Raw genomic sequence first — 72,089 nt, 5'->3', positions numbered from 1 at the left:
ATTTTCATGACTCTTGTAGCAATTTTATACACATGTATCTTCTCAGAAATAAACATGCTGTGACAGCCACATATAGCACAGGATCTCTACTTAAAATAAAATTCACTGTACAAGTAAATGAACAGACACCCAATTGAAAAAATGTGCTTTCAAAATAAACATTTGGGTATTTTCTAATCATAGAATTGAGATTGTAAAAAGAGTAGAGAAAGAAGTGTAGTGATGATAAGTGCATAAAAATATGACAAAATTTGACATGCCAAGATGTGCCAAATATACCGCAAAATGTCACTTTGGTGAAAGTACTTGTGACTTCACTTGTGTATTTTTGATGCCTTTTATGTTCGGATATGATTCGAGTATATTCCCCTATTGTTGTATTAAAATTTACTCCTCATTGTGAGGTATTAGAAGAATGAAAATGATGAAAGCTTATGTAGATGATAGTGTTTAGAAGTGGAATGGATATGAGGTAATTAGATTAGATAAAGTCAGGAAGGTGGATCCCCCATGATTGAATTCTGGTGACTTTACAAGAAGAGGGAAATGGTCCAGAAGGGACACACAGACACAGAGATGTTGCCTGTTTCTTGCCAGGTGATGGTCTGCATGGTCCAGGAGTCTGCCAGCAAAAGGAAAATCAACAGAGGCATCTCATCAGCCTTGGATTTCCAGAATGGTGAGCAAAGGGAACTGCTTCTTTTTGTAACTTACCCAGTCCGTGGTACTGGGTTACTAACAAGAAATGGAATAACACAGTGATCATTTGTATAGCTATATTTAACATAGACAGAAAAAAAATATATTTGGGTTTGTCTTTCTCTCTAGACATACCACAAAAGCTCATACAACTAAATGGATGGCGTTTAAGAAGATAATGCTAAGTGAAGCCCCCCAAAACAAATGCCAAATGTTTTCTCTGATATAAGAAGGCTGACTCACAGTATGGTAGGGATAGTAGGGATGGGGGAGCATGGGAGGATTAGACAAATTCTAGATAGGTAAGAGGAATGGAGGGAAAAGGAGGGGGCAGGGGATTAGCAAACATGGTGGAATGTGATGGACATCACTATCCAAAGTACATGTATGAAGACTTAAATTGGGTGTCAACATACTTTATATACAAACAGAGATATGAAAAATTGTGCTCTATATGTGTAATAAGAATTGTAATGCAAAAAAGTACATGTATAAAGACATGAATTGGTGTGAACTTACTTTATATACAAAGATATGAAAAATTGTGCTTTATACGTGTAATAAGAATTGTAATGCATTCTGCTGTCGTGTATTTAAAAAATAAAATCAATAATAAAAAAAACAAAAAGAAAATAAAACTTAAAAATAAACACAGTCCAAGTTTAAAAAAAAAAAGCTTATATAACTAACACTGAAAATTTCATGTGAGAAAAATTACTTAAGTAACTGCTTTTATATGTCATTTGGAAGTAGCAATGCATGATTATTTGAGATCCTCAGATAAATTACTAAAACACTATAATAAAAGCAAAAATAATTTTTTAAAAATATACTTATGATAATTCCTGGATTTTTACATTTTCTACCATTTTTTGTTGTTGTTGCTTTCAAATTGTATTTGAAAACACATTTCAAAGCCAGTTAAATGGGTTTTAAATATTATACAATGAAAAACAGAAAAAAATAGGGTTCCGGTATAGCTCAGTATTGGACTGTTTTCTTAGCATGCATGCAATAAGGCCCTGGATTTGGTAGACAGCAATTAAAAAATATATGACAAATTCATTTTCTATAAGGAAAAATGAAATATAATTATCACCTTGTTTATTTAAGAAATCAGTAAATAAATTACATCAATTTGGGGAAGGTTCATTAATGATTTAATATAAAGGAAGAAACTGTTATTTTTTAAAAAAATTGAGACACTGATAACATAATAAACCTACCTCAACCAAAAAATGTTTTAGGTCATAGGGAATAAGAAGTGGTATATAGATCAAATATAATTTGGGCGAATTTACACTCTAACACAATTTGTGCAAAATTTTTCAATTTCTTAAAACTTTTTGAACACCATTATCCCAAATTATAGTTATAAATAATTGCATTTGTGTCTTGGTTCCTTTAACAAATTAACACAGACTGGGTGGCTTGGGGTCCTAAGACTTCACTCACTCACACTTTAGGAGAGTAGAAGCCCAGAAACACCATGTCGGCAGAGCCACACTATTTCTAAAAGCCCAGGAGATACCATATTCCTTGTCTTTCTCTTACCTTCTAGTATTGCTGAAATCCTTGGAGTTCTTTGATCTGAACACACATCATTCCTATCTCTCTCTGCTTTCATGCTCCTTTGTGTATGTCTCTGTTTTCTTTCTATAAGAATGCCTGTCACAGTGGACTATGGGCCAATTCTATTCAATATGACATCATCTTAGAAACAAAAAGAAGGAAACTAGCAATGAGCAGAGCAATACTTAACATTTATTTGTTTTCCTTAAAAAAGCAAGGCAATACCAAAAAAAGTTAATACAGATGACATTGATTTTATTGAATTGTCACCATTATTCATTTCGTAAGCAGACAAAAAGACAAAAGAAACCAACACTGAGTAGCCACTGAGTATAGACTCTTTGCTAAACCTGTTTAAATATTCTATTTTACTATTTAATTTTAAATCTTAATTACATCTTTAAATATCCTTTTTACTAAATAAGATTGAACTTAGAGGTACAAGGAGTTACAGTTTTAATATATCTTATTTTCATGGGAGGGATTCTAGTTCCTACTACAAAAACATACCTAACTAAAATGTTGTGAAGTAAATAGTAAAACAATATTCAAACAGATTAGCAAAGCATCTACCCATATTAGGTACTTAATGTATTTCATCTCCTCTCCGATGCTTCTGTGTATCAAGTGAATAATGATGACAATTCAAAAATCAATGTAATGTACTTTAACTTTTTTATATAACCTTGTTTCTAAATTATTTCAGGAGAAATTTATAAATGACTTTGAAATTGAATGCTACACATCCTTTGGTGCATACTTCCTTCTTATCTGACTCTATAGGGATTCGAAAGTTTCATTGTCTTTGAGCTATTCTGAAACACTTCAAATCAGACAAATGGCTGGGGCTGGTTATATAAATAATTATCCATGATGATACTGATGAATTTTGTTAGATGAAGATATAAAATATATCACCAATAGAAAGCTATTTTCTCTTAAATTCTTTCCAGTATTTTAAAATTTCTATATTATGCATCTGCTTTTTGGACTCTCATTTAAAACGGTTCTTTTACATCTAACTGGTTGCCCCATTAAATAAAATCTTTGTGCTCATTTTACATTTTTTTGACAGACATGGTTTCACCTTTAAAAAAAACTTTAATATTCCATGTAGTTCTGAAAATGCTTTGATGAATAGAGATGAAAGGGAGGAAGTCTTTTAATTTCTCACTATCTTTCACATGATATGTGGCACCTCGTATGTGGAAATTAACTGAACCCAAATGCCTTTATAACTTTTGAATTAAAGGGCAATTCATAGAGAAAATTTCTTGGCAAAAAACAATGTTAGGTAATTAAGCACTCCTTTAAGTAACAAGGTTAGAGATTGCCTTACAGAGAAACTTAATGCCTTAGAATTTATCAACCAAATTTATGATCATATCCATTTGTTAGCAAGTGCAGCTTTAGTACCAAGAGGGCTTTGCTTTAGGTAAAGTCCACTTAAGGGGATTTAGTCAACATACAAATGGATAGAGGCAATCCATTACAGGAAAAATTGCACAAGGATATCTGAAGGCATTTAAAGGGACATTTTTTTTCAAACACCATTTTAAGGTATAATAGATAGTAGACAGTAAATAGTTAATTAGTCATAGTTCAGTAGCATTGAGAATAAAAATGAAGAAGAAGAATCTGGAACATCAATTTGTTATATCAGCAACTTGGTAGATTCAGAGGTTGCTGACTCTTCCCTCACGGATATACTGAATTATCATCTAAACACATATCTGTGAGCAAAGAGGTTAGACACACCCAATCTCCCTAGCATTCTCCCTAGACCACAGATGGCAGTGGCTTTGTATGGATGCAGAGACCCCTTCCTGGGCTCCATTACCTTGATAAAGGAATTATTTCCCTGGAAGGCTTTTGCCAGTGTACTTTTGTCAAGTGTCACTAACAGTTGGACTTCTGAGAGCCTGTATCAGACAGTTAACTGGGCCAACAGACAATAGATTTCTGGAAGCCTGAATGAGAGTTCAACACTTTTAAAGAGCTTTGTTCTTCATCTGGTATCACTTCATTTTATTTTGACCATCTTCCCTTCTTCTACTTTTTTTCACTAACTCACTCCTTTGGTTAACTCGAGATTTTCAACTATTACAGCGCCGCCTCAGGGACTGTATCCTAAACATACTATTTCTGACAGTAAATCAGATTGGGTATGTTTTAAACCTTCCATATGTCAGAAGAAAGAGTGGTTTTAAAGGATGTTCAAGCACTTTCACAGGCTGTCCTCCCAGAAAGCAGACATTATGGTTTGGATGTGAGGTGTCTCCCAAAGGCTTCTGTGTGACACCATGTGAAAAGGTTCAGAGGAGAAATAATTGGTTTATAAGAGTCTTAACCCATTCAGTGATTAATCCCCTGATAGAGATTAACTGAGTTGTAACTGAAGTAGTAGGGTGTGGCTCGAGCAGGTGGAAATTGGGATCCTGGCTTTGGGGTTTATATTTGTATCTGGCAAGTAGAGACCTCTCTCTCTGCTTCCTGGTCACCATGTGAGCTGTTTCCCTCTCCATACTCTTCCTCATGATATTCAACCTCACCTTGAGCCCCAAAGAATGGGGCCTGCTGTCTGTGGATTGAGATGTCTGAAATGGTGAGCTCCCAAATAAACTTTTCCTCCTCTACAGTTATACTGATCAGATCCTTTAGTCATAGCATTGAAAAAGCAGACTAAAACAGTAGGACAGGAAAGGGTGTGGCTTTTATTTGTCCTTGAAAGGGGTTTCCTGCATATTCTTTTAGTGGATAATAAATTAACTGTGTTCTAAGTATGTTTATTCAGATAGTTAATGGGTCAGACGAACAGAACAATCAAACTCTGCAGTCTGAATAGCATTTGGGTACTTCCTGAACCTTCTCACCCAGCTCACCCCCAGTGATAATTCTAGGTTAGTAATAAATTTTACTGGAAGGAATTTATCCATGCATGCCTCCTCTTCTTCAGCTCCTAATCAAGGGACTGTGTCCTAAACCACCTAGCTCTAGGAGTTGATTACTAGCTAGTCCTAGCTAGGTCACAGAAAACAAAAAAAGGTAGACAGACACAGTTCACTTCCAACAACTATACACCCAGAATCAGAGGATGCAATCTAAATGGCAGTATAGGCACTTGCCGTAGATCCTCTCCCCAGTGTGAAGAAGACAGAAGGTGAAATGATTTAGATATGATATATGTCCCCAAAGCTCCCATGTGAGACATGCAAGAACATTCACAGGTGAAATGATTAGGCTATGATAGCCTTAACTAGGTGAATCAATCCCCTTATAGGGATTAACTGAGTGGTAACTGACAGCAAGTAGGGTGTGGCTAGAGGAAGTGGATCATTGGGGGTGTGCTTTTAGGGTATATATTTTGTAACTGGAGAGTGAATTCTCTCTCCTCTTCCTGACCATCTTGTAAGCTGCTTCCCTCTCCCATATACATCTGCCATGATGTTCTGCCTTACCTTGAGCCCTGAGAAATGGAACCAGCTGTCTATGGACTGAGAGCTCTACAACTGAGAGCTCCCAAATAACTTTTCCTCCTCTAAAATTGTTCTTATTAGGTCTTTTAGTCACAGCAGCAAAAAACCTGACCAGAACAGTGGGAGATGAATGTCTTCCCTAGCTTCAACCTGGGGATGGGACTATTCATGTAACACTTCAACATGTCCGGTTGCATCTAGAGAGGCTAGCTTCTATTTTACCTGTGTGAGGTTACTGAAAGAACTTAATTCCTCCTAATCTTTTAGCAGATAATAAAAATGAAGATAATACTGAGAAACTGATGTAACTCCATTTTTTAAAACAGCTTCTACCTCAAAGCCTGTCCAAGGAAGGGGGCGTGACCCTTGTCCTTGGAAAAACCCACAGAGCACTCCTAGGTACATACCCACCCTGCTGAGTTGTTTATCTACAAATAACAGGAGAGATCTGTGGTGCCAGGTATCCTTGACTGAGTTAGGCTAGGTGAGCACCCATAGCAACCCCCTAGCAACCACCAATCAGCATGAGACAGGGAAAATACCTGGGATGCCAGATGACCTCCCAGTAGTTTATAGTGGTTGATAACATGTTGGGAAACCATGTAGTTTAGCTTGTACACCCCTCGTGGTTTAAACCATTCAGTTCAAAGGGATCCTCCTCTTGTACTAATCAATCACCCCTACCCAACTTGTTCCCACCAGTGAATGTGATAATCAATGTTAAGACTTGTTGTTGGATTTTCCTTGGTATGGAATGATTTGCTGTGTGATGTTGTGATGCATAGAGTATCCCCCAAAAAACCTATAAAATCTCACTGAACAAAGAACCAAGACTCACTCCCTGAGACTGCTGCATTGGAAACAGTTGTGAGTCCAGGCTCGAGCTTGCAGTAAAGACTCTTGTGTGATTGCATTGGATTTGGCTCCTAGAGGTCTACTGGGGTCCCACGAATCTGGCATTACAATACAAAGATTTGAGAGGACTCTTAAGAATCCTTGGGTAGATTGACTGTTTAGAGAGATGCCTCTTTTACATGAGGAAAGTCTGAAAAGACTGAGAAGGACTATCATTTTCTATAATGCATATAAACTAACACAGAAAGCCAAGAAAAATGGAAGGATCAGGGGGAGAATTTTTCCAAATAAGAGAAAGCAATAAATTTCTAAAACTTGAAACTACTAAAATGGGAATGTATGAAAATAATCGTCATGAAGACTCTCACCAAGATTAGGAAATTAAGACATGAACAAACTCAGACATTTGACAGATTTAGAAAACATGTACCTGTTATTTTTCAGATAGATGTAAAATATAATAATTGAATTGAAAAAGTTCAATGAAAGGAGTCAACAGCAGGATCTTTCAACAAAAAACTTGTAGGTAAGCAGAGAATGGGATGACATTCAAAATCTTAGAAAAAGAAAAGAACCTTCCAACCCTTAATAATATAACCAGGAATCCGGGGGTAATGGAGGAGTAAAATCAGAAGGGGAGGTAAAGACTTTCTCAGAAAAACAAAATCTGAGGGAATTTATCACTACCAGACCTCCTGCAAAAGATATGCCAAATGGGAGTTCCTGCTAAGGAAAAGTGTCACAGAAGAATGAGAAGCTTAAGCTCCAAACCTTGGTTTTTGTGTTACAATAAAAGAAAATTTAGATGAACAGGAAAAGCCAAGCAAGAGAATTTTATTATGAGTGAAAGTGAAGTAATGCTCAACCAAGGAGACTCTCAAGAGAGAGTGTGTGTTCTTTCCAAACAGAGAAAGACAAAACAATACTGCTTCTAGATTTATTATTGTTTGATGTTTACCAGAACTTATTTTCACCTTCTGAAGACTTTACAATCAGATGTTTAGCTCCTCCACCACCAGTGGGGGACATTTTGACCCTAGTTGGTCTTCTCCCTTATTGTCATGATGCCCATTCAATTCGGGGAAGATTCCTATACAAGTCAATCCTATGTTAATGTGGGTATTAAGGTCTGTGGCCAGACAAATTTAACTTTGTATTCCTGTATACCTGAACTATTAAAGAAATTTTTCTCTCTCTTTTTTTTTTGTACCAGATATTGAGCTCAGGGGCACTCAACCACTCAGCCACATCCCCAGCCTTGTTTTATATTTTATTTAAAGATAGAGTCTCACTGACTTGCTTTGCTGAGGCTGGCTTTGAATTCTCAAACCTCTTGTCTCAGCCTCCCAAACTGCTGGGATTACAGGCGTGCACCAAAATATATGACCATAAATCCTGACTTTAAAATTATGCCTAATAGACTCTATAATAAGTTAGCCTCATTGTTCTTTCTTCCTGAGGCATTTCTTAATTGACTCTCTTTGTTTCCATCTGTTTATTCTCAAGATTTATGCACCTGTTATTTTTCTATAAGTTACTCCATTATCCCATTGCCTTAAGAGTAATTTTAATAAAACATGTGACCCTACCCTCTTATTGGTTTGTATTCCACTGCTCATTTCTAACTACCATTTAACAAAAGGACCCTAATCATTATCATGAGAATAAATAAAATATAAAACCCACTGAGGAAAGTAAGTAACTTTTCAAATTCAAAATAAGATTTGGATAAGTGCTTAAATCAGTTATATACCTAGAATAAAGGTAAAAGTACAAACCTGAAAACAAAACTAAAATTATAAAAATTTATTCAGGAAAGCAATTAATAAAAATATGTAATCTGTAATAGCAAAGACAAAAAAAAAAGATTGGGATGAGAGAGACAGCAAAACTGTAGAATATGTGTAGTCATCAAAATTAGATAATTAAGTTGTTACTAGCTCTTTTAGTCAGCTTTTTTGCTGCTGTGATCAAAGGACCTGATAGGAACAGTTTTAGAGGAGGAATAGTTTATTTCAGGGCTCACAGTTTCAGAGTTCTCAGTGTATAAATGACCTACTCCATTCCTCAGGGCCTAAGGCAAGGAAGGCAGAACATCTTGGGGGGGGGTTGGGGGAGGTGTGGAAGATAAAAGCAGTTAAAGACAAGGCTCCAGGAAGCAGAAAGAGCTCCACTCAACAATGACAAAATGTATACTCCAAATGCATACCTCTAGGGTCTACCTCCTCCAGCCACACTCTGCCTATCTACAGTTACTGTCCAGTTAATACCTATCAGAGAATTAATGCACTGGTGAGGTTAAAAATCTCACGACCCAATCATTTTACATTTTCTTGCATTGTTTCACACATAAGTGTTTGGGGCACAATTAATATCTAAACCATAACTAACTTTAAATAGTTGGGGGCTGAGAGTATAGTGCAGAGGTAAAGACTTGTCTAACATTTAGATAAGTTAGTGTGAAGCCCTAGATTCAACTCCAGCTCCATAAAATAAATAAAACAAGCAAAACAACGCAAACAAAGAAACAAACAATAACCACAAAAAAACCACTTTAGTCTCTTGTAAGCATAAGATGCTTTATGGTACCAAAAACAAAAACCTACACTAGATACATAAAATATAACAAAATGTTCAAAGCATACCACTGATTTAAAAAAAATCATTCAACAAGCAAGAAAGGAAGAAATGAACAAAAGATCTACCAAAAAAAAAAAAAAGTGACAAAATGACATGAGAAAGGCTTTCTATAAATAATTGCTCTGAATACAAATGAACTAACTTCTCCAATTAAAAGGCACAGTGTGAAAATGATTTTTTAACATATATCCAACTGCATGCTTGCATAAAAATTTCACCTTAAACAACAATTATAGACTGGAATTGAAGGAATCAACAAGGATATTTTTATGCAATGGAAATTGAGAGAGCAATATTCATATAAAAATGGGGGAGTAAGTATTAAGTTAAAAAAAAAAGGTTTGCAGTGAGACAAAGAAGGTGACTTATACGATGACAAAGAAAACAATCAAAAAAGAACAACAGTTATAAATTCATATACACTCAACATGGGTGCACCTAAATATATAAAACCAGTCTCATGAGACTTAAAGTAAGACACTAATTGCAAGGTAAGGATAACGAAGGGTTTCAACATTTCATTTTCAAAGTGTACACATTTTCAAGACACAAAATCAACAAGGAAACATTGGATTGGAATTGTACAACAAATGGACCTAACAAATATACAGTACATTCTGCCCTATGCAACAAAATACACATTTTTCTCATGTGCACACAGAACATTCTCCAGGAAAGATCATACATTAGGCCACAAAATAAAACTTGAAAAAAATTAAGCATACTATTATCACATTAAGTGATAATAGTATGCTTAATTTTATTATCTTTTATTATTTTTTATTATTATCTTTTATTATCTTAATTTTATTATTATCTTTACTTACTAAAATAGAATGAAAAGAGAATTCCATTGCAGGAAGAATCATGGAAAATTTTAAAACACAAGGAAACAACATTTTTCCAAACAATTACTACATCAAAGAAAGCATTAAAGGGATATTTAAAAACATCTTGAGACAACCAAAATGGAAACACAACCTGCAGAAACTTCTCTGATGCAACAAAAGCCGTTCTTAGGGGGAAGTTTATAGCATTAGATTCTTAAATCAAAAAAGAGAAAAGTAGTCTGGAAATGTAGATTTTTGATGGAGCATGTGCTTTAGCATATGTGAGACCCTAGGTTTAATCCTTAGCCCCAAAGAAGAAGAAGAGAAAGGTTCTCAAAGACAAATAACACCCACAACAAAACATGGGAACTAAAACTCCTCAAGGAACTACAACAAAAGTTATCACAAGAAAGGATATAACAAAGACCAGAACAAAAATAAATGAAATAAAAACCATGAAAACACTAGAAAATATCAATGAAAAAATTGTTTTTTAAAACTTATACAAAATTGACAAGTTTAAGAAAATTAAATTATAATTAATAAGGTTAAGAAAAATCAAAGGGAAGACAAATAAATAAAACAATTAAAGGGGAAAGAGTAAAACTGAAAACACAGAAGTACAAAAGATTGCAAAATAATACTATGAACAATTATACACCAATAAATTGTTTAAGTAGAGGAAATGAATAAATTTCTCGACACATACCAAGACTGAGTCATGAAGGAATTGAAAATTTGAACACACCAGTAATGAATAAGAATATTGAATCAATAATAACACATTTGCCATCAAAGAAAAGCCCAAGACCAGATGGCTTCTTGGCTGAATAATTCAAAAATTTTAACAACTAATATCAATCTTTCTCAAACTCTTCCAAAATCTTAAAGAGATGGGAGTACTCCCAGACTCATCTTACAAAACCATAATTTCCATGATACTAAAGCCAGAAAAAGATTCTAAAAGAAAAGAAAATTACAAGCTTGTCCCTGATGAATGTAGAAAGAAAAAAAAAATTATTAAAATAGATGCAGAGAAAACATTTGACAAAATTCAACATCTTTTTGTGATAAACACTCTCAACAAATTAGATGGAAAATGAATTGTCTCAACACAATATGGTCCATACTTGAGAAGCCCACAGGTAATATAGGTAACATAACAAAGAGTGAAAAGTAAATCTGACAGAATGGATCAAATTGATAAGACTAAGGTTGATCTAGGTAGTTTCACAGGAAGCTAGGTTTAAAATTCTTTTGACTCTAGATTTTTGTGTCAGACTACAAACCTTAAGAAAGAAATATATTGAGAGTTAGAGAAACTACTTTTGGTTTCTGTTGCCTCTTGACCCCTCAAATATCTTCTAACCTCAGTTTTCATTATATAAAACTTTTCTAAATAACTTTTTTGCAATCAAAGAAATTTAATTCCAAATACATGGATGTTTATTAAGCATTTACTAATTGCCAATCACTGTCTTAGGTTGTAGGGAATACCTAATTTAATATTCATTATATTTACAATATCCTTTTAAAGTTGGTAATACTATCACTATTATATGTTGATATACATGAATGTTTGATTCCAGAACCAGGATACTCAACTTCCTTAAACAAAATGACGTAGTATCTGCATGTTACCTATACCCTCTACAGGCTTTAAACCATTTCTAGATAATTCATAATAGAAAATAAAACGTAAACATTATATAAATATTTGAATTGCTTAGGGAATAAAATGTATAAAAATTTTAAAAGTACAAAAAAAGAATAAAAAAGTCTACATATACTCTGTATCGATATGATTTTTAACATTTTCATACCATGGTTGGTTGAATCCATAGAGATTGAGATCCTGAATACAGAGGGCTTAAGGTATCCACACTTATAAAATGAGAAAAATGAGTCTCAGAACATAAATTCCCAGAAAATTCAAAATCAATACTTGCCTATACCTTGTAAAGCTTGAGACAGGATTAAAATAAGTTTTTGTGTGACCCTATGGCTTCTATTTTCTTAACTACCCTTAGCATAATACATGATGTTTCATAATCAGAATGAAGATATTTCATATTTTATTAATTACAAGAGCAAACTAGTTTCTAGGATGATTGCCCAACTCCTTAGAGTTTTACATGCCTATTACACATACAGGTAATTAATTTTCCTCTTGTATATTTCACATAAAATAGGCAAATCACCCTGTTTGCCTCTGAGAAACTGGTATATAATGTTACAGGAAAATATTTCTACATTTTATAGGGACTAAAAAATGTTATTTAGTTCATTCAATTGTTCATTCACTTGTGGCATGGTTTTAAAATATAAATAATAGAGTCCATAGCAAAGCACTATTTCCAGATTAAACTAGTTCTGCTCCAGATACAGAAGCCTGGCACATGCTTCCCCTTTGTAATTAAAGCTCTAGTCTGTGGGGAGCCACTTTGACTGATTGTGTCTTCAGTCCAGGAATGGAGAGGCTTTGACCATCACTATGTCACATTGCCTAGGTATCAGAAGTTTGAGGACATGTCTTGGGACATAGGCCTGCCCTACAGCACTTGTGTGGAATTACACTCACGTGTCCCTTGTAACTCTGCCCCTTCTTACCCTTTTCGAATGGAACTTTCTAAGAATGAGAAAGCTTCCAATAAAAGCCCACTTCTGAATGTGCGTTCTCATTCTCTCTCCCTCTCTCCTCTCTCTCTCTCTCTCTCTCTCTCTCTCTCTCTCTCTCTCTCTCTCTCTCTCCTCTCATGACTATCCCTCATGAGAGGAGCTTGAGGCTGAGATTGGAGGAGTTGTCCTGAAGCTTGTTTGAAGGTGAAGTGTGTGTGTCTGTGTTTTATCTGGTGTCCCTGGAAATTCACAGAGTGACTTTAAGTTCAGCTGCCCCCACAGGCCTGGGGTGACACTAGCCCATATTCTTACCTAAAGTATTCTTTATGCTTTTATTGAATGAGTACTTTGTTTTTATCAGACACAATTGGCTAGAGTCAATCTTCTTTAGGAATTTTTGGGGTAAAAAGTGCACCATATTTTCTGACCACATATATGGTGCAATGAAGCTAGTAAATATTCATAGGTGAAGAAATCTTTGGACTTTCTCTATTTAGATAATACTTTTATTGCATTAGCATCTTGCTTAGAAGGGTAAAATAATTACATAAATTAAAACTGTAACAAGGGCTAAAATGATTCCAATTCTCTAAAATTCTATTTATTAAAAGGAATAATGTTTTCATTCCTAAAATAAAAACTGCCAATCATACTTTAGTAGTAGAAAGGGTTGGTAATATTTTTTATATGACTGCCTTGTGATACATGTCCAAAATATTCTTTTGATTTTGAGAAAAGAAAAATGAAATAGTGAGAATATGTCTAGAATGATTTCATTTATATATTTCTACCTGGTTGAATAACAATTCAGACAATATTCATTTACTCAAAGGAAAAGGATATACAAAGTCATCTGATTTGAAGTGGCACGTTTACAATGTTGATCTCTCAAATATTCTTAGATTACTTTCTTGAAAAAATAATTTAGTCACCAGTCTGAGACACATTGTGATCTCTGGCGTAAAAAAGGAACTTTTCCATACAAATCGATATCTAATTTATTTGGACATTAGGCAACATTTGGATTTGACTTATATGGGAAAAAAAGGAGAGGATTGATTATTATGTAGAATGTTTAAAACAGAAAATACATTACAGCCATTTGATATTACAACTTTTCAAAAACATAAGTATAAAAACTGGAGAAACTTCATGGAAAAACTGCAGCAGTAGCTTATTTTAATAATAATTTTATATTGATTTGCAATACAGCTAAGAATTATCACTACTTACCATTAAATAGTTATGCCATTAATTGTGGTAAATATACATAAGTGTTTGCATTTCATTTACTACCTTTTAATGATGTTATACCTTTTAAGAAAAATTTAATTCCTTTGCATTTTTCTATCTACAGCAAAATTTAGTGGAGAGAACAGAAAGTTTCCATATATGCCTAATCCCACACATTCATACCAATATGACCCACTATTAACACACATCACAAGTGGTATATTAATTACACTTCATGAACATGTTGACACATAATTATCATATGAAGGTCATGGATTACATTAGAAGTCACCCTTTGATGTGGTGCATTAAAGGAGTCTGCAAAAACATGACATGTATCTAATGTTATGTTGTATGGAACAATTTTATTTCCATAAAAATCTTACATGATCTGCCTATTCATACCTCTTTCCTCCTAATTCCTGGGAAATACCCCTTTATTGTTTTTTTTACATTTTTATTGATGTATTATAATTATACTAAATAGTGGGATTCATATGCCGTGTTTGTACATGAATATAACATAATTTGATCAATGTCATCCCCAAGTATCTTTTCTTACTTCCCCTGGTTCTTCCCCCTCATCTCAATTAATTTGCTCTACTTTATTGATCTCTCTCCTATTAATAATATTATTTTTAATCAGTGCATTATCATTATATATGTAACTGGGATTCATTGTGGTATCTTTACACAGACATATCATAATTTGGTAGATTTTGTTTCTCAGTGCTTCCCCATCCCTTCCCCCTTACCACTTGATCCCTTTCCTTGACTCTATTAGATTCATTCCCCTTTGATTTACATCAGATTCCATTGTTTTTCTCCCTCTCTATCTTCCACATGTGAAAGAAAAATTCAATGCCTGACTTTATGATTTTGGATTTTTAAACTTCATATAATATTCTCCAGTTCTATCCATTTACCAGCAAATGCAAAATTCCATTGACCCCCATTGGGCCCCATTTTCTTTGTCCATTTGTGTGTTGACTGGTACCTGGGCTGGCTGGTTCTATAAGTTTAAATTTTTGTAAAGGTTTTAGAGAGTTTGAATTTGTCTTAAGCAATTTTTGGAAATTTGACTGCATAAAAGTGCTTTATCATAATGCTGACTTATTTTGTAAGCATTCTGTATGTACAGAAAAACACTGAAACTTCCTTTATTTACAAATGCCCGTTTTGTAGATCTATATCTGTGAATTATAAAATTTCTTGAGAGGTTATCTCCTTGGGCGACTGCTATTACAGTACTCCAGATGACTGCAGTTATAAAGCTGCATGCAAAAATTTCAGACTACAATATAATACATTTTTCTATTTGTACTATTTCTGTTTTCATCTGCTCATACCTGTTATGTTCATGTGACAATCATTTGTGTAATGGAGCACATATAGTGCTTCAAAAGATGTTTTTATTGCATGAAGTAGATGTGATGGTTTAGATCTGGAATGCACCTAAAAGCTCTTGTGCTGAAAGCTTGGTCTCTAGATAATGGCAACATTGAGAGAGGGATAGAAACTTCAGGCAGTTGGGCGTAATTGAAGGAAGGAAGTCACAAAAGTATGTGTTCTTGAAGAATACATCTTGTCCCCAGTCTTGTTCCTTCTCTTGGTGCTTCTTGTCTGGTGAGAGGTGATCAACCTCCTTAACCACATGCTCCGGTTACCATGCTGTTCTGTCTTGCCCCAGGTCCATAGACAACTAAGGAATGAGTTGTTTTTCTCAGGTATTTTGTCATAGTAATGGAAAATTTATTAACACAGTGGACTAAGAAGTTCTGTTTTATGTTTCTCAAATAAATCCCCTTTCAAAACTGTAAATAAATATCTTTTAAAGAATCTCTTTATTATTTTTCTTCCATTATTGTATTTTCAGATTTCGATCCCTGGAGATTTTATAATTTGGGAATTTTAGAATTTTGACTTTAAAAAAAATTTATATTTAGGTTTACAGTATTTAGGATTGTTCCACTCAGGATTATAGGTCAAGTTTGATGTGATGTTTTGATCTCTGAATTCACTGTAGATTTAACCCAGTTATTACATATCCATAATCTCATAAACTTATCTTATGTATGTGTAGTAATTGGCCCTTGTCAGAAATTAGCTATTTTTGTATGAGTCTATTTCAGGTCTCTCAATTCTATTCCAATGATATAGTTTCCATTCTTTGTCCAATATCATACTGTCTTAATTATTACATATTTATATTAACTCTTGAAGTCAAGTAATATCAGTCCTTTAACTTTGTTATTTTTCTTCAATATTCAGGTTATCTATTCTAGTGTGATTTTTGGTAGAAGTGTCTTTGAAGGAATTGGTCCATTTCACCAAGTTTCCACACTAATGGTGATAGGCTTGTTCATAGTATCCTCTTACTTGGCTCCTGATATTCATAAAATCTGTTTGGTATATGCCCTGTTTTACATGATTCTTTAAGTTAGCCTAGCCAAAGGCTTCTCAATTTTATTGATCTTTACTTATTTTCTCTATTAATTTCCTGTTTTCAATTTCACCTCTAAACATTATTCTTTTTCTCCTTATTTTAGATAAAATTTATGCTTTTTTCCTTCTTTCTTAAAACTCACATTATTGGTATTAATGTATTTTTCTTTATGTTATATATTTCAAATGTTATAATTTTTCCCCTAAGCAACCTGTTTACTTATCAACACATTTGGATAAGATGGATTTTAATTTTTATTTACTTCAAAATAATTTTTAATTTCTCTTGAGATTTCTTCTTTGACTTACCTGTTATTGGAAATGTGCTATTTATCTTCATGTATTTGGGTATGTTATATGTATTTTCTGCTATTTATTAGTAGCTTAATTCCATTAAGATATGATAGTATATATTGTCTGATATTTATTCTTTTAAATCTATTATGTTTCCCACCCCCCAGAATATAGTACATAGTAGTGAACACTCCATATAAATTAGATAATATTTTGTATTCTGATGTGTTGGTATGAGATGTTCTATAAAAAAATATCAAATTCAGTTGATTAATATTTTTTAGTTCAATTCAATCTGTATTAACCTTCTCTCTGTTGCATCTGTTTTAATTAATATTTATAACTGTAACAGTAAATTTTTCTATTTTTCTTTGAAATTTTATTAGGTTTGGCCTCAACTATTTTGATGCTCTGTTGTTAGGAACATACACACTAAGAATTGTTATGTCTTGAAGAGTTAACCTTTTTGTCACTATTTAACATCCTTCTTTATCCCCAATAATTGTCTTTACTTTGGACCTTGTTATGTCTGAAATTAAAACAATTACTCCATTTTCCCTTTTGATTTCATTAACATGCTCTATCTTTTCTCATTGTTTTCTACCCTTTATTTGTATATGTGACTTTATAGCTAAAAGGGATTTATAGTGTACAACATATAATTGAGTCTTTTTCTTTCTTTCTGGGGATTGTACCCAGATGTTCATATACTAGAGAAGTAGCAATCTATCATTGAGGTATATCCCCAGCCAGAGTCTTCTTTATTGATCAACTCAGATATCCTCAGTTTTTAATTGGTATATGTAGACTGTTTACACTTTATAGTGATTATTGATAATACTTTCTTGTAAAAAGCAATGTATAAACAGCTTTATAAAATTATGGTCATTTAATATATGAAGATAACTAGTGATAAACATAAATCACTTTAATTTTTAGTTTAAAAACAATAAGATATGGGGCTGGGGATGTGGCTCAAGTGGTAGCATGCTTGCCTGGCATGTGCAGGGCGCTGGATTCGATCCTCAGCACCACATACAAATAAAATAAAGGATGTTATGTTCACCGAAAACTAAAAAATAAATATTAAAAATCTCTCTCTCTCTCTCTCTCTCTCTCTCTCTCTCTCTCTCTCTCTTTAAACAAATAAGATATTACCTATGAGAAACTGGATACTTCAATAAGTTGCTTACTGGAATTCAAATGTCTAAAGTAATTTGTTTTTAAATAGTAATGTCTTAAAAATGTGGCAAGCAAGGTAGGACAGAAAGGTGGCCATTAGTAACCTTGCTGAAGAAAAGATTTCTGTCATGTCTCAGACCAAGTAGTATTTGCAAAAGAAAATAAGCAATATATATTTATGGTGTTAAAATTAATACAACATGGTTTTATAAAGCTGGAGATGATAATGAAGAATAAGCCTGAACATTTTCCAAAATCAAAGCCCTGATAGAATTTTGAAAGGACAAGTCTATGTTGAATGTGGACACAGGAACAGAAGAAATATTTCTGGTACATCATTATGATAGTGCCCCTGAAACTCTGCCAGATGAACATCCCTGGAACCTTAGAGGAGCACCCAATGTAGCTCTCAATTTCCCATGATTATTTTCAAAATACCCCTGGCTATGAACATTCAGGAAAATCAACTGTTTGTTTTAATGAACATCAATTCTAAAAAATAACAGATGTCACATGTCTTGAGGAAGCTTGATGACTGTGGCTAAGCAACACTCTGCTAAAGTTCATGGAAAGAAGCCATGATCTGTCATCCAATTAGCCCATGATCCTGGAACTAGCTCCCCCACCCTCACACCATAACCAAAATAAACAACAGAAGACAATCAAATATCTGGCCTCATATATCTCTGCTGATGGCATTGTTAAAATTTTGGATTCATATTGAAAACAGAAGTAAAAGAAATTTTTTCAATGACAAAAAGAAATATCATGCTAGAATTTATTTCATTTTTTAAAAAAATTTATTGATTTTTTAAAAATAAATGACAGCAGAATGCAGTACATTTCTTACTACACATATATAGCACAGTTTTTCATATCTCTGGTTGTATATGAAGTATGTTCTCACCAATTCATGTCTTCATACATGCACTCTGGATAATGATATCCATCATATTTCACCATCTTTGCTAACCCCCTGCTCCCTTCCTTCCCCTCCCACCGCTCTATCCTATCTAGAGTTCATCTTTTCCTCCAGTTTTTCCCCTCCATGCCCTACTACGAGTGAGTCACTTTATATCAGAGAAAACATTTGGCATTTGTTTTTTTGGGATTGGCTAACTTCACTTAGCATTATCTTCTCCAACGCCATCCATTTACCCACAAATGCCATAATTTTATTCTCTTTAATTACTGAGTAATATTCCATTGTGTATATATGCCACTATTTTTTAATCTATTTATCTACTGAAGGTTGGTTCCACAGTTTAGCTATTGGGAATCATGCTGCTATAAACATCGATGTGGCCATGTCCCTATAGTATGCTGTTTTTTAAATTTATTTGTGTATAGACAGAGGAGAGGGATAGCTGGAAATCCATATACAACAAAATGAAATTAAACCTCTATCTCTTGCCATGCACAAAACTCAACAAGGAACTAGGAATTAAACCTGAGACCCTGTGCCTAATAGAAGAAAAAGTATACCCTAATCTTCATCATGTGGGATTAGGCCCCAACTTCCTTAATAAGATTCCTGAAGCGCAAGAATTAAAACCAAGAATCAATAAATGGGATGGATTCAAACTAAAAAGTATCTTCTCAGCAAAAGAAATAATCTGTGAGGTGAATAGAGAGCCTACATCTTGGGAGAAAATTTTTACCCCTCACACATCAGATAGAGCAATAATCTCTAGGGTATATAAAGAACTTAAAAAGCTAAACACCCCCTGCCACAAAAAAAAAAAAAAAAAAGCAATCAATAAATGGGCCAAGGACCTGAACAGACACATCTCAGAAGAGGATATATAATCAATCAATAAATTTATGACAAAGTGTTCATCAACTCTAGCAATTAGAGAAATGCAAATCAAAACTATTCTAAGATATCATCTCACTCTAGTCAGAATGGCAGTTATTATGATGTCAAACAACAATAAGTGTTGGCGAGGATATGGGGGGAAAAAGCACACTCATGCATTGCTGGTGGGACTGCAAATTGGTGCAGCCAATGAGGAAAGCAGTATGGAGATTCCTTGGAAAACTGGGAATGGAACCACCATTTGACCCAGCTATCCCTCTCCATTTATTTCATTTTTATGAACAAGTTCTTAATCAGGGGTATCTTGATAATGCTCACTGGCATATCACTTCATTGGGTGTTCTTCTGAGGTTTCAGGGATATTCCTGTGGCAAAATCTTAGAGGAACATATATGGATATATATATATATATATATATATATATATATATATATATATTTACATACACAATATTTATAAATAATAATAAATGAATGCATTATATTTTACTTGTATATAAGGTACATTTTTATTACAAATTGTGATGTACACTGAAATCTGGATTCTTGATAGCCTTTTCAATTTCTGTAATTCTAAATGAAGGATGCTAGATGTTTTCAAAATTGCCTACAGACATATAAATACATAAAATTTTATTCATTCTAGTACCCTACTCTTTATTATTGTTTTTGTTTTATGAATATATGTTACTAGGGAATTTGAAAACACAAATTTTATTATGTAAAAATATTCTGCATATTTTTGGGATTTAGAAAAGAATTAACATGAGTAAATATTTATTTTCTTATGCAACATAATCATATTTCATCATAAAGATTTTAACAGCTATTTATATATAATTCACAGTTAACATCACTTTATTGAAATATAATTAAACTGCCAAATGAAAGACTAAAATATCATGAACAAATGTGGCTTATGGAAAGAATTTGAGGATGGTTTCATATGAATTATTTCACTAATATTATTTTTTGTATACATTTATATTGTGAGATTGTATGCAAAGAACTCTGTTTCTCAACTCCCTCTTGAGAAGCATTCTTCTCACATAGTTTCTGTAATCATACGTTCTTCTGGTTTATTTTCTACATCAAGCAAGTCGTTCTTGGTGTTCTTGAAGATTACTCTCTGTCTTCAGCTTTGGAAAGCTAGAATTTTTCACTGCTAGATCTTAGGCTTTTTTTTCTGCATTCATTCTATATACTATATCTAAGTTGTCCAATTTTTATTATTTCTTTCTTGAAATGTTGAAATTAATCATATGCCTCACCTTGTACTTCATGCTGTTCTGAATGCTGTTCTTAGTGGTTTCACAAATCTGTATTGACATCTTAAAGGAAATTCCAGTTCACCAAGGCTGACAATTAAATCACCACCTTTCCTCTAGGGTTCTCTGTTTCTTGATGCAGGTGTTTTTCTTTTGTAAGTCCTTGAATGAGTCTTATATATTTTATAACTTGAATCTGTTGAGGTTTATTTCTCCGTTAATCTCATTCAAATTCATGTAATTGTTTTTCTCCAAATGTAATGCAAAATTGATGCATTCAACAGCATCTTCATTTTACCCTCAGCCCACACATCTCCCTCTTTATGGTCTTATTCTACAAATCTTTGTAGCCTCATCATAATCATGTTTAAAGCCCTCCAGTCACTATCTTTCTTTCACATTATACTTGTGTTAATCTTCTCTAGTCAGAAGGCTATATAACTATTAGACAGTCTGTGTGAACTATTGGGGTTAATTCTCAAGACTAAGTTTTACCTTTCTAGAAATCATTTTTTTTGAAGAGAATGGCCACATATTGATCAATTGGAAAGAATTTCCTGAATAACTATTTGTATTCTAACTCAACCCATTATTTCAGGTTCTTGTTTATATTTACAAAGTCATCTTTATGTTCAGTTATAATTACACATTTGTTTCTGAGTTTAACTTTTTAAAGAGTTTCTCTGATTTGAGTTTAAGTTCCATAAAGGTAGAAACATCATCTGTTACAACTCCTCATTATATTCTTACTGCCAGCAATAGTGTTTTGCATGTACTAAAAATATTTAATGAATTAATAGATGTTGAAAAGCATTTTGAATTAATATATATTACACATTATAAAATAGGACTTGAGAAATATGTTCCTATCCTCGTAAAATTTTGTGTCATGGTGCTAAAGTGTTTATATGAAGATTATTTATTTATATTAAAACAGGAATATGACAGATGTTAATATCATCATAATTATTAATCATATTCCACTACTACTAGACTATCAATTTATAAAAAAATAATAGTCCTAAGTAATAAAAGTAGTAGATGAAAAATGTTAAAAATCACTGTTCCACTACTACTAGATTATGTATTTTTTTTTTTGGGGGGGGGGGGGGAATGAAGATGTTGAGAGCCACGGCCAGATCAAGATGGTGCTTGGCATTTTGCCAGAAGGAGCGGTTTCTGCTGCCTAGGGTGCCCGCAATTTTTGAGCTCTCCCGGAGTTCCTAGAGAGTTCGCGTGGGTTGGTTGAGTTCCTAGAGAGTTTGCGTGGGTGGAGTTTGCGGGTTGAGTTCAGGTTGAGTGCTTGCAAAGTTCCAAGTTCAGGTGGAGCTCTTGGGGAGTTCCTGGAGAGTTCGCGTGGGCCTCCTGCCTAAAAATAAAGTTTGTTCCTGCTTGAATCTTCAAGTGGCTCCTGATTTGTGCCCAGCCAGACTGTGGCATGAAGTAATTGAGCTCAATATTAAAACTAATGGGGAATATATCAATTAATTATATTAGTGTAAAATATGATTGATACAATAATATATAATAGAATAAATTGAAAATTATTGGGAATAAAATATTTTTATGTTGCATGGATAAATACTCATGTACAAATATCAATACCTACAATGTAATTGGGGAGATTTGAAAATAAATATACTTTTAAAATAACTGTAATCTTAAAAGAGAAGGCTTTTTTTTTTTTTTTTTTTTTTAGTACTGAGGATTGAACTCAGGGGCACTCAGCCACTGAGTTGCATCCTCAACCCTATTTTGTATTTTATTAGATACAGGGTCACACTTAAGTGCTTAGCACCTCACTTTTGCTGAAGCTGGCTTTGAATTCATAATCCTCCTGCCTCAGCCTCCCGAGCTGCTGGGATTACATGCATGGGCCACCATGCCTGGCTAAAAGGGAAGGAATTTTAATAAGAGAACTCTAAAAGTTCATTGAACTATAGAAAAAAATTTTAATTTAATAAAAAAGTAATTCATTCTTGAGCAACAAATCCTACTGTAAAAAATTTTTCCTTAAAAAATATAAATCAAAAACAATTAAGTTGAGCATTGAGAAATCAGTCTAAGCAGATGTAGAAATATAATGGAAAATTTTAGTAAGTAAAAATTAATTGATAAAATAATGGCCAAATATAACCTGGAAATAATTGGGAAAGTAATTAAAAAATATCTGAAGACTACTTGATTGTGAATAAGAGAGAAAGGTTTGCTGAATAAAATAATTTAATCAAAGTACAAATGACTTGAAAGGAAAACAAAAAAATTAATTAGGAAAGATCCATAAAAGAAATGAGATAATAAAAAAAGTGAAAAACCTACAAAGAGACATTAGACCCCGTAAATATTCATGCAAATGCAAATAAAAGATTAATTAGGTACAGTTGCTTTAAATATGTCATAGTTTGAAAATTCTGAAGAATGAATGAATTCTATATGGACTAATATACAGAAAAGGGGCATCCTCATGATTGTATGAGTAGAAACTGCCTTTTGGGCATGTAGCTTTAAAGCATGTGTCAAAATGTAAATTGTGCACATTCCTTGACAGATCTTCCATTTCTAGAAATAGGATTGGGGAGATAATTGGACAAGGGCATGAAAATATGTCTATGAGAACAAAATATTGCAGGATTATTTAAAACAGAAGAAAAATATTAATATCAGGAAGGCCTAATTCCTAATAATGAAATCAGGAATAATAGGAAATGCTTGAATCCACTATTAGGGTACCTAGATATTTGGATTGTCATGAATTCCTTAAAGATGAGCTGAGTAAGGTTCCATTGTGTATATGTATCACATTTTCTTTATCAATAATTCATCTATAGAAAGGCATCTATATAGGTTGGTTCCATAGCTTAGCTACTGTGAATTGAGCTGTTATGAACATTGATGTGGCTGTTTCACTATAGTATACTGAGTTTAAATCCTTTGGGTATATGCCAAGGAGTGAGATAACTGGGTCAAATGGTGGTTTTATTTCAAGTTTTCTGAAGAATCTCCATACTGTTTTCCAGAGTGGTTGCGCCAATTTGCAGTCCTAACAGTAATGTATGATTGTATCTTTTACCCCACAGAGGATATGAGTATGCTTGGCCTGATTTAAACATTGCACAATGTTTGCATGTATCAAAACATTATATGATACCTCATTAATCTGTAGGATTTCTATGCTTTCTGTGTCAGTTAGAGATAAATTTTACTTCAAATAAACATTTCTAAAAATCAAGTCAGTATTTCCACATCTCAGTCTCCAAATCACTAAGGTAGTATAAAATGTAAGCATTGACTTACAATTACACCCCTGCACACATTCTCATATTGTGAGGAGGACTCCATGGAGGATGCCTGCAAGTTTCTGTATTTAAAGATGGTAATGGTTTTTCAATGAGCTAGAGAATTTGTTCAAGATGTTCTATTTGCATTGTGTTATTTTTCATGTTATAAATTTTCTTTGTATTTCAGTTTACACTTTTGAATCTCATAAAAGAACACATATCATTTTTAGTAGCACATGAAAACCATTTTTATTTTAATATCTTTTTAATGAAGATGATGTTCAATATAAAGCCTAAAAATAGAAGGGAAAAGTTATATTTAATGGGGTTCACAGTCCATAATATTCTTAAGTTTCATAGTTTTCTATAGATGAATATATGGAAAAGATATGACACCACATTTTAACTAATAAAATATACTATTCACTGTCTTAAAAGTAGTCTGTGAGACATTATAAAAGAAATATGCAGTACAGCATATTAACTTAAGAGGGTGTTCCTAAGGAGATCAAAGACCTATGGAAGTGAACTGACAGATATGTGCCTTTTTTCAAAAAATGTTGTGTCTAACTCAATAGCTAACCCATAGTCTTGGGATTCAGAATTCATTATAATTATCAATATGAATGAGAAACTTATCCATAAGTATTAGAAATTGGAAACACTGAAATTTTAGATAAATGCTCATTAATGAATTTAGCATAGATTTTATAATTTTTCTATTAATGCTTAGAAACACTTGTGATAGGTAATATAAATTTAATATATTGTTGCTCACACCCTTCCATGAGCTTTATTAAACCATTGTCTATAAGTGGAGATGGAAAAAAATTATTATGATTTATAATACTTGAATTGAAATATTTCAGATAAAACTGACACTGTCCCAAATTACTGTTACAAACTGTGTTCTTTACAAAGTTGTATGTCTTTTTTCCTTTATGGATGATAATAGTTTCTGGATTTGAATTTCATAAAAATTTCCATGGGAATTTGATATTATCTTTACTCAAGTTTTCTTTAATTCCTCCATCTGTATTTAATATATTACACTTCTTAAATAATGAAAAGCAAATGAAACCCCTCCACTGTTTGCAGTTATGTTCTAACTCAAACTTCACCAAGAGATCTTCACTAAATAACTAACTACCTTTCCTTATTACCCAAAATGTACTTAATACAAATAGTTACAATTATTTTGTCTACCAAAAATTCTGCTTGAAAAAGTGGACAATAAAATGTTATAATATTTTCTTGATAATTTTACATTATGTGAGATACTTTCTTCTATTAATATCTCTCCCTGCATAATCTCAGGTAGTACTATCACAGAGTAGCTAAACCTTGTAAAAACTATTTTAGTTTAAATACATTTAATTCTCATTTTTTCGACATTACGAAGGAAATATAAATTGTTTTTTTTTTTTTTTCACACTTGGAGTTTCTGCCATGATTAAATAATAAAATAATTGAGAATCCTTGGGCAGGCATTAATACTCAGCTAATGTTTCCTATTGTTTTCTCTTTTCTGCTTTTTTCATATTGCTTTGTCTCATTTGATAGGTTTTCTTCTTTCTCCTACCCCTACTCTAAAGACATATTATAATATTTATTCCCTGCTCTCACTTCATTTTTTAAATTTATATATGACAGCAGAATGCTTTATAATTCTTATTATACATATAGAGCACATATCTATGGTTGTATAAATAGTATATTCACACCAATTTGTGTCTTCATACCTGTACTTTGGATAATAATGATCATCATATTCCACCATCATTAAAAACCCCATGCCCCCTCCCTTCTCCTACAATCCCTCTGCCCTATCTAGTGTTTGTTTATTCCTCCCGTGCTCCCACTCCCTATCCCATTATGAATCAGCCTCCTTATATCAAAGAACATTTGGCATTTTTTGGGGGGATTGGCTAACTTCACTTAGCATTATATTCTCTAACTCCATGCATTTACCTGCAAATGCCATGATTTTATTCTGTTTTATTGCTGAGCAATATTCCATCGTGCATATATACCACACTTTCTTTATCCACTCATCTACTGAAGGGCATCTAGGTTGGTTTCACAATTTAGGTATTGTGAATTTTGGTGCTATAAACATTGATGTGGCTGTGTCAGTGTGTATGCTGTTTTTAAGTCCTTTGGGGATAGACAGAGGACAGGGATAGCTGGGTCAAATGGTGGTTCCATTCCCATTTTCTAAGAAATCTCCATACTGCTTTCCATATTGGCTGCACCAATTTGCAGTCCCATAAGCAGTGTATGAGTGTACCTTTTCCCTCACATCCTTGCCAACACTTATTGTTGTTTGCATGCATAATAGCTGCCATTCTGACTGGAAATGAAATCTTAGAGTGGTTTTGATTTGCATTTCTCTAATTGATAGTGATGACGAACTTTTTTTATGTATTTGTTGATTGATTGTACATCATCTTCTGAGAGTATTATCAAAATGACCATACTTCCATATGACCATACACTATACAGATTTAATGCAATTTCAATCAAAATCCAATGACATTCCACATAGAAATAGAAAAAGCAATCGTGAAAATTCATCTGGAAAAATAAGAGACCCTGAATAGCTAAAGCAATCCTTAGCAGGAAGAGTGAAGCAGGTGGCATCACTATACCAGACCTTAAACTATACTACAGAGCAATAGTAACAAAACAATATGGTCTTGCAAACAAAACAGAATGGTAGACCAATGGTACAGAATAGAGAACACAGTGACTAACCCACAAAATTATGATTATTTTATATTAGACAAAGGTGCCAAAAACATGCACTGGAGAAAAGATAGCCTCTTCAACAAATGGTGCTGGGAAAACTGGAAATCCATATGCAACAAAATGAAATTAAACCCCTATCTCTCACCATGCAAAAAACTCAACTCAAAATAGATCAAGGACTTAGGAATACAACCAGAGACGCTGCATCTGATAGAAAAAAAAAAAGTAGGCCCTAATCTCCATCATGTGGGATTAGGCCCCAACTTCACTTCATTTTTCTAGGTACCTTCTCATTCTATAATTTCAAAAATTAACAGACTTAATAGCAGTCTAGGCTTAACTGTTTGTTGTTGTTTTTTGTACCAAGGGGAGCTTTACAACTGAGTTACATCCCCAGCCTTATTTATTTATTCATTGATTGATTTATCTATCTATTTATTTATTTTTGTTTTGTGACAGGGTCTTCCTAAGTTGTTGAGGCTGGACTTGAACTTATAATTCTTCTTGACTTGTGATTCTCCTGCCTCAACCTCCCAAATTGTTGGGATTTCAGGTTTGCAACACCATTCCCAAACAGGCCCAAATTTTATTTTATTCAAAACAATTTCACTTTGGGAAAGTAGAAATAATTGGATAGAACTGATGCTATAATCACCTGCTAAAGTGTAGAAAGCATGAAGTTTTTATATGATTTTAGTGAACTAACAAAAGTAAATTAATACCTAAAATGTAATCATATAACTAAGGAGTGTTTTTACATTTCAAATTTAGTTTAGATTAAGCTAAACCTACCTTAGGGAAATATAGAGCACATCTAACTCCTGCTTATGTTTCTAAGTATCACATTTGATTGAGAGTAATGTCCTCACACTTCTTCCATAAAAGTGAATTATGAAGTATGAAAACAGTGACTATGAATAAAAATAATGAACACATTTTAATTAGTTAATATTAATTTAATGGGTGCATGACACTATGACAAGATAAAAATTAAAGAGAACAATGTATGAAAAGTATATTTCTCTCTCATCCAGCAATGTATTCTTTAGGCAAAATTGGACTGTAGCTTGCAAATATATAAAGGTCAAGTACTTTGAAGAAAAATGAAAAACAAAATGCAGGTATTCTACTTGTATTATATTTTCAAACAAATAAAGTCAAATGTTTTAGTGATTACTTTTCCAACTCTTCCCAGCTTTGGTATAGAGAACACAGGTTTAAAGATCTTGAGTGTGTAAAATATAATATATCATATACAAAACATATTTTGAAATCCATATTCACTAAATTCCTGAACCTAAGACATTGTAAAATGCTTTTGAATGTAGTAATGGTACCTTAAGACTACCAATATTTGATAAAGTGGACATTCTTTATTTTCTACTTTGGTATAACAAATTCAAATAAATGATAAATAACATATGGAGAAATAGACAACTTTCTTTTTAAACAAAATCACATTTTTCTAAGTGATAAAACACTCCAAATTGTAGAGACATTAAAGGGAGATACAGGTAGATATAAAAATGTCAAAATGAGTAGAGGGCTAATAGGAGTAGTGGGAAAAATGAACTTGCTACGTAGCCACTTTCATGAAAGGCAGGTCAAAGTTCAGATATTAAAATATTTATGTTATATGTACACAAACATACATAAACACACATAGGTATACAGACAATTATATATATTGAGCAAGGGAGGGAGGGAGACTCGGTTGGATTTTTGGATTTTCTGTGAGTAAATTTAAGAAAAACTATTTTCTACAAATGAAATTTCTAGAGTGAGAACTCAGTTTATATAGCTTTTCCTTTATAGGGGATAGGTTGTGATGTAAAATAAACATCTGTAGACTGTAACATTCATAGAGGATTTATTTTAAAATATTCTGGGTATTTGCAGAATAAGATATTCAGTTTGTCATTTGCGAAAAATGAAAAGCTATCAATTGTAGCTATTGAGCTTCCTCTAATGATTGAAGCAAGTACCCCTAAGCCTTTATCAACTGCCTATTTCCAAGTTAATGTACCAGAGATAAACAGATCTAGTTCAGTTTGGAAATTTTTATACTTGTCATCCAAAAACCCATACTGGCAAATACGTTTAAAATATGACTTTTATAAAAATGTAAGACTTAAATTTACATTTGTAATAATAATTTTCTTATTTCAGATTGTAAAATAAGAGTGGTACATATGCTAAAAATTAACCCAAAAATCATTATATATCTCTGTCCCTCTAGTTATGTTTTTGCCAAAATCACTGAAGAGAATCATGGTCCTGAAATATGAAAAATTATATGGAATCAATACTATAGATTGTACCTAAGCCTGAAGCAGTTTAATTACAAAAAAAGGAGATATTAATCCAAATTTAAAACATTGCAAGTACTGTCAAAGAAGTAGCATCCATATAAAAAAGCTAAATAACTCCTATATATTTATTTGGTACTTAACGATCTCTTAGTATTAAATTTGCCACAATCCTTTAACCCCAAATAGATGAAATGTTAAGAAATATAAGAATCAGTATTTTGAGATATGAGTTCTACTTCTGACACTTGAGCCTGTGTTATAACCTGCCTAAGATTTTATTATTTACTTGCAAGTTAGACACATTAACAGAATCATCCATATTATTTATTTAAATATAATATTTTTAAAGAATGTATGAGCTAAGCATATAAGAAATGTATGAATACTCATATCTCCAGTAAGCAAGTTAATATTGCTTGAATTCTGAAAAACAATTTGCATTTGCCATCACATTGCTCTCCATTGACACAGATAATTCTGTTAATCATTCCTCTTTTTTTGTGTGTGTTTTATTGTGCTTACAATAATAGCATGTTATGTACTTTGTATGTTTTATACATGAAAACACATTTTATTATTGTTGATTTACTATGTGACATATTTGTGAATATACTATTTTGCATTTTCTCAAATGACAAGGCACAAAATTTTTCTTTGATTTACCTTAGATTGAAGGATACAGCTGCTGACATCTGGGATATTGTTCACAGGTGTGCTAATGGTGCTTAGAAATAAAGGACATTATGTTCACTTGTCTTATCATGAGTGCTTGCTCAAGTTGTTCAACTTTTCTTCTAATCTGGCTTTCATTCCTTGACGTGTGTTTCTTCATTATTACACATTGGTGTGTCAAGGGGTAGGTTTTGTGTTTTTGTATGGGTAGGTTTTGTGTCTTGTGGTAGCATATTTTTGTCCTGCCATCACATGCTAAAACAAGCCCTACTTTGAATTTATAATTATCTAGAACAGAATAATTCATAGATTATTATAAACACAATATAAAGCTCCTTTTTTGAATTAGGAATGCTTCCAGATGATTTTCTTTGATATCACTCATATCAATACTGCTATCACCATAGCTTATGGAAATGGTTAGCTGTTGTGTGAAAACAAAACAAAAAGATAAATATTTTGAATGAACTGCTTTTAAAATCTTCTAGGCATATCAGTTTTCATCTCTGGAAGTGTCCCCAGAATCACAAAGCTCATGAACTCCAGCTAGACATCCATCAGAGGACAGGGAGTGAGTCACTACAAGAAGCACCAGACCACATACTGGCCCTTCTAAGGGACAGGCAGTTTGGAGATTCCAGCAATTTTGCCCTGCAGAGGGGCACACAGGAGATCTTGACAATTGCCATGAAACTTTCTATGCCTGCCCAACTTCTAGGATCCCTTCAGCCAGAGCTGAGATTCCAATTATTAACCAACGTGTATCACAAGTTTGTTTCCACTTAGTGGATTTTTTTTTAACCATAAAATATACTAAATTTTGGTCAGTCTTTTCATGTTCATGGTTATGTAGGTTGTTTCTAATCTCAGATTATCACAAATACTACTTCTCTAAATATTCAAATATATACTCATTTATATTTTTTTCTCTTTTCATGTCTGTCTTAGCCTTAGCTAAATGTACACTTTTATCAAAACTATTATTCTTTCTTTAACTTTTCCCCAAAATACCTATATTTTTATTATATTAATTGAAATATTTAAACTGATGATATACTGGAATTTGTTTTCTGATTGTGACATTTATTATTCATACTCTGATACTCTGATTCATAGCTTTTTTCTATGTTGAGTTTTTTTTTTTTTGGTACCAGAGATTGAACTCAGTGTCACTCAGCCACTGAGCCACATCCCCAGCCCCACCCTATATTGTATTTTATTTAGAGATAGATGCTAAGAGCCACAGCCAAGTAATATGATGTATGGCATTGTTGGTTGAAAGGTGAGGCCAGCAAGCCATTGAGATGATATGATTATGTTATGATTTGCATTCATATGGATATTGGACTCCTGCTGTCCACCTTGGCCTGCTATGGTGCTACGGGACTCCTGGAGAGTTCCCATTGGTTGGGGAAGTGCGGTAGGAGGGAATTCCAGAGGAGGAACTTCCTCTTGGGATCCAGGAGAATGGCAGCATGGATCGGCAATCTTCCCGGGCGTGTACAGGGTATTGGCAGCAGTTTCAAAAAATAAAGTTTGTTCCTGCTTGAGTGGCTCATGATTTTGTGCCCAGCCAGACTGAGGCAATTGGTGGCCTGTAAGGGGAACGAACCCGCTACCTTGGTGTTATCAGCACCAAGCTCTAACAAACTGAGCTAACCGGCCGAGTCTGGCTTCAGAATCATGATCCTTCTTCCTCAGCCTCCTGAGTGGCTGGGATTACAGGCATGTGCCACCATGCCCAGTGAGACACTAAGTCTTTAAAATTGCTTCGAAATGCATTTTAAGTGTATTCCTGTAAAGATGTTTTGTGTAATTTTTAAAACCAGTTATCTGGTGAGATAATATTAGAATAATTTTATATTAAATTTTATGATTTTTAAGGATTAAGTGATAATTTTCTAGAAAAAACTTCAGAAATATAGAAAAGTAAAAAGTTTTAAACCTAATTTCTGATAATAGAAAAAAAATTTTACATGAAACCAGAATAAAGGAAATAGGTATTACAAGGATAGGAAACTAAAACCCAATATCACTCACAAACATAGATATAAGCATCAGTAGCAAAGTATTAGCAAATCTAATCCACCAATTTATACTAAAAAAAAATAATATGATGAGTTAGATCTTATCATAAGCATGAAAGTTAGGTTTAAATTTAGAAAATCAATACATTTACCATGTCAGCATGATAAAATATTTAAAACCATTGCCTTATAACATACAAAATAGCATTTGGCAAATTAAACTCATTCATGATAAAAAAATAAATACTTTGCAAACACAAATAAAAGAGAGTATCCCAAATCTAATAAAGAGAATCTTGGCAAACCCTTAAGTTTCATCATAGCTAATGGTGAGGGAATGGGTATTTTATCTAGTAAGTGAAAGTCTATGCAAAAAAAAAAAAAAGAAGAAGAAGCCCCTTCTTACTACTTCTGCTCAGTCTTTTACTGGGGAATCTAGGCAATTCAAAAAGACAAAAAAAAAAAAAAAAAAAAAAAAAAAAAAACAGTACTAATCATGAGAAAGGAAGAAGTAAAACTGTCATATGCAAAAGTGGCAGGATCTAGATGCAAACAACTCTGTAGAATGCACAAAATGTAAAAAGAAATTAATGTGGATCAAGATATACAAGAAAAACACACATAAGATTAAGACATAAAAGAACTAAGTAAAATATGTATTAGTCATAAAAAATTTAAATACAACAGTAAAAGTTTAGTATTTATAGTAGTTTCAAGAGGATGAAATAATTATTTATTATTATTCATATTTTAGTTAAATTCTATCTTAAGTTTTAGAAAATATTATTGACAAAGCCTTAGAAAAATCTAAAATATGTGAATATGTATACAATATTCATGAATTGGAGGAATCAATATGGTTGAGATCTCCACTCTTCATATTGTTCTAGAGATTCAACATATTTATGCTCAAAATCCTACTCAATCTTTGAAAAAATCGAGAACTTCATTATAAATTTGATGAGAAAAAGCAAAATATTTCAGTAGCCAATACAATTTGGTAGTCAAATGTGAAGTTATAGTGCCTAAAATACCTAATTTCAAGACTTACTACAAAGTTTCATTAATCAAGACAGTTCAGTGTTACATAAACTATAAAAACAAACTAATAAGACTTAATAAGTGGCTCCAAGTAGTTATTTACATAAATATTGATTTATTGTTCAACCATTACAATATAAATTATACAAGAAGTTTAAACAGGATAAGAAAAATTTCCCATAAAGTTTATTAAATGAAAAAGTATCAACAAAAAGGATTGCATAGTCTGCTTATATGAACACAAAGGGCAATTAAAATTAGTTAAATGCAACAATGATTAGAATTTTGTCAGGATCAAAGCAAAATTAACTGAAAACAGGAATGAAGGAATATTTCTAATTTTATGTCATGGTACAAAGTCAGACAAAATGGTAAAATTCATAAAAATTGAACAATACTTACCTTTGAATTTTACTCTATATTAATTATACTTCAATTAAAGTCTAATTAGAAAACATAATCATAAAGACAGCAATACAAACATGTAAAAAATGCAGTAACAGTGGTCTGAAATTGACTTCTGGAAATCACTAGAGATAAAATGTAAGAACTAGGAAAGAAGCTTTATACTGATTTGGCTTGCAAATTCTCCTAAGGGATTTGAACTTAATACTGTAAACATGAGAAGTAATTGAAGAATTTTATGCAAAGAAATGACCTGATTTGTTTTGCCTCTTAAAAAGATCACTTGAACATCTGACATAGTAGGAACATTATGAGACATGAATTAATGTCAGGTGGCTACCAGGATAAGAAATAATGAGGATTTGAACTTGAGAAGTAGCAGTGATGTGTAAAATAAAGAGAGATATTTAGAAGTCAGAAGAATGAAAGATGAATATGGCAAGTAAGGAAGCTGTCAAAGTTTATTTCTTGAAATACAAATTATACAAGAAGTTTCAACAGGATAGAAAACATCAAAGCAAGGACTTCTTTGGAGGACATAAATTTTTAGTTAGTTTGAGAATTTCAAAATTGGCATGCCTGTGGACCATATACGTGAGTACATACAGCAAATGACAATGAATTAAGTTTTTATTTACTTAAACTAGAAGTCTCACCATGGTTTATGTTAACTTGGAATCCTACACATATGGGTGTTACATAAAAGTGTGACTTCTTATGTATACTGTCCATGGTTTCTAGCTGAGTTTCTTATTCATTGCAACAAAAGAGAACACACACCTTGGGGAACTGTGAAGAACCTCAGGACCTGCATATTAAATTAACCCTAAATTCACTTGATGTAGTACAGCACATAAGGATTTAACACAACAAGAAAGCATACAGTTAAGTACAGAAATGATTGAGTAAATCATATCTATATCTTTAATAATTTGTTTTATTTTCATAAAATAATTTATAACTTTTTATAATTTTGGACATTTGATATCTTAATGTAAATTTATTTTAACAGATATATAGAAATATAAAATTTACAAATATAGAATATCATGATATTTTGATATCTGAATACATTGTATAATGTTTAAGGGTGAGCATATGTATCTTTAAAATATAATATTTAATATAATCTGGTAATAAGTAGTAACACATTTTTATTTCAACTTAAAAACCAATAAAATTAATTATTTTGGACTAGTGATTTTAAGAGGAAACAAAATTTCAGCTAATTATGCAAAGAAATTAGAATATTCAAGAAAGCTTGAAAATACATTCATTTATAAGAGTTTGGAAAAGATATGGTTAGGTAGGATGTTGAAAATAAAGAAAACATTTCTTAAATAATTAAAAAGTATGTGTTATTAGATAGCTGAAGTGCAGAAAATGTACATTTATGAATGTATTTTATAATACTCAGTGAAACCTTAGTGACATAGCCAAAGTTCTCTTAAGCATGTTTATTAAATTTTACTGTTAATAATAAGATACTTAAATATACATTTTAAATAAAATCAATATATGAATTTTTTCTTTTACAAAATAATTATTAAAATTCAGAATTAATACAAAATATCTGTATATTTTTATTGGATATAGTTTAGTAACTGGATACCTGAATACAATGTGTGATGATCAAATCGAGATTACTAACAGTTCCATCTTCTCAAAATGCGTTATTTTGGTGTTTGAGAAACTTCATATTCTCCTTTTTTACTTATATTGAAACACTTAATGTATTATATAAAATTTATAAATTATAGAGTATAAATTGATCGACTATTGTGATATTTTCTATTGTGCTACATAGTACGAAAGAGTCCACTTTTCCTATCTAACTGCATTTTTGTACATGTTATTTAACATTTCTAAATCCTCCACAGCTTGTATCTCTCCTAGTCTCTAATATCCGCTATTCTACTCTCTTCTTCTATGAGATTAGACTTTTTAGCATCCACAAATGAATGACAACATGTACTATTTGTCTTTGCACTACTGGATTATTTCATTTAACGTGCTATCTTCCAATTTCATCCTGTATCCACAGGAGAAAGTATTTCATTCTCTTTTATATATGAACAGTATTTCTGTGTGTGTGTGTGTGTGTGTGTGCGCGCGCAAATTTTCTATGTCTGTTCATATTTTGATGGAGACTATTTTTTACTCCATATTTTTGTCATTGTGAACAGTCCTGAAATGAACCTGGGAGTGCAACTGTCTCTTCACCATACTGATTTCTTTTCCTTTGGACATAAACTCAGTAGTAAAAATGGATTATATTTTAGTTATATTTCTAACATTTTTGAGGAATCTTCATGCAGTTTTCCACAATGACTGCCTGGATTTCTATTCCCACTAAGAACATATTAAGTTTCACTTTGTCTACATCCTCAGCAGCATTTGTTACATTTTTCATTTGGACAATAAGCTAAGATGAGATATTTCATTGTGATTTAGATTTGTATTTCCCTAGTGATTTTTTTTATACTTGTTGACCATTCATATGTCTTTTTGAGAAATGTCTATTTAGATCACTTTCAAAATTTTAAATTGGATTTTTCTTTTCTATTGATCTGAGTTCCTTATAGACTATGGATATTAATCCCTTATCAGATAAATCAATTTCAAATATGTTTTCCCATCCTGTATATGGTCCCCTCACTCTGGACTTGCCTTTGCTGTACAGAAGTTAAAATTTGGGATGAAAAAGGAAACATTATATGTGACCCCTTAAAATACAAAGGACCATAAGAAACTACTATGAACAATTACACTATAATAAACTTAAAAACCCACAAGAATTGGATAAACTCCTGGTCTGTATATATGAAACCTATCAAGATTTAATAAAGAAGAAATTTAAAATTTAAACAGATAAATCATAAGAATGATATTGAAGTAATAATCAAATGTCTCCTATCAAAGAAAAGTTTAGGATCAGATGGCTTCATTGCTGAGTTCTAGAAAACTTTTAAGAAGAATGAACACCAATTCTTCTCAAACTATTCCAAAAAAATGAAAAGGAGGGCAGTCTGCCAAATGTGTTCTATGAAGCCAGTTTTACCCTGAAACTCAAAGCAAAGACATAATCTAAAACACAAACTACAGACCAATATCCCTGGTGAACATAAATTAAAAAATTCTAGCAAATTAAATCCAATGCCACATCAAAAAAGATTGAAACACCATGATCAACTGGGACTTGTTCTAAGGATGTAATGATGGTTTAACATATGCAAATCAGTAGCAAATCACATGGACAGAATGAAGAACAAAAAACATATATAATTTTCTCAATAGATGAACAAAAATCATTCAATATAATTTAACATATCTTTATGTCAAATATTTTAAAAATTAGGAATAGAAGGATCGTTCTTTCACATTAAAAAGGTATACATGATGAATCCACAGAAAATGTCCTATTGAATGGGAAAAAGCTGAAAGTGATTCCTCTAAGATTAGAAAAGAGACAATAATATCTACTTTTATTACTCTTATTCAACCTAGTTTTGAAAGTCAACCAGAGCAATTTTACAAGAGAAGGAATTAAAGGGCACCTTCAGCTGGGTTTATGATAGAGTGCTTGCCATTCATATGCAAGGCCCTTGGTTCAATCCTCAGAATGGAAAATAGAAAGAAAAGTCCAATTAATTGGAAAGGAAGAAGTCAAAATATGAAAGGACTTATTTATATTTGAAAACTGGGTGACCCTAGATAGCCCTACTGTGTGCCTTCAAAGAACTGAACAGTTTACATTGACAAGTGTCATTCACATCCATTAACAAATTATATATACATTAACAAATTTTATATATATGTAATCAATAAATTGAGCATTCTAATCAATATGAAATTCATAGTAAAAAATTCAAATGATGAATATCTATTCTTTTGAAATTTGACTATGTAACTATTCTATTGACATAGTATGTTTACAAGGATTTTTTTCTTTTGCTCATTTAATTTTTTTTTTTTTTGATAGAGGATAAATACTTCAGATGATCCATCAACTCAAAGAAAGTAGAATGTCAACAGTCTTTTGTTGTGTATTAAAATTAACTTTTGGGGGCTGGGGTGATGGCTCAGCAGCAGAGTGCTCGCCTTGCACGTGCAAGGCCCTGGGTTCAATCCTCAGAACCACATATAAATAAATAAAATAAAGTTATTTAAAAAAATAACTTGTCTATTATAATACAATGTTTGGAGGGAAAAAATTCTGCATAGTCATCATTCCTTCTCTATGAAGAAGATAAAAAACTTTCTTAAAAGTAGGGTCAATATAAACAGTGGGTTCTTTGATTTGAATTTGTGTTCTATATGACAGGACTTAGGGGCATATGTTTTGGAGTAAAGGTGTGTGAAAAAATAAAATATGTGACTTATTTTAATTTTAAGGATAAGCAGGTCATTTGACTAAAGGGATATAATATATACAGTGCCAATAACAGCATAACAAAGATACCAGTGTTTCATTAGAAGGATTAAAATCATCATATTTTGTATATTTATATCAATCTAATTATAATTTGCTCATATGAATAAGTGTATACTAAAATATATTTAAGTAAAATAAAAATAAATCTCTAATTACAGGAAGTGCTAAATTGAAGTCTGTTTTTGTTGTTGTTTGTTTGTTTTCTATTAATTGAAAAAAATATTTTCAATTGAAATGTAACTCGTTGTGTGGCCAAAAGTCCTGCTAAAAATTTTTACTACAGATAACTGGGATACTGAAAAGATGCACTGTATTAATTTGAGCTGTTGCTAAACTTTAGACTATCTCTGTAGTTTCTAAGAGCTTTAGGAGATTTTTCTTCTAGCTTTGCTTTATCTAAAGGTTTTAATTTCCCATGTTTATTGAAAGTAGATTCAGGATTGTACCAGAACACACAGACAGCCTCTAGGAATGAGCAATTCCCTTTAAGAATTATAAAGCATTGTCCTTCAATCAATAGGGAGTTTTTGGTGACCACATTTTCCATTTTTAAAATAAAATTTAAAAATATTTTGTATGTCAATTTCTATTTTGAATGTATCCTTTTTGGAAACACATCTTTGCCTTATGGTTTACCAAAACTTTTGGAACAATGAGAGTTCCGTTTACATTATCAAAATTAAATATGAATTTTCAAGACTTTTCTTTTAGTCACACGTTACAAAATAGCTGCTATTACAAATAAAACAATGTCAGAGTGGAGATTGAGACAAAGGAGTTGAAAATATCAGTTATATTTTGAATCTTATTTTCTTTTTATTTAAGGAATCTAATACACATGTCTATAAGCATGAGTTGCCCACCCACACTTTTATCTATCTTTAAAAATTTATGTAAACTTTGGAGTTTATATACACATTTAAAGAGATTAACTCAAAATACATGTAATTTGCCACAAAACTTTTTAGTTCAATACAAGTTGCCCAAATTATCATTATCATGAAAATTTTATTTATCTCATTATTTGCTTTGTGTGATAGTAGGGATTGAATACAGAGGTGCTTAACTACTGAGTTATGTCCCCACAGCTCTTTTTATTTATCATGAGACAGGATTTTGCTAAGTTGAAATTAAAATTAATATAATTAAATTTAACATGTAATCATATCTACTTTCTGAACTCAAATCTTCTCCAGCTCTGGCATGTGTTACATAGGTCAGTTTCTAATCCTCTTATTCCATCCCCATGTTTGTCCTAGCTCAGCCTTAGTAGGAATTGGTCATGACTATGGGCTAATACTCAAAACTATTGGTGGGATCTGAAGTAAGACTGCTAAATCAAACTTCCATTTAAAAAGCATATTACTTAGTCTCCAGGTGTTAGAGTAGCTTATATTTTTTATTTTATCATCGATTTGTAATTTCATTCCATTATGATCTAATAGAATGTAGGGTATTATTTCTATTTTTTTTTTGTGTGTGTGTATGTGTGTGTTTGCTAGGAGTTGCTCTGAGGAAATTAGATATCCACATGAGTGATATGTGTTTTCTGTTCCTTTCACCTTCAGTCTGTGATGTCTTTGCCTATGAGGTGAGTCTCTTGGAGACAACATATTGTTGGATCTTGTTTTTTAATCCAACATGACAGCATATTTCTTTTGATTTATGAATTTAGGCCATTAACATTAAATATTATTAATAATATATGGTTTGTATTCTGGGTCATTTGGGTTTATTTCTGGTTTTTAATTTGACTTAAATTCTCTTTGATTGATTCCTTTAGTGTAAATCCTCCCATTGCTAGATTTTACTTTTCTTTCTTTTTTTATTTAATCTTCATGGAATATTTTGTTCAGAATGTTCTGTAGTGCAGGCTGTGAATTTTAGCTATGAATTATTTTAACTTTTGTTTATTATGGGAGGTTTTTATTTATCTTCAAATCTTTAGCTTAACTTTGCTGGTTATAGGATTCTTGACTGACATCCATTTTCTTTCAGAGATTGATGTATTTTATTCCAGTATCACCTAACTTTGAGAGTCTGGGTTGAGAAATCACCTGAGATCCAAATTGGTTGACCCCTACTCCTCAAATTTTCCGTGAATAGAAAAGGAAGGAACTCTTCCAAACTCTTTCCATGAGGATAGAATCAGCCCGTAACCAAAACCAGACAAAAATACTTTAAGGAAAGAAAACTTCAGACTAATGTCCATAATGGATATGGATGCAAAAATTCTCAATAAAATTCTGGCAAATTGCATACAAAAACATATTTAAAAGATAGTGCAACATGATCAACTGGGTTTATTCCAGGGATGCAAGGTTGGTTCAGCTATGGAAATCAATAAACAGAATTTCTAATATCAATGTACCTAAAAGAGTCATATGATCATTTCAGTAGATGAAGAAAAAGTATTTGACAAAATATAGTACCCCTTCATGTTCAAAACATTAGAAAGTCTAGGGATAGTAGGAACATACCTCAACTTGTAAAAACTGCTTATACTGAGCCCAAGGACAGCTTCATTCTAAACAGAGAAAAATTGAAAGCATTCATCTAAGAACTGGAACAAAACAAGGATGCCCTGTTTCACCACTTCTATTCCACATCATTCTTTAAACTCTAGCCAGAACAATCAGATAGTAGAAAAATATTAAAGGGACATGATTAGGAAAAGAAGAACTCAAACTATCACTATTTGTCAGTGATATTATTTTATGTTTAGAAGATCCAAAACATTCCACCAGAAAACTGCTAGAACTAATAAATAATCAGCAAGGTAGAAGGATATAAAATTAATACCCATAAAATAAATACATGTCTATACATGAATCCACTGAAAGAGAAACTAGAAAAACTACCCCATTCACAATAGCCTCAAAAAACAACAACGACAATAACAACAACAACAAAAACCTTGGGACTCAATCTAACAAAAGCTCTATAATGAAAAGTACAGAACACTAAAGAAAGAAATTGAAGAAGATTTTAGAAGATGGAAAGATATCTCATGCTATTGAATAGGTAGAATTAATATTGTCAAAATGACCACACTACCAAAAGCATTATACAAATTTAATGCAATTCCTATTAAATCCCAATGACATTCTTCATAGAAATAAAAAAAGCAATCATGAAATCCATTGGGAAAAATAGGAGTCTCAGAATAGTCAACGCAATTCTTAACAAGAAGAGTAAAGCAGGAGGCATCACAATACCAGATCTTAAATTATGTAACAAAACCAGCATGGTATTGGCACCAAAATAGACACATAGACCAATGTGAAAATAGAATAGAAGACACAGAGAAAAACCCACATAAATAGAGTTATCTCGTACAAGACAAAGATGCCAAAAAAATACATTGGAAAAACATAGCCTCTTCAACAAATGGTGCTGGGAAAACTGGAAATCCATATGTAGCAAAACAAACCAAAACCTTATCTCTCACCCTGCATGAAACTCAACTCAAAATAGATGAAAGATTTTGGCACTAGGACAGAGACCCTGAACCTAGTAGAAGAAGAAGTAGGCCCAAATCTTCATCCTGTCATTTTAGAAAAGCTGCTCCTAAAACACAAGAAAAAAATAAAAAATCAATAAATACAATGGATTCAAACTAAAAAGCTGCTTCTTAGCAAAGGAAACAATGAACAACGTGAAGGGAGAGCCTAGGAAAGGGGAGGAAACCTTTACCACTGGAGCCACCTCAGAGCATTAATCTCTAGCTTATATAAAGAACTCAAAAAACTTAACACCAATAAAACCAAATAACCCAATTGATAAAAGGACAAAGGAACTGAACAGAAACTTCACATAAGAAATATAATTGCTCAACAAATATATGAAAAAAATGTTCAACATCTGTAACAGAGTAATGCAAATTAAAACTACACAAATATTTCCTCTCATTCCAGTCAGAATGGTGATTACCAAGAATACAAATAACAATAAATGTTGTCAAGAATATCATAAAAAGGTACATTCATACATTGTTGATAGGATTGTAAATAGGCGCATCCATGCTGGAAAGCCATATGGAGATTCTTCAGAAAACTTGGAATAGAACCACCATTTGACCCAGCTATCCCACTCCTTGGTTTATACCCAAACTATTTAAAATCAGCATACTACAGGGATGCAACCACACCAATGTTTATAGCAGCTCAATTCACAATAGCCAAATAATGGAACTAATCTAGATGCCCTTCAACAGATGAATGGATAACGAAAATGTGATAAACACAATGGAATATTACTCAGTCTTAAAGAAGAATGAATTCATAGCTTTTGCAGGTAAATAGATGGAGCTGGAGAATATCATGCTCAGAAAAATAAGTCAATCCCCCCAAATGAAAGATTGAATGTGTTCTCTGATATGTGGATGATAATTCACAATGAAGGGCTGGCTGGGGAAGAATAGAGGTACTTTGGATTAGGTAGAAGGGACTGAAGGGAGGGGAGGGAGGGGATATAGGGGTAAGAAGGATAGTAGAATGAATTGGACATTAATATCCTATTTACATATACTGGTGTGATTGTACATCATGTACAACCAGAAGAATGAGAAGTTATACTCCATTTATGTATGATGTGACAAAAGGCATTCTACTGTCATGTACAATGAATTAGAATTTAAATTTAAAGAATTACAAATAGTGCTTCATAAATTGTTTACCTAAACACCATGAGCATAAAATTGAATAAAAGAATGATGGCTCATCCCATGTTATTTAGGTAAGCAAATTTTTTAAAAAATCAAATGAGAAATATCACTTGATAAAAAAAAATTCAATTCAAATTTGACAGAGAAAGCACTTAAGGCTTGAGATAATGTGATGTATTTTGTTTCTTTCATGTAAGATTTATTCAACAAATAAGACAAATATGTTATTACCAAACAAATACTTAACATGAATTGGAATTTTTTGAAAAGTAAGTTTTCTATGGATTGAACTATCTATGAGACACACAAAACACCCAGAAACAAGTATGTATGTATGTATACACACACCACACATACACATACACACATACATTTACACATTTGAGCATTTTATTTTAAAAAACAAATCTAAGAAGGTATTGTTCATTCCAACAGACCAAATAAATGACACTAATTTAGTGATTTCATTTAGTCTTATATTACTCAATGAGACATCATAAGTCATTTATTTTCTTCCACACACCAAATATTAGCATACTTTGCAACATAAATACTATAAGTCTTAGGAATTGAGTGCTCACAATTTAGCAGAAAGTGAAACAAACCAATAAATTTCCTTGGCCATACGTGCTATAAGCGTGGTTACGGAAAATGAAGCAGAATCGTGGTCAGCTTTACTTTTGAGCATTAAAGAAAACATAATGGAGAGTATATTCTGAGTGAATTATGAAATATGAATGGAAGCAACCCAGATCATGAATAGAAAGTCTATTCTAGAACAAGACAAGAAATCGAAGCAGCAATATATATTCAAAAATAAGAAATAATCTAATACATAAATTTAATTTCAGATAAGAAAGAAGCTGGTAGGTGGCAAGATTATATGAAAACAAAAGTGTTGGATGAGGGGCTAGGGTTGTGTCTCAGTGGTAGAGCACTCACCTAGCACATGCGAGGCCCTGGGTTCAATCCTTAGCACCACATAAGAACCAACTAAAACTAAAAAATAAATATTAAAAAAAGTGTTGGATGAAGTAGTCATGTTCAATGTACATAGAAAAGTAAGTACATTTATTATATATACAAATGAATATCATTTAATATTTTAAACCAGGGAAATAAGGGCTGCATTTGAGTTTTATTCTTATCAAATTAACAGTGTCATAGTGAATAGATGTGAATAACATGTGTAGTTGTAGCCATTATGATTTTTCAGAAGTTATGAAGAAAGGAAAAAAAAAGTAAATGCCAGAAAAAATGGGATAAACCTGTAACTGGCATGAAAGTTATCAAATCAAAGCAACAGAGTTAGCATAAGAAGAGAATAAAATATTGTTATAACCTTTCAGAATATCACTTCATATACCTGCCTGTGTTTGTTTCTGGGTTTTCTATTCTATTCCATTGTTTATGTGTCTATTTTTATACAAGTATTATACTTTTGGCTACTGTAGTTTTGTTATATATTTTGAAGTCTGGAAATGTAACCTCTCAGCTTTATTCTTCTCAAAATTGCTTTGGCTGTTTAGGGTATCTTAGGGTTCCATAGGAATTTTAGGGTTTTTTTCTATTTTCATAAAAAATGTCATTGAGCTTTTGATGGAAATTTCATTAAATCTGTAGATAATTTTCAGTAGTACAGCCATTTAACCAATACTGTGTCTTAATACATGCAAACAAGATATCTTTCTCCTTATAGTCTTCTTTAATTACTTGTCCTCATTGTTACATGCTTGTAGTATTTGAGTCTTTCACTTTCTTGGTTAAAATTACTCATAAGTACCTTTTTGCTTCTCGATGCTATATACGTGGGAAATTATGCTCTCATCCAGAAAGAGTAAAGGAAACACTGGTTATTCACATGCCAAAGAATGAGTTTGGACCCTTATCTTATACCATACATAAAATTCAACCCAAATACATGAAAGATTTTGATAATATCGGAGGTTGTAAACTGCTAGAAAAAAAAGAAGACATTTTTCATGAATGATTCAAGCAATTATTTTAATTTTTTTATTTTTATTTTTTATAGGAAACAGAAAGCACAGAAACACAGATAAGAAAACAATAATAAACAAAGGCCATTAAATCAAACTAAATAGCTTTTGAACAACCAAAGGCATAAACAACACAGTGAATACATAATTACAGAATAAAATAACATATTTGAAAACCACAAATCTGATAATATATTGACATCCCAAACAAATAAGGAATGCATATAACCCAAAAGCAGGGAAACAAATTGCCCTATTTGAAACTAGACAAAACATTTGAATAAATATTTCTCCAAAGAAGATATATAAATGGCCACCAAGTATTTGAAAAGATGCTCAATATGCCTAATCATTAGGGAAATTTAAATCAAAACTATAATAAAATACAACTTCACACTGGTTAGCATGGCTCTTCAAAATTAAGAAAAAAAAAGTGGTAAGTTTTAAAGCTATGGCACCTGGTACATTTTTAAAGAGAATGCAAAGTAGGGCATCTGCTATTGAAGATAGTATGAAAGTTCTTTAAAATTATAAAAATATAACTCTAAACCAATTTAAGAATCCTACTTCTCAGTGTACATCCAAATGAACTGAAATTGTGATCTCGAAGATCACATCTTAAAGAGATGTTTGCATTCTCATTCATCATAGGATTATTCACAGTATCCAAGATGTGGAAATAACCCAATGTCCCAGGGCAGTTTGAGGAACAAATACTATGTGTCACATATTACAATGGAATACTATCCAGCATTAAAAAAGGAAATCGTGCTATATGGGATGACATGGGTGAACCTAGAAGACATTATGCAAAATGAAATAAGGTAGTAGTGGAAGGACAAAAATATCACATGATTCCACTTATATCATCAATATAACATAGTCAAACATTCAGTAATAAGGGGCCAGAATCTTGTCTGCCAGAGGCCAGAGCAAAGGAGACTTCCTGATCCATGAGTGTAAAGCTTCAGTTATGCAAGATGAATACATTTCAGATATCTGTTCCACAACCTTGTGTGTATGATTAATTACGCTGTATTTTAATTAATCTCTTGTTATGTTTTCACCACACATAAACAGAAAGAACCACTAATTAACCCATTCATGTAAACTTCTGCTCCCCAGTCAAACAAAGTAAACAGAAGCAAAATGTGTGAATGGACACCCCAAAGAGAACAGAAAAACCATCACCTAATTATTGAAGAAGGAAATGGGATGAACCATTGATGGCAGCCAAGTGACTAGAACAGAGAATGCTGAATTCTATGTAATGAATGTGGTGAACTCTGTAGTGTTTTTTTTTTTTTTTTTTTGCAGGGGGCTGGGGGCTTCAGAAAATCAAAAATTTATAGATTCCTGACATTTCTGAAGGAAATGGTATAACATGTGACAGTAAACAACATTGTTAAGTTCTGCTTGGAAACCTCTCCCCTGTCAATACAATCAGGCAATTGCCCCTTCAGCAGAAGATTGGCTAGTTACTCTGTGTAAAGATTGAAACTGAAAGGCTCTGGACTTGGAGAAAGAAGGTTGTACTGAGAACACACATGAGTTCCAAACTGAAACAAGTTGAGATAAAGAAAATCTATACATATTGACTGATAGTATGTCTGTCCATATATCTTTCCCAATAATAGCTCAAAATTCTGATCAATATTTTTACAAATGCTAAGCAGGAATTTGAACTAAATGTAGCACATCAATAAGGCAAAAAAAACCCATAAAATTTCAAAAATGTATATAAAGTATCAAAAGCCCTATATTTAAATAAAAATGTTCAATAATAGTGGAGGCATATCACATATACACAAACATGCACACTATTTTGACAGAAATGCTCAAAATACTTAAGAAGATAAAGCTGAATAAATCTTGCATAATTATATTAGGAATGAGTTTATGGTTTTCAAAAATGCAAGAATTGAATAGAAGAGCTGATTTTAGTTTAAATAAAATACCATTTAATAAGGAAATACAGAGATATTGAAATGGTTGATAGGACCCTGACTATTGAGAATTGGAAGGAAGCAATAACTGTACTGTAATGAAAAGTAGGTCAACACAGGAAATCCAAGACATTGACATGCTCATGTAGTAGGGATACTCATAATTTATTTATTTTATCATTTATGCAGTAGATCATTCATGCATCAAAGATTATAGTATTTAATCCAAGAATGATTTTACAAAGATGATCTTTTTGAGGTAGATATAGGAACCCCACAGAAAGGTTAATTGTGCTATTAACTCAATTTTAAGCTAGGTTTCAGAATGAATCTCATGGACCAAGTAATGGTGATCAGTCTTCCTTTATTATGTAAATGTTGTTTGTTTTGCTTTTTTTATGACTTCTTCCATAGTTACAGACTAAGCATAAATGAAAACATATGAGAGCGAAAAGTAAATCCATATTTTTGTCTCACAGAATATTATATATAATGGAAGAAAAACTAGGCTGAATAGTATATATAAATACCCCCCAATTTTTTCTTTTAAAATGCAATTTTGTAGACTGCATACTTTCTGATTTTAAGGTCAAAAACTTTATTAGATGTTGTCCTCTTTTATCTATCTCTCTTTCTGCACACACTCATGAATCTTATTCTATTCACCTTATGATTTTTAAGCATTAATTTCAAGAACTCCTTTTTATAGTTATATACATTGTATGTATAGAAAGTAATCTAACTCTCCAAATAAAATATCACCTATTAATTATGAGCCAGAAGCTATTTTAGTCCTAAACTACTAAATTCATTTGCTATTTCAATAAAAATTTCAATTAAACATTTCAGCCAGTCTTTTTTAAATAAATGCATAAGTTTATTCTAAATTTTAAAGTAAATGCTCATGACCTAGAAAATGAAAAGAATATTTTTTTAGAATTAGACTACGTAATGTAACATAATAATTATTATGTTTGTGAAAATAAATGCATATGTATAATATATATATATATATATATATATATATATATATATATATACATATACACATCAATACATATACACAGAGAGCATGATACATAAAATGATATGTTAATCTTCAATAAAGATACCAAGTTAGGGCTGGGAATGTGGCTGAAACGGTAGCGCGCTCGCCTGGCATGCGTGCGGCCCGGGTTCGATCCTCAGCACCACGTACAAACAAAGATGTTGTGTCCGCCGAAAACTAAAAAATAAATATTAAAAAATTCTCTCTCTCTCTCTCTCTTTAAAAAAAAAAGATACCAAGTTAATAAAAGAAGGATATGTAACTCACACCATACACAATTTCTTACAAGTCAATGATCCATAAATCTGGTCACAGTGAATCATTCTCAAATGATAATCACTCATAATTATATAAAATACCAAATGAAAGTTTTCCTATCCAGATTTTTAAAATGATTTTATTAATGCACATAGTTATACATAATAGGGTACTTTATTTTGACATAATCATACATGCATGGAATTTAATTTGCTCCTTTTCATTCCACAGTGTTTCCCTTTTTCTCCCTTTTCCTTCCCCCTGTACTTTTTTCCTCCTACTGGCCTTCCTTCTATTTATCTATTATTTTATTTTAACTGGTATTCTATTAAAACACATTAAGGTGGAATTCACTGTGACATATTCTTATGCGTACAAAGCATTGTTCTGTGAACTTCATTCTGTAGTTCCTTCTTTTTCCTGTCCTTCCTCCACACACCCGCCCCCCACCCCTTCCCCTACCTACTCCATGGGTCTCTGTTCTGTTATGGGATATGATAACCTCCCCTCCACCTTTTTCCTTACTTTACTTTAACTTCTGAATATGAGATAAAACATTTGACCCTTTACTTCTGATTATGGCTTATTTCAGTTAGCATGATGTTCACCAGTTCCATCCATTTAACAGTAATGAAATAATTTTATTCTTCTTTATGACTGCTTAAAACTCCATTGTGTATATATGCCACATTTTCTTTATTCATCCATTTATTGACAGGCACCTGGGTTGGTTCCATAACTTGGCTATCAATGTGAATTGCATTGCTATAAACATTAATGCACCTGTATCTCTATAGTGTACTTCTTGTAGTACAGGGATTAGGATAGCTGGGTTCAAAACTTAAAATGCCACTTTGTATTGCAATTATATTTGCTTTTAAGAAACTTGTTTACTTATTTCTTATGGTCCATGTTTTGTCTTTCAAGGAAGTTTGCAATTTTTTATTGTTTTGATGTACTTAAATTTTATTATACTTTGTCAATATACTTACAACTCTATAGACCCTTTTAATTGGAAATCTTACATTTTCATTTAGTTCTAGGAAAATTGCTATTCTTATTTACATAGTTAATATCTTCTCTAGATTCTCTCTCTCTCTCTCTCTCTCTCTCTCTCTCTCTCTCTCTCTCTCTCTCTCACTCTCTCTCTCTCTTTTTACTTTTGGCATTTCTCTTAGAAAGATGTTTATACTTCTACTTCTGTCATTTGGAATTTGTAATTTTTCTCGTTCTTCCCATAGATCACTTGATAAGAAACTTGTTCTCTAATCAGAATGCCTAAAATTGAATCACATTTCAAACATATATGAAATTTGTGATTTATAACAAACTAATAAATGTATCTCTAGCTCAGTTTCACCATCTGTAAGTTGTTAAATATCATAGTAGCTCCATCAAAGGATCATTCTAAATTCATGACTTCAGCTTCAACTCACTCATAGTGTCTTGGCTATCACCCTCTTGGTTCCAGGGCAATGGGGTAAGTTGTGAGAAACCCAAATAAAGTGTCCAGAGACAGCATGGGAGACACTGATTTATTGGGAAAAGCTTATCAGATTCTGCTCCTTGGAGTTTAATGCTGACAGCAGCTCCATCCCTCATGGTATCTTCCAAGTAGTACTTTTTTTCCCCCTCATTGTGTTTTGTTCAGTTGTGACTGACTGCATGAGTGACATTTATCTTTTTTACAGTGTCCTTAGTTTTATTCTCAGACTAGTTAGAGAGGAGTTTTATTTGTTAGGCTGCTGAAGCAGTGACATCAACATTAACTTGTTTGTATGACCCTTATTTGTAGGAGTAACTGTTCTGATTCATGTGTAAGAAAGTTGCTTTTTAAATACATGATACTAATTTTCCTTAATTCTCAGTGTGTCTAAGAGAAATACACTGTCCTTTAAGATACCATGTATCTGTACTTCTTAGCTCAAGTTTGTTCTCATTGTTTCCTTAACTTGGCTAGGCTTTGGGGAACAGAAAGAAGGCATTCAGGAACATGGTGCTTTATTGTCTCCATTTTTTAGGTATGATATGTGCCTATTGCTTTTATATTGTAATGCCCCTCATGTGGTATATCAGGATGCATATTGTAATCAGATTTCATAACAGTAATGCAAAGAGTAACAGAACATGATTAGTTCTATTTTAAGATAAGGCAGACTGAATCCAACACATCTCTAGATAGTAGAAAAATAGTATATCTAATTAGAAACAGAATCAATACCAAGTTTATCTATAGAAGTAAAATGGGTTTGTAATTTATGAACAGTTAAAGATATATTATGATAATTTTTAAAATTTTATTTTAAAGACAGCATAGGAGCCTCCCTGTGCTGTTGTTAACATATCTAGCACTATTTCACTTTGAAGTATTACTTTTTATATTTGGGTAACTTTTTTTGTTGTTATTGTTGTTGTTGCTTAAGCCGCATTTTGACTGTCAGTGTTATTTAAGACAGCAGCAACGTGCTTAGCTAAAACTCAGTGACAATATTTTTTGTTTGAGGAGAAAGTATAGCACGTGTGTAAACTAACCAGGGAGTTCAAGTTACTCTTTGTCTAGTTTTAGTGAATTAGTAGAATTTTAGATAACATGAAACATGTTTAGGCTGGTGTAGATCATGCTTTTTAAGTGTAGCAGTCAACCTAGTTATAGGACAGGTACGGTCACCCATGAATGTCATATGTACACAGACTTTCCCTGAGGAGGAAGCTGCTTCCACATGTAATGGTTGACTTTGTCATAAGTAGTCAGTGTCTTTAAGTACAATAGTTAAATTGCATTAATTGCCATGGGTCTGACCCATACTTACAGAGGGTGGAATGGTGTTACTACTATTTTTTGTGTGTGTGTTGTGTGGTGCTGGTGATTGAACCCAGGTCCCTGTGCAGGACCTGAGCTATATCCCCAGCCCTGTTGTTTGTAGAGAGGAGCTTTGAAAAAAAAATCTTACCCATCTTGTACTTAGCCACTCTTGATCATTAAACATAGTGTATCCCAGAAAAGGCTCACCCATAATCATTTTATTTTGCACCAAGAGAAAGGCATAATATTTGTGTCTCTCAGAGAAGGTAAATTCACATGTAAGTCCACGGTATCATTTTCTAGTTGAGGCTGAAAATGATGGGCATTGTTTTAGTTTACTCTGTTTTTATTGTACCAAGATGGCTGGATAGCAGAGAAGGAGGACAGAGGCAGTTTAATGTATATCCAGTAATTTGTTTTATTTTCTAAATAGATAAGTATGAGGATGAGATGTAATAGGTGTTAATGCAGGCAAGTCTTCATTAATAACATATAAGCTAATTGACAATTTTAATTGAAAATAGCATGACCCTACAGCCCATTCCCAGTTTTACAGCACCATATATTTTGCGCCGCTGGTCCCCTTGGTATGAGCAAAGAAAAGTATGACAATGGTGAGGTTGTGACAAATCGTAATTAAATGACACATTTTTCCTTAGAGATTATAACTCTTGGGTTAGTAGTTTTTAAAACTTTTGTTTCCTGATTGAGTCCCTTTGTCTATGGATCTAAAAACCCACAAATCAGTCTTTTCTATGGCCAATAGACTATAAGAGTTTCCAGAGGCAGGTTTTATATTGAACTTAGATTTTTATGTTGAAATCAGTTAGGTGGAGGGAGTTGTGTTGTAGCTGTGTATTGATGGTCCTGATGGTCACCCATAATTCTTTGACTTATACTGTCAAGGATCCATCCTTTACACCTGTTTGTTGTTGTAGGGGGACATTTTCTATTGTAGCTATTGTATTGTAAGTGGAAATGCTGACATATGTTCAAATATTTAGCCCATTTTTGTACCAAACCATTGGTAGAGGGTGTTTCCTTGTCATTGTCTATGTCCACCACATATAGTGCCAAGCAAGTTAGTCTTGTACGTTTGCCTTCTGTGATTCCCTTTGCTGAGCATGTCTGTAGCAGTCTGCATGTGTGTGTGTGTGTGTGTGTGTGTGTGTGTCTGTCTGTCTGTCTGCCTGCCTATTTATGTTAGGACAAACTTGTGGACTTTAAATAGGGGCCAGGTTCTGAGGAAGTCAACCCTCCACTGCTGTGCAGTTTGCTTCCCTGGTGCTTCTTACTGCATCAGATGAGGCCTTGGCCACAGTTGCTCTGTGGAGCAGGCAGGCAGGAGTCAGACACCTGTCATGTCCAAAGGTCTTATTGGGAGTTCCTGCCCATTTCTTATGGGCCAGAGCGGGGTGTGTGTGTGTGTGTGTGTGTGTGTGTGTGTGTGTGTGTGTGAGAGAGAGAGAGAGAGAGAGAGAGAGAGAGAGAGAGAGAGAGAGAGACACCTGTGTTTTTCCAAAGATAAGCAGTTACATCTTCAGTTACTATCTGCTTTTTGATTGTCTGGTGAAGGTGATTGCCTTTGTATTGTGTTGCCCCATGATACACGTCAGTTTCAAATGTGGCAGTTGTTTTTAAATGTCATTTTATATTTTTCTACCCTTTTGTAGTTTTGACCAAGGTCCTGAGAGAACACATTTGTGGTCCCTCTATTGTCACAGAACCAATCTGGACTGAGAAATAATCTAATTTATAGGGTTGTTTTTGGACAAAAATGCCCAAGGCTAGCAATTGTCTTACAACTTTTGTTTTTTTTTTTTTTTTTGAGAAAGGTCAAGGTGCTCAAATGTCCAGTCTTATAAAGTTTTGCTTTTATTAATCATACAATGGTTTTAACCTTTGTGTTATTCATGGAATAGAGAGATATTAACATCTTAACACTACCAAGATATATGACTGGGATAGGGAAACTTGGACTTTAATACAACAGTGTCCAACCAGATGACCCCCAGGTATTTGGCAGAGAGCCCAGGTCCTATACTCTGGAGGAGCCCATTCTTTGTCTTAGAGATATGCTGCAGTCATTTGAGCTGCCTCCTCTAGTTTAGAAAAAGACTTAGAATTTAACATCACATCATCAATACAATGAAGCATTGATACTCTTTTAGGTTTGGTATATCATTCCAGGATTCCAGACCTCCATCACTATGGCATAATCATGTGACATATGGTAGGGATGTGTAAATCTCCTTGGGCAAGAACATGCCCATCCCATGTGAAAGCAAATTGCTGAGTTTTCTTATTGGGCCCATTGTGTTTTTTCATTCATATTCTCTCTCTCTCTCTCTCCCTCCCTCTCTCCTTCTGTATGCCTCTCCCTCTCCTTCTCCCTCCCTCCCTCTCTCCTTCTCCCTCCCTCCATCTCCCTCTCCCTCCTTCCCTCTCCCTCCCTCCATCTCTCCCTCTTCTTTCCTCTCCCTCCCTCTCCCTCTCCCTCCCTCCTCTCCCTTTCTCATTCTCCCTCTCCCTTTCTCCCTCCCTCCTCTCCCTTTCTCACTTTCCCTCTCCCTTTCTCCCTCTCCCTCTCCTTTTCTCTCTCTCCCTCTCCCTCCCTCTCCCTCTCTCCCTCTCCCTCTCCCCCTCTCCCTCCCTCTTCCTCCCTCTCCCTCCCTCTCTCTGTTTCTCCCTGCCTCTCTCTCTCCTTCTACCTCCTTCCTTCCCTCTCCCTCCCTCTCCCTCCCTCTCTCTCCCTTCCCCTCTCTCTCCCTCTCCCTTCCCCTCTCTCTCCCTTCCCCTCTCTCTCCCTCCCTCCCCCTCTCCTTGCCTCCTTTTCCTTCTCTCTCCTTCCTTCTCCATCTCCCTCTCTCCCTCTCCCTCCCTCTCCCTCCCTCTCCCTTTCCCTTCCTCTCCCTCTCCCTGTCCCTTCCTCCCTCTCCCTCTTTCTCTCTCTCCCTCTCCCTCTCCCTCTTTCTCTCCCTCCCTCTCCCTCTCTCTCCCTCTTCCTCCCCACATGCTGTTCCTCTCCCTCTCTCCCTTCCTCCCTCCCTCCCTCTTTCTCTCACCTTATCTGTACTCTATCCCTTATTTACTAATATTTTCAGTCTCCCCCATCTTCATATGTTACTCAAGAAACAGGAAGGCCCTCTAAAAAACTGATACCAAAGCTTCCTAGTATTGTCTCAGAATTGTTTGAAGAATGGTGTTTTATTTTGGGTTTTAATACTTTGTTACCAGAACCAGTGCAGTCTACTTCATCCCTAACTTTTTAAGAGGTCATTTATTGTTTTCAAAAATTTCCATCTTGGGAGATCCATGAGTAATGTCTTTGTATTTTTACTAGTAGCTATCAGCCAGGAAAATAAACAAGATGGCAGGTTTCTCATTAAGGGCTGGACCTCAATGTTGCCACAGAATAGGGTATGAGGTGACTAAGGTGATTTTCCTCATTTTGATAAGAGCATGCCTTTAATATCAGTGTCTGAAATTCACAACAGCCATCCTGCTGCTTTTTCTTCTTGGATTTTTATCTAAATTTATTTTCTCTGTTTTACTAATATAGCTGCAGTGTAGTTGCTTATGTGGACTTGGTTGCAGGAAAACCAAATAAAGTGTTCAAAGACAGAACTGAAAACATATGATTTATTGAAGAAAAGGTGTAAGAGATCTGAGACTGTGCCAAGAACCAATCAGTGGCAACAAGCTGACAGATATCACCTTAGTCTCTGAGAGTGCTTCAACAAGCAGTATGTCCTCTCCCTCATGTCATTTTGCCAAGTGGCAGCTGACTGGATGAGTGACACTGATCTTTTCCACAGTGCCATAGTTCCATGCTCACTCCTACTTGGAGAGAGTTTTTAAATATTAGGTGGCAGAAGCAATGACATAATCAGCATTGCTTGTTTATATGTCCAGCATGCCAAGGAGCAACTCTTCTTGGTCTAGATGCAAGGATGTTGTTTTCCACGGATAACACCAATCTGCCTTAGTTTCCAGCACACATAAGAGAAAGCCACTGTCCTTCAAGATAATATGTATCTGGGCTTTCTGGCCCAGGCTTGTTCTCATGGTTCCCTTAACTTGGCTGTTTTGGTAAAAAGAAAGGAGACATTTAGAAACATGGTTGTAACTGCCCCACTTTGTTTTAGGGAAGGATGATACACAAAGAGGTCTCAATATATAAACAGGTATAGCTTGAATCCTTCACTACAAACTGTGACAAGCGACTATTTTCTCAAACCTCTGTGATTCTAATCAGCCCCTGAAATTTGCATCTGTTACTCCCACCTGCCATCTTAGTCTGTGCCTTCTCTCCACAGGTGCTTGACATTCTTCATCAAGGAGTCCCAGTGCTTTGCCTTTTTGTTAGGTGGTCTTCAGAGTTAGCAGCAGAGGGCTAGCATTTCAAATGCTTACTCAATCAATTTTAGTAGAACAAATGTCAACTCTCTACTCATGTAATTCTCATTGCTTCTACAGCTTTTGATTTTAGACCAAGATTCTATTTTATTGTTATTGCTATTGTTGATCTGATCAATGGCACCATGATTTGGTTGTCTTTTGGTTCTTCTTTGGTTTTCTAAAATGGGATATTTCCATCTTGGTTACCCAAGAATGAATTCCTAGCCACATTATGGAAAATGATAATACACATCATGCACATTTCTAGATACCATCAAGGTAGTTAGAGTTCTCAGAATTAGCATCTGCTGTAATATAAAAGTAAAAAAATTAATATTTTTAAAGTATTGAAGGCAAAAAAATTAATTTAAAATCTTTTCACCTTTGGACTAACATTATTCAATGTCTAAATTTCTCTTTATCCAACACAAGCTTTTGAAACTGTCTTATATTTTTTGTACTCAAAGGGCCATTAAAGGATTTTATGTATTTTACATGGAATATTCTTCACTAATTGCCTATAAATTTAAATTAAAAAAAAACTTTGTCTTAATTTATCAACATAATTATTGATTTAATATTTAAAGAATCAATAACTAATATTTACCTCCATTTTCATATTTCTCACTATAATTTAGTTTGAATGAAATTACTTCTATAGCTAATATTAATAATTACAATGAACATTCACAAAGCACAAAATATAACATTTATTTTTTGTTTGATTCTTAACTAGAAATTCAGGTAGTATTACACATTTTTCACATATGAAAAATTATGGCTTAATAAGGTCACATAGTAATTCATAGAATCTGAGTGTATTTTATCTTAAATTAATGTTCTCTAAAAAAAAAAAACCCTCAATATCTAATACTTTCATTTTCATCCAAACTGATCTATAATTTTTAACATTACTTTTTCTTATAAGTAGAGTTCTAAATTTCTTGAAAACACAGGTGATTCTAAGGCAGTCCTTATACTGTTACCGAATTATAACTAGGGATTGAACCCAGGGCCTTGTGCATGCAAGGCAAGCTGTCTACCAACTGAGCTATATCCCCAGCCCTCATGGAGCATTATTTTAAACCAATTATATTTCTTTACAAAAGCTTATTTAGTTTTTTTCTTTCTTAGAGGATCTTATGTTTTCTAGTTCTGAATGCTAACTGATCTGAGACAACTCCTTTGCATTTTACCCATGAGATGATATAGATTGTAGTTTTAGTTGGACTAGTCAAATACATGAGGCTGTTTTCTATTTCCACATTAAACCAGGGTTTAACCTTCTTATGGTAGAACACAAAGCAACCAAATAAATAGAAGTTTAAAAAAGATATACCCAACATTTAAAGATTGTTTCTATTCTGCCTTATTCTAATATTTTGATTTATATTTACTTTGAGCAGTTTAATACTTGTACAAAAACACTTCCAAGGTAATATAAGATGCTATGAAAACAATTTTATTATAAAATCAGATAAAGTAATAAAACACTTATAATTTATTTAGAAGAAAAATTATCTATTTTATGGATCATATGTGTCATTTTCTTTCACCCTAGTGTATTATGTGGACTAATTTTCATTTTGGTAATGTTCCTACTATGATTTTGTATAACAAGATGAATGAAAAAAGGAAATGAATAAATCTTAAAGTACATTTTGTTGAAAAAATATGTGGCAGAATATGAATTAAATGACAGTTGAAGATTTCATCAAATTTTCAAAATTATTGTCAAAATTATTCAAAAAGTCGTGAGAAAACCACTGCTTTTGTAAGCTGATATTATAGCTTCAAATACCTTTCCCTGAGAACATAGCCACTGACAGCTACTTCATAAACCATCATCATCTGTGTAGCCAATATTTGTTTCTTCCTCTATGACTAGATAAAATCTCTCCTCCAAAGTATGCATAAAATTAATGTCATTCCTCCAAAATTTAAATATCTTATCTGCTGTGTTTAAAATATCTTATTATACTGAACCTTGTTTTTGAATTAGCTTTGTTTCCTTTTAGATAAAACACCCTTGAAAGCCATTAACTTCCATTTTCCTCCCTCCCACAAATGTTGATAATAATTCTTAAAATGTTGGGGTTGCAATGGGTGATTTCAGTTTTTCTTCTCTATTTCTACTTAAGATGTCAAATACATATTATGTTTTCTCTAATTTACCATACCTTTCAAAATAACACATGTGATTTCTTGCAAGACATGCAATAAATACTAACAAAATGTTCTTAAGAAGGTACAAATGAATGTTTCTTAGTGTTTGCAATGGAATCAAAGGCAAAGGATGGGTACAGAATCAGCAGCAAGTTTACTTCAAAATTAACATATGTCCATAATTTTTCATATATGTACATAGTTTTTCTATTTCAGTATAAAACATTACCAAATATTTAGCAGCATGAAAAAAAAATGTCTCAGAGTTTCCATGTGTCATGAGCCTGGGTACAGGTTAATTGGGTTCTCTGGTCAGATCTGACTAGGCCAAATGAAGGTGTTATCTGGGGCTATAATTCTCATTTTAATCTAAGGTTCTTCTTACAAGATCACAAGTTCTTAGCAGAATTTATTTCCTTGTTCTTTGAGTGATGTACATATTTTGTCATTGGCTATTGATCAGAGAACACTTATACTTCCTAAAGGTCCCTGTACCTCTTTCCCACATATCCTTCCAAGGAAATTCACAAGGCTGTTTGCTTTCCTTAAAGCTAACAGAGGAGCATGTGTTATTACTTTATTTCATTTTTCAGGTCTTTTTCTATTAGGTCAGACTTAGAGTCTGCAACATAGAGACCTTAATCACATAAGAAAAAAAATTTCTTTGCCATACATGATAATGTAATCATGGGAGTGATATCCAATGTACTCACAGGCACTACCCACACTTTAACAAAGAGAATTCCACTATGTGGGCACTTCAAGGGACAGAAACCTTGAGGGGCATCTCAGAATCCTGCCTGCCAAAAAAGGTTCCAATTAATTTCAAGACCAGAATACTAACATCTGTCTTGTGTACCATAGGTTGAGGAATAGTGTGTGCTGTCCTTTATATCAGTCTCTGCTGATTATGATCTGATTGGAGTGACCAATCATTCTGGGTCATAGAGTTTCCCAAGACTTAAAACTTTTATTGCTAACACTTGTCTCAGACTATCAAAAACTGGGATGGTTTGTCACGCTAGTCCATTTTCCTTAATACACAAAAAGAAATGACCACTGCCATCGTCTTGTGTGTTTTGGAAAGAAGAAGCAGGTCTTTGCAAAACCGGTCTGCCTCAGATTCATTTTTTATGTCCCACTTTTTATGTTCCAAATAGTGGAGAAAGTTGCAGACTCATTGGTGCCAAAGAAAAGAATGGCCCTTACACTCCACATGGATAGAGAACTGTATAAGAAAACAAATAAACTAATCATTTCAAACTTATGTATTATTAATGTAGTAAGAATTCCTATTAGTTTCCAAAGGAAATGAGAGAAAGGTTTTATAGTGCCTGCGTATTTGATCTCTTTCATCTCTGAACCAATTTTGGTCTATATGTTTAAAATGGACTTAGAATATAATTAAGGCAATATTGGAGTGAAATTATAGAACTTCGTTATAAAAACTTTTAATATCATGGAAAACTTTATCAATGAAAGCAGTTTATAAATGTGCTCCATTCTCTTTAAGATTTGTTTACACTTGTCAGATGGCATTGATGCAGAAAACTGTCAACATTGGGGAAAATGAAGATGGAACTGGATTAGATGGAGGAAATTAAAATAAATTACTGTGACCACTAAGTTAATTTCACAGACTGAACTGATAAATGAATTTCCCTCTCCAATTTCTTATGTACAAAAGTGCTAGAATGAAAAACAATTAATAAATTATAGTGCTAAAATTAGTAAAGATAAATGTCGAATGAAAGACATGGAGAAGAAACTCAAAGTTGATATTGTGAGAACACAAGTCCAGGGGCTTACATAAAAATCAGAATCAGATATAACATAAAATGACTAGAATGTTCAATTTGATGCCCTACAAAAGTGATTCTTTTACTCTTTGGTCTTGGGAACCACTTATACATTTAAATATTAATAAAGATCTTAAAGAGCTGTGTGCGTTTTTCACTGCATTAGAATAACAAATTGATATTTACTCAATTAGATATTAAAACAGATTTTAATATTTATTTATAAAATAATTTAAATAGAAGTAATAGATTTGTAGTGTGTTAACATAAATTAGTTTTTCAAAAAGATATTGTGAGAAGAGTTGCTTTACAGGATTTGTGAAGTGTTTCTTTTGCAAATTAATAGATGATAGAGTGATTCCCATATGTGTTTTTGTATTCAGTCTGTTTGATATCATGTTTCATGAAGAAAGCTTCTTACACACTCATGAGAGAAAGGATGTATGTAGTTTCAGTCTTGCTGTCTTCTGAAAGCAAAGGAGAATTCCTGGACTCTCAAGACCACACTTTGAGAACTTGTGTGCCCAATAGTATGAGCAAAAGTATAACTTCTGATACCTGTAGATAAAGGTAGCAATCAATTAGATGGAAGTCACTGAAAGTGATAAAGAACAGAGCCATAAGTTAAAAAAAAAAGGCTGAATAGAAGCTTAAATGAAGACTGTGGTCCATTTGGGGTCCTGAATAGAATGAGTTCCTCATGAGAATTTAGAAATGAGTATGGCACCATGCTTGGATATAAGGTAATGCTAATGTGGCACACAGGGACACAAATTGAGAAATTAACCTCAAATTAGGTAGTGGGTTTAAAACTCGGAAATTTTTCATGTTCTCATGAGTGACAAACACTAATATGCTTTGAAAGCATAGTCCCAGAATCCATGTTAGGCCATACTACCATAGAATATAAGTCTCCCAACCCAAGAAGAACATAAATTTTAAAAAAGCAGTGTATTTGAGGAAACAAGCCAGAAGGAAGATTATCAGTACACACTGAGGAATACACAGAAACACCCAGTCATATGCACAAGGAGAATTGGACATTACAGTAGTTATGAAAGGACCAAGTTTAATATGCTTGTTAACATGCAAGTTAATATGCATGTTTAAAATGCAACAAAGTAAAGAAATAAAAACTAAGAAAAACAACAGAAATATCTAAAATATTCTAATGAAAGTATTTAAATGAATATCATATTAATATATAGCTGATATAAATAAAACACATATACCCACACTTTCATTAAATACTTGGACAAATATGTTTAGAGTTGTACAAACAATTGAAAGGATGGTTGGGAGGTAGATTAGTGGTAGAGTACATGCTTAGCTATGCAGTAGATAACAAATACTGAACACCAAAGGAAAAAAATGCAAATAAAAAAGAAATAATTGAAACTTGAAATTAAATATATAACTGAAGAAGTACTTAAAGACAGTACAGAGAGAAAACAGACAACATCAAAGAGATGGAGATACAAAAGTCCTAGGATGTATTCATCAAGAATTCCAAAAAGAGAAAACAAGAGAGAAATAGTGTGAGAAAGTTCAACTGAAAATAGTCTCCTCATCATAATAAATAACGATAGAAGACAATTACGTGATAGCATTAAAGTACAAATCAGTAGTTAATCTAAAATAATATTATGAAAACCACATTGAGAGAGTTTATGATGGTAATCTTTGAATTATTGACAGATATATTTTCTCAAATCTTGCCTATGTCCTGTGTGAGTGATGGAATTTGGGGTTCCCCTGAATGATTCCAGCTGGCTGTGAAATAAAAGCAAAAAAAAAAAACAAACAAACAAAAAAAAAACAAACAAATAAAAAAAACGGGTAGAAACCACAGGACACAGGAAGTAATTTTAGAAAGCCAGGGTCAGGATGGCTCTCATCTAAGGCATTGAGCTTCCTCACTGGAAAGAGAGTGTGAGAGTCCATGCTTGCTTTATTTATATGGGGGAAACATCAAAGGTTTTCCATGGAATGTTCCTTGCCAAATAAGATAGGGTGTAGGTCCCAGTGTGTTATGCCTAACTCTAAGCTATCAGAGCTGTCCCACTAGTAGAGCAGGGACACAGATTTCACATCTTAGGCAATCTGCACAGGAGAATGCCAGGATCATTCCCAAGGGGCGACCTAAGAACCCCAAGGCTCTGTAACGAGTATAAGACCACTCAAGTAGCTTTACTGGCAGCCTCCCACACTCAGGAAGATCTTACACAGGAGAATATATTGGCATACGAGGAAAAATATTTACACAAATGTGTTTCAGCACTTTTGAAAAATCCAAATCAGTATTGAATATAGAAAGAGTGATTTAATAGTGATAATCAAGTGAAAAGTTAATACAGGAGTAAGGATATAAAGTCAAATTTTTGAAAGAAGCACAAGAAATTTTCCATATTGCAAAATCAATAACATCATTTTTCATATTGTAGATGAGACAGAACATATGGCCTCATCAGATAGAGTGAAATTGTACCATTGCATATTTGACTGACACCTGTATAGCACATAATGCCAAGTACAGTTGTAAACATTTTAAAAACTATTGATGAATCAGTTAACCTGTAAGGAAAGTATTATAATGATTTCCTTTTTGTCAGATGAGGTAACTGAGATGCAAATAATGTACAAACAGGCATCAAGTAAAAACAGGATTTGAACCAAAGTAATGAGGTTTTACAATTTACACAGTTGGCTCTTTTGTTATATTTCTTCTGAATTGTAATTTAGAGTTTTTAAATGATCAAATTTGACTCAGGGGAAGCATTTTAGCATGGCAAATACAGTCTAAAAATCTATAATAAATTAATATATAAAAATGAAATTTAAGAAATATTTCTATCAAATTTGGATGAAATTTATGTTTTTGCAATAACATGCTTGTTAAATGTATCATAAAGGCTCTTACCAATCTAATAAAAAGAGAAGAGATAGCCAAACCTATATGAAAGCAGAAAAAATTATTAATTTTTGATTATAAATCCCACAATTATATGGCATTTAAAAGAAAATTCTGAGAATAGAAGCATGGTTATCTTACAAAAATCATACTAAGTATCGTCAGTATATAGATGCTATTATTATCTAGCAATCAAATGTACCTAGAAATGTGTGTATCAATGCAGAAGAGTTTTATGAATAAATATTTAAAGTATTATTGTAATATAAAAATATATGATAAAATATGTATATAATGTTTATAAATGGGAAGATATCAGTTATTTCCAAACTACTCCACAAATGTCATTCCAATTAAAATTGCTAAAGAATGTTCTATGGCATTAATCAAAGAGACTTCAAGATCTGATAGCAGACTAAGGTTAAAACACAACAGAATGCCATTAAAACACACATGAATAAGTATTTTTAAAAATGAGGGCTGAGAAGTGGAAGGTTTTATTCTAGTACTACAAAATCTTATTAAATTACAAAAAAAATAATTTCATTGTACAAAGATGATATTTAACTAATTAAAGAAAGTAAATAACAAGGAATATGTGCAACCATAACTTGGTCTTTGGTATGTGAATATTGTGGCAATAAGAAGTTAGTGGAGAAAGTCAGAATAACTTGTTACAATTGAAAATCAATTTCATTGTCTCACTCCATGTATTCTCTTATCATATACATTCAAATACATGCTATATCAGTTAAATTCCTAGTGAATATATAATAAGAAAAAATATAGATCATTTGAGTATACTATTATTATATTAGCCATAATTAATAAGAATTTTAAAACACAAAACATTGGGAAAGCTTACAATCAATCAGCAAAATTTACTATGGAAAAGCAATAATATGTCATTTCATGCAATTTAAATTGAAAATAAATTCAAATGACTTAAAACTTTCATCAGCCACTGAATAGCTATGAGGAATGGCAATTAGTACAATATCTTTGGGGAAAAAATTTAGCACTTTTTTAATTTGAAAAAATCACTTTTTCACATTAAAAGATCTCTCCTGCATAGAGATATGAAGGCATGAACATTTCAACATTTTTTAGGTTAAAAAAAACTAAAAAGAATCACAAGGAAATATTTTCTGTATTAGAATTATTACTCAATATATGATATATTTTTATTGTATAAATGCTACATTTCAAATAAAGTAGAAGATTTTATGGAGCATGAATTCTTAACACAATAACGAAAAACAATTTTCAAAATCATTCACTATTTATAGAAACGTTAAGAAACATACGATGAAACTTTTAATTTTAATACCACTAATGAGTAAGATCGGTCCCCTTAATTTAAGATTTTCTTTGATTACTAGATAGAGATTTGTAAACCAGTAATTATAAAACAAAGATTCAAGTTCAATTAGAGAGAAAGCATTATCAAATTCTCTTTCTTGCCCACTAAAGAGGTGAATTTTATGTACCTAGAAAGTTATATAGGAAGATATAGTTTAAAATAAACTTATTCTGTATTTTGGGAACTTGTTGGGAAGAAAAGAAACACATTCACATGAATGTCAGCCTGTTCAATTTTTCAGTATATATATTTAACTACTTACTCCCCCTGGTACTCCACTCCTTTGCTTCAAAATTCTTGCCTTCCTGGGTCCATCAATTTACATCACAGTAATTACCTAATCCTAATGGAGACTTAACTTTGAAAGACTTCTCTTAAACCAGATTCCAAAAACTCATCAATATCCTGACTTTTCTCTTCCCCTCTGAAACCCTGCTAAGAATCTGTCAAGTTATTTATCTCCCTTACCATGGTCAGAATAAACACAGCTTCACCTTCTTATCAGGTTGTCTTGGTGGTATTTTCAGCAAGCGAATAAATATCTGACAGGAGACAGCAAACAGCATGGGGTGTGAGGAATAGCAGTAATTTGATAGGAGTGAAGTACAATATTTAAAAAAAAAAAAAATATATATATATATATATATATATATATATATATATATATATATATATATATATGTCAAGAGATAAACTTGTAACCATAGGCCAGGGTCCAATTCGGAAATGTTCTAAATGCTATTTTTAAGAACCTGAGCATTAGTCTGAAACAAAAGGCTAGCACACAAGGAGGATGTCTTGGTTATTTTGTTTTTTCACTTTTGTTCTTTACAAAGATCACCCAAGAAGTTAAGAAAAATATAGTCCATTAGAAACACTGATTTAAAAATATAAATATCAAAAATTATATTACATATGATTTCAATCACATTTACTTCATGTGGAATGACTTAATGTTCCAATGTTAAATAATTTATGATATCAAAAATAAACATAATGTTGGCTTAAGTAAAATTTTAGTATAATATATAGTTCTTCTACAAAAGTATCCAGAAAAGTTAAAACATATTCATTATTTTTTTTCATGAATTTTAAAGCATCATGCAGTTTTTCAGCATCACATATTTTAAATATATGATAAAATAAATTATCTAGCCTCTTCAAACTCAATTGTTAGCTTCCAGAATAAAAACTTTAATGGGATAATAGTTACCTCTTGAAGAAGTCCCATAACTATCACTGGCGACCTATGAGATATAATTTTCATAAACTTTTGTTTAGTACTAATATGCAGAAAATAAAATACTATAGTTGTATACTTTGAATGTTTATTCAGTGAGACTCATAGATATACTCAAAATATGAAAAAAAATTAATGGGCAATAGATCATTCACAAAGAGGTTGTCTTCAACTTTCTGCTTCTGAGTCTGTTGCAAAAATTTGTGAATGGTTGCTAATATCTGAATGCTTTCTATATCATTCACATCCAGTGAACTGATGTATCATTTAGAACTGAGTATATAAAATAAATTATTAGTTATTTTAGGAATGAGGGAGTCAAGGTGGAATTAACTGAATAGGACATGAAAGATGATGTTTGGATGAAGGAAATACTCTGTATCTCCATAGGCATCTGGGTTACACAGTGAGTATATGTGACAAAAATATGCCAAATAAAAAAAACTGAAAATCCATGCACTTCATTGCCTGTAAATGAAACATCAAAAAAATGATGTCAAAGAATTTATAATGACATGGAGATAAATTACTATATAATAATATAAATTATAAAGGTCAATAAAAGCGCTGTGTAAAAATTCATGGGAATAAAATAAACTTAAGATTAGATTGAATTAAAGCTTGACTGTAATTTAGTCTTTACCTTATTAAATATGATAAAATGGATGAGATTTATATTACTTACTTAAAAAGAAATGCTAATAATAATAATAATAATAATAATAATAATAATAACTATACCGAACAAGTTACTATAATATATTAGAGAGTATGTCAAATGACCAATAAAATCTACCTTTAAATAAAATGTGTTCTTTAATTGGTGCATTATAATTCTACATAATAGTGGGATTCATTATGACATATTCATACATGCACATAACATAATTTGATAAATTTAATTCCTAGTTCTCTTTCCCTCTTCTCCCATCCTCTGAGCCGCTTCCTCCATCCTGCTAGTCTTCTGAATGTTTTTATAAGGTTCCTTTTATCCTTTTTTTTCTCTCTAGTTTCCAGATATGAGAGAAAACATACAACCCTGACTTTCTGAGCCTTTGCCTTATTTCATTTACCATGATGTGCTCCAGTTCCATCCATTTTTATTCAAGTAACATTTTATTCCTTTATAGGAGGATATATTCCATTGTGTGTTTATACCACATTTTCTTTATCCATTAATGTTTTGATGGAGACCAAGGCTGGTAACATAGTTCAGCTATTGTGAATTGCACAGATATAAACCTGGGTATACATGTATTGTGATAGTATGCTGACCTTAGTTCTTTAAGATAAATACTGAGGAGTGATATAGTTGGGTTGTATGGTAGTTCTATAATCTTTTGAGGAAACTCCAAAGTGATATTTATTGTGGTTGTACTAATTTACAATTCCATTGACAATATATGAGTTTCTTTAACTCTGCATCTTCACCAGCATTTATTATTGTTTATACTCCTGCTGATTGTCATTCTAACTGGAAAGAGATTAACTGTAAGTATAAATTTGATTGTATTTCCCACATTGCTAAGGATGTTGAATGTGTTTTGATGTATTTGTTTTCCATTTGTATTTCTTTTGAGAAATTCTTTTTAGTTAATTTCATCATTTATTGATTGGGTTATTATTTTTTGTTAAGTGTTTCAGGTCCTTTTTATATTTTAAATATTAATTATTTACCTGTAGGCTTTCTCTTCGTAATCTTAATTTCTTCTGTTTCTGTGTAGACACCCTTTAATTTGATGCCATCTCACTTTTTATTTATCAAGCTTTAAAAAACTTCTTTTTGGTACCAGTATCGTGGATTGAACTCAGGGAAACTTGACCATGGAGCCACATCCCCAGTCCTATTTTGTATTTTATTTAGAGACAGGGTCTCACTGAGTTGCTTAGTGCCTTGCCATTGCTGAGGCTGGCATTTTTTCTTTTTCTTCTATTTTTAGTTTTATTGATTTTATTTTCTTTAAATACATGACAGTGGAATGCATTACAATTCTTATTACACATATATAATACATTTTTTCATATTTTTGTATATAGAGTATGTTCACGCAAATTCATACTTTTATACATGTACTTTGTTTTTTTGCATTATAATTCTTATTGCACATATATACCACAATTTTTCATATATCTGTTTGTATATAAAGTATATTGACACCCAATTGGATTTTTCATACATGTATTTTGAATAAAGATGTGCATCACATCCCACCACGCTTACTAGTCTCCTGCCCCCTTCTTTTCCCTCCCACCTCTCTTCCCTATTTAGAATTCATCTAATCTTCCCATGCTCCTCCTCCCTACCCCACTATGAGTCACCCTCCTTATAGAAAACATTTGGCATTTGTTATTTTGGGATTGGCTAACTTCACTTTGCATTATCTTCTCCAACTCCATCAATTTATCTGCAAATGCCATGATTTTATTCTTTTAATGCTGAGTAAAATTCCATTGTGTATATATGCCACATTTTTTTTAGCCATTCATCCACTGAAGGGCATCTAGGTTGGCTCCACAGTTTAGCTATTGTGAATTGTGCTGCTATAAACATTGATGTGGCTGTGTTCCTGTAATATGCTGTTTTTAAATCCTTTGGGTATAGTCTGAGGAGAGGGATAGCTAGTTCAAACAGTGGTTCCATTCATAGATTTCCAAGGAACCTCCATACTGCTTTCTATAGTGACTGTACCAATTTGCAGTCCCAACAGCAATGTATGAGTGTACCTTTTCCCCACATCCTCTCCAACACTTATTGTTGTTTGTCTTCATAATAGTTGCCATTCTGACCAGAGTGAGATGATATCTTAGTTTTGATTTGCATTTCTCTGATTGCTAGAGATGATGAGCATTTTTTCATATATTTATGGATTGATTGTATATTCTGAGGCTGGCTTTCAACTCGTGATTTTCCTATCTCAGCCACCTGAGCCACTGGGATTACAGGCAAGCACTACAGTGCCAGGCAAGCTTTAGGAGTCTTAATAAGGAAGTCAATTCCTGTGCATATGTGTTGCAGTGTGACCCCATGTTTTCTTCTTGTAGTTGCAAGTTTTCTAATATAATTCCTAGGTCTTTTAATCAATTTGAGTTGACTTTTGTTCAAGATGAGAAAGGGGGTTTCATTTCTCCACTTATAGATAACTAGTTTCTCTGGCGTCATTTGTATAAAACACCATGTTTTCTGCAACATATTGTTTTGGCAACTTTGTCAAGGATCAGATGACTTCATCTGTGTGGGTTTGACTCTAGGTCTGCTGTTCTATTCTACTGGTCATCATGCCTGTTTATATGCCAGTTCCATGCAGTTTCTGTTACTACAGCTCAGAAGTATAATTTGAAATTTGGTATTGTTCTTTTTTATCAGAATTTTTGTTTATTCTGGATATTTTATCATTCCATGTGAATTCTGGGAATATTTTGATATTGTTCTGTAAATAATATCATTGTTATTTTGATGGGAATTGCATTGAATCTGAAGATCTCTTTGGATCATTCATCAATTTTAGCAATATTAATTCCACCCATCCAAAAAAAATATGAGAGGGTTTTGCATCTGCTAGTGTCTGCTTCAATTTCTTTATTCAGTTTTCTGTAATTTTTATTGTAGAAAAGTTTCACCCCATCGGTTAGATTTATTTCTAGCAGTTTTGTTGCTGTTGTTGTAGTTAAGCTATTGTGAATAGAATTCTTTTCCAGATTTATATTTCTCTATAGGTTGTTGAAAAGCTATTAGTTTTTGTGTGCTGATTTTGCATCCTGATACATTATTGGATGTGTTCATCAGCTCTAGAAATCTTCTGGTGAGCTGTTTGAATCTTCTAAGTACAGGATCATGCTCTCTGCAAGCATTGGTAAATTTGCCTTTTTCCTTTTCTGTTCCTATCCCTTTTATTTCCTTCTCTTGCCTAATTAAAGAGGCAAAATATTCAAATACTTTAATAAACAGGCACAATGAGAGTGGATATCTTTATCTTTTTCTTAATTTTAGAAAAAAAGTTCATTTTTTCCCATTCAATAAAATGACTTTGTGTTTGTTATATACAGCCTACATGATATTGAAGTAAGCTTTTTCTATTCCCAGTTTCTTCAGTGATTTTATTATGATTGGGTGCTGAATTTCATCAAAGTATTTTCTGCATCTTTTGAAATAATCATGTGATTTCTCCTTGATTCTATTAAGATATGTGGTGAATTACCTTTACTGACTTGCATATAGTGAACTGTCCTTGCATTTCTAAAATGAAATAAATTAATCCTGATGCATTATCTTATTTATGTGTTGCTGAATATCATATGACAACATTTTATTAAGGAAGCTTGTATTTTTGTCATCAGGAATCTATAGTTTTCTTTTCTTTATTATTCTTGTCTTTTTTTTTAATCAGTGTAATATTGGCTTCATCAAATGAGTTTGAAAGTACTGCTTCCCTTTCTATTTCATGGAATAATTAGAGGAGCATTGATATTAGTTTTTTAAAGATCTCATAGAAATAAGCTGAAAATCCATTGATGTTGGGCTTTTTCTTTGTTGAAGGATTTTTATTACTATTTCCTCTCTTGTTATTTGTCTAAGTTTTCTGTATCCTTTTGGTTCAATTTTTATAGGAAATTTGTCAATTTTCCTATATTTTTAATTAGTTATAATATAGATTTTATATATTTTATAGTTAGAATATATAATATAGACCACTCTGTAGTGATCCTATGGGTTTCTGCATGTTTGTTGTAATAGCTCCTTTTTCATTTCCAATTTCATTAATTTGGGGTTTCTCTGTTTCTTTTGGTTAGATTGATAGGGGTTTGTCAATTTGTTTATCTTGTTGAAGATAAACTATTACACTAATGTTTTGTATTTTTAAACTCTCTATCTGGTGTGATGAATTCCTCTTCTTCATTTATGTGAGGGAACTTCAGTGAGCTGTTCTTTCTTTATAATGAGCTCTGACCTGGGATATATCTAAACTTCAATGCATCTGGTCAGCATAATCAAAGTGCTAAGTTCTATCTCCAGTACCATGTTGATAGCAGAGAGTCTTCACCAGTAAGAGTAGTAATTTACGGACAGATCATATCAATATATACAAAATATTGTTATGTATGACATTTACAACACTATTAGCCAAATATAAAAGTGTATGAAAAAATAAGGTAGAATAGATTGAAGATTAAACATTAATGATCATATACTAAATTGAGGTAAAAGAATAGATAAAATAGATAGATAAAAGATAAAATAAAAATATGTGGGAAGAAATGAATACAAAATATAAAATGAAGAGAGAAAGAAGGACAAAAGAGACAGGAAGCTCAGAAGATGAGAAAGGAAGTGTTAAGAAAGTTTCAAATTAATTGACAAAATGCATAAAATTAGGTATAACAGAAAAAAAATCATAATGTGGGAGGATGCTAGAAATCAGTTTACAATGAGCAGCTGAAGCAAAAATAGTCATAAAAGGATTCAGGTTTTTTCTTGCTAGGGTTCTTAAAAAGAAATCTTCTTTCCGGGGGTTTTGATTTTAGAATCTCCCAGCTTTGAGAATGTTCCTGTGACTCAAGTATTATGCTCTTTGTTCTCAGCTCTGACCCAAACCTGCCAAACTTGTTAGGGGAATAGGAATGCTGAGCTCAACACATTCCATGCCTGGCAACAACTATTGGTGGAGCATTTTTTATTTCAGAGAAGAATTCACTTTCAAAATGACTTTTTGTTATTGTGACCTGGAATGGTAACATAACTTTTGCAGGGCTGCTGGCCATTCCTCTCACCTCTGTAGTCTGAAATGCTACACAGGAAGTGTGGGGGATGCAACTAGGCCCTTCTGGGTGTGGAGAATATGGCAATCTTGATCCATCCCAGTCCACCCCATCAGCCATGCTCCTCTCCATATCACAGAGTTCAGACCTCTGGTTTCAAAAGAACATGCCCTTCACTCTCCCCACTCTGCAGAATCTCAGAACCGCTGCAGCTCCTGTCACTGCTCTGAGCTTCCTCTACATCTTTGCCAAAGTCCCACTCCTGTGCTCAGATTGAGTCATAGCCTGAGCAACTCTCAATCTAGTGAACAGTCAAAGTCTAAATAGTTATTGGATCTTGGAACCCAAAAAGAAAGTAGATGATGAATAAGAAAAGAAATTGAGAAACTAAGAGCAAAAAAAAGAAAAACAAAGATAAACTACAGGAATTTATAGGCTCCTGCTCAGGAAGTCCAGTGTCTTTTCAAGCTGTTACTGCTACCCCACTTTCACTAAATCTTCTGGAAAATGCTGGACTCTCTCCCATGCTGGCTTACTTCAGAGCATTTGAGTGTATTTTCTGCTGACTGTCCATGTGTAGGACACTGGTACCTGTGATTCTTAAACTCAATGGGAAAATTTCTTTCTGCTTGTGAGAGGGAACTTCCCCTTCCCCACTGAGCCACAGCACACCTGGCACTCCTGCCCTCGACTCCTTTTATTAATTTTCTTTCTATTTTAGAAACTGATTTTTCTGGTTTTCACTTGGTGCTAGCTCTCTGAGTTACCCACTGGCATTTCCTCACAGTCTTCCTACCTCAATAGGCTGCCAAAAACCTGTTCAGACTCAGGGAATAGCTGTGATATGGCGCATTCCTCCATTGTCCCCATCCAGTGTACAATTAAGTAGGATCTTTTTTAAAAAATTTATTTTTATTTGTTCTAATTAGGTATACATGACAGTAGAATGGACTCTCATTCCAAAACCAGGCAAGGACACATCAAAAAAAGAAAACTTCAGACCAATATCTCTAATGAACAGATGCAAAAATTCTCAATAAAATTCTGGCAAATAGAATATAAAAACAAATCAAAAGATTGTGCACCACGATCAAGTGGGTTTTATCTCAGGAATGCAAGTCTGGTTCAACATATGGAAATCAATAATGTACTTCAACACATCAATTGACTTAGAGATAAGAATCATATGATTATCTCAATAGATTTCAGAAAAAGCATTTGATAAAATACAGCACCCCTTCATGTTCAAAACACTAGAAAAACTAGGGATAACAGGAACATATCTTCAACATCATAAAGGCTATCTATGCTAAGCCTCAGGCCAACACCATTCTAAATGAAGAAAAATTGAAGGCATTCCCTTTAAAAACTGGAACAAGGCAGAGATGCCCTCTTTCACCACTTCTATTTAACATAGTTCTTGAAACACTGGCCAGAGCAATTAGACAGATGAAAGAAATTAAAGGGATACATATAAGAAAAGAAGAACTCAAATTGGCACTATTTACTGATGATATGATTCTATACCTGGAAGACCCTAAAATTTCCACCAGAAAACTTCCAGAACTAGTAGATGAATTCAGCAAAATAACTGGATATAAAATCAACACCCATAAATCAAAGGCATTTCTGTAAATCAGTGACAAATCCTCAGAAAGGGAAACAAGGAAAACGACCCCATTTTCAATAGCCTCAAAAAAAAAAAAAAAAACCTTGGGAATCAACTTAATAAAAGAGGTGAAAGATCTATATAATGAAAATTACAGAACACTAAAGAAAGAAGTCTAAGAAGACCCCAGAAGTGGAAAGATCTACCTTGCTCTTGGAGGCAAAATTAGTATTATCAAAATGACCATACTCCCAAAAGCACTATACAGATTTAATG

Source organism: Marmota flaviventris, chromosome 13 (genome assembly GCF_047511675.1).
Source record: "Marmota flaviventris isolate mMarFla1 chromosome 13, mMarFla1.hap1, whole genome shotgun sequence".
NCBI classification, from domain to species: Eukaryota; Metazoa; Chordata; class Mammalia; order Rodentia; family Sciuridae; genus Marmota; species Marmota flaviventris.
The sequence above is the reverse complement of the archived record's forward strand: the minus strand, read 5'-3'. Positions refer to the sequence as shown.